Below are 72,089 nucleotides of genomic sequence, written 5' to 3'. Positions count from 1 at the left end.
CATTGATGACTCATATTGTCAGCTTTCTCCATCTCTGAAGATCATAAAACCTGAGGGAAATGAACCATATCAGAGAAACACAAAGCCTCCAGTCCTATTATTCCTTCAAGTTTTTAATTAAAGCTGGCTGGAGGGGAAGATGCTCCATGGGCACTAGGGATACACTCGCTAGACAGCACTGTGCTTTACTTATCCTTGTTTAAAGCATAGATGAAAGAACTTGGAGCAGGAGCTTGGGGAGCCCAAATGGCAGGGAGGAGCTGAGGGTACAGACTACCACCTCTTCTGGAAAACCAAGGCAGAGATTTATATATATCAGGGCCCACTTCTGATGAGCTGAACATCTCAGAGTTTGCCCTCCAGTGCTGAAGGTTTATCCCATGTCCTGCTGGCAGTGAAAGAAACATGCAAGCATGGATTCCGAGGCCTATGCAGTTTTTTCAGTAGGTAGACGAAGAATCTTTTAAGAAGTGACAAAGGAATGAGTGTATGTGTGTGTCTGTCTGGTTCCTCATTGTACATCGAAGTAAAGAATAAATCAAACCAAACTAACAAAACCTACAGCAACAAAATAGATCTTGATCCCTTTTGTCTTAGAAAATGAGGTCTGAAAAAAATCCCTAGAAATAAACTTAAAAATTTATATAATGAACAAAATAAGAGGTTAATTCAACAGATGTTTTAAGTAAAGAAAATACCAGGGACAGTAAACATGCATTTTTGTTTTCTATTGCTTTGAAAATAATGTCAGAGTTTTCTTTGTAATATTCTATCATGCTGCACATCATTGATAAAGATTCTGGCACTGTTCAGTGACCCCTGAATTTGCTATTATACAATGAGAGTGTCTGAGAGAATGACTTTGATACCAAGTGAAAGAGAGTGAATTGCATAATAATTTGGCTCTGTGCTTTTTATACATGTGCCCAAAGGATTCGAGGGCCTAAAATAAATCAGTAATGCCATCATTAATCTAGTTTCCATCTCTACTATGATTTCCCATAATAATAGCACTAGGATCTACTGTAAGTACTATAGTTCATGAATTAAAAATTAATGTTCTGGAGAAAAAAAATCCATCTAGAAACACAGTACTCTAGTAAATAATTACACTTCCAAAATAATAATTAAAGAAACAACCATTTAACCGTTACTATTGTCAAAGTTTTGCTCCAACTCACTGAATATTTTCTGAATGACAGGAGTGAGACTATCAAGTGGAGGCTCTATGGTTAAGAAGACAGAAATAGGCTTTGATCTGAGCGGATGATCTAGTTCCATAAAAACATTGTCCTAATGACCATCTTTCTTAAGGGGAATCTAGCGACTTCTTGCTGCCTGGCGGATGGCATGGGTCATTTATTCACAGGCAGCTAGCCTGCCTAAGTTGAAGAATCCTTTGAAGATAGAAATAGAGAGACAAGGCTCAGCAACAGAGAATGAAGGAAGTGTTATTGTGCCAGTGGCAGTGGAAGCTGTGAGTCCGGTTCCCCTTCAGGAAAAGTACCTTAAAGTTAAGCCACTCCAGAAGACTCAAAGACAGAACTTTTTATTTCTTTTTATTTTCTATTTTAATACTTGGAGTTCTAATCAGTTCTATGAATTTTATCTTCTTTCAGCATTCAGAAAATATTAATTTTTAAGTGCACAATGACACCTATGATTACAGATGCTTCTTACATTGAGAATTTAATGAATGAGTAAGTCATAAGCAATATACCTTGAAAATCATTCCTGATACTCTCACAACACTTTTGTACACTTGTTCATTTTGAATTAGTGAGGATTAATTGTGTCATTAAAGGTTCTTTGGAGCTTTTTGAAAGATCTATAAAAGTATAGATAAAATAAAACTATTACTTATAATTTTACTGGCAATAGGTAATATGTGTTTACATATTTGTATATTTTCTTCTAACCTATTTTTATGTACACTTGGCATTTAATTAAGCAATGCAAACTCAGTTCAGTATGAATGTGAAGTATTTTTCCCTTTCTTCTGTTATTTCTCATGTAGTATATTATGTTTCTGACTCCCTTAATAGAAAGCTGCATAGATTCCACAATTTTATGTTCAATTTCAATTATTAAAGCAAATAAGCAAGAAGCAAAGGCAAAAATTAAAGTAGACAGCTGCCCTCTGAGGTAGAGAACTCAAAATTTTCATGCTACTTAAAATCCATTTTCACTCATTAATTAGACAAATGGCATGAAGACAGAGTGAGTGTCAATATTTTTTCTTAACCACACTGGGGTAGAGGTTTGTGGTCTAATCAAATATTCTTTTATTTTAAAAATTCATACACCTTAGTGTGTGTATATATATACACTATATATATACTATATATATATACACTATATATATATATATACTATATATATATATATACACTAAGCATTAAAAAGATTATTCTGAATTCATTGTATGGAGAGACAACCTAGAAAGATGCAGGTAACAGAGAGCCTGTGAGAAAATGACAACAGAGCAGGACCATTAAGAGAAAATGTGCTTCATCAGGGTCCCTAGGTTTTGATGTGGAGACTGTAAGAAAAGCAGAAGTGGAAACAGCATGAAGATCCCCAGCTCCTTACTCTAAATTTTGACCTAGAGCATCAGAGGAGTTTTAGATGATAGAAATCCTGACAATTTTTATCTCAATACATGTTGAAGAAGATTGTCTCAAATGATAACTCTAGCAACAGCCCAGAGCATGAAAACACCAAAATTAATCCAGCTGGGCAATATAGTAAGACAGAGGAAAGAGCAGGCTTAATCTTTCTGAGGAGTTCACAGCTTGATAAGGCAGGGTTAAAATCTATGTTCTATATTCCCTAACAATAACTGAAAACAGTTGTGGTGAGAAATAATGTGAGTCTATGAACCCTTCTATTAGTTGGAATAAATTCTATGAGCTGTATCACAGAGCAAGAAGAAAATTCAGAGTGTAGGTTAGTTTGAAGCCCAGAGTATTGATGTAAGATCAGCATCACTCTCGATCCAGATAAGACATAAAACAAGTGAGTTTTATTAGCTGAACTGCTTGGAAGACCACACTAGGAAGTACTGATATCTAAAGTCAACACACATATTGCAAACTTCCCATTTCCATTCTCTTTGCTTTAAGGAATACAGTTACTGCCACAGACACTAGCTAGCACTGTGATCAAGAAAACATAGATGAAAGGCGACTGAAAAGACCAGGCATGTAGCTAAAGGATTCCACAACAGAGGTGGATTCCACAGTTTTCAACATCTGAGAGTATCATGAGTGTTTAGGGCCACTGAATTGTATTTTTCAACACTTATGACATTTATTATTAAAATGTATAGAAGGAACATCAATTTTAGTGCTACATTTTATGATAAACAATATGTTTATATACAGATAGGAACTCTATGAATAAAATGAATTTGTAGATATAATTTCTTGTCAAAGACTTATGCATTCACAGTTTAAATAAGATTTTCAAATATCCATAAAGACTCCTGGTTTCACTTCATACTCTACCCGATAAGGATTATATTTTTCACAATTCAGTCTTTTGGCCAATATCTAAGTGAAAATACTCAGAACTCACACTTAAGTTATTCAGTCTCTAACTTTGAGAATCCACATTCCCTAAGGTTACTTGGAGACATGATTAGACATAATTGCAGTAGTTTTAAAAATGTGAAATATTTTTAGTTTGAAAAACTGGACATCAACCAAATGTTCATAAATAGCGCTATGTAAATAATGGTTCATTAAAACAATGGAAAGATGTATAAAGGTGTGAATGACTAGACATATATTTGAAAGGGGCATAAGAATACAAAGGAACATTGTAGAAAGTTATGTCTTATAGACTTTAGGTATTTATACTATTGAATGTTCTAAAACATTAGTGATGTATTCATTGTATCTTTGTTATCTTAGCAGAGACGTTGCCTTGATGTTGAGAAGGAAAGAACCAAAGAGCCATACAAATAAGAATTTTGCTATCTCTACTATGATATTATAATCATTACTATTATTTAACAAAATTGCACTAGTATTCCTCATTTCTATATAAAATGCATATATTGGTTTATTGTATAATTTTTTTCTAATTGAATTTTCTTTCAAAGAAGTAATCTTCTTGGTTATTAGACTTCTTACTAAACTTCACTTGTGTTCACTTTATTAATGTTACACTTTCTGCAGTGGATCATGTAGATATCTGAAGAGTAATGTCAATAGACTATTTTTTCCAGATAGTTCTGTGTTATTTTTACAGGTGATATTTGAAAAAAATTTTTGAGAATGTAGTCTCTCTGTCTCTCTCTGTCTCTCTCTGTCTCTCTCTCTCTGTCTGTCTCTCTCTGTCTGTCTGTCTGTCTCTCTCTCTCTCTCTCTCTCTCTCTCTCTCTCTCTCTCTCTCTCTCTCTCTCCACAAACACACATACACACACACACACACACACACATTTTAAATATTTTTGCTTCAGTAAAAATAAAAAGATTCAAACTGTCATGAATTGGTTAATAGTTTGAAGAAGTTCTGAAAAGGTAAAATATTTACAAACCTTTTAAAAAATATAAACAAAGCATAAAGGAATCTTGTGAAATGGTGTGGACTCCAATGTGTGCAGTGCTTTGTGAAGTTTGAGTTGCAAATTACCACAAACTGCCAAATGTTTTTTATTTGTATTGCGTTTGAAAAAAATCACTTTGTTTTTGTAAACGTTAGTCAAATTAGGGAATGAAAAATTAGAACCCAACTACGTGAGACAATGCTAAGGAGTAAGCCTGTGGACCAATGTGACAACTTAGCCAGTGTTCTGGTATGGGCTATTCATAACACCTGAAATATTTATTGAAAATCTTTGTGATAATGTGTATTATTTGATAAGACTGGAAAGATGCATGGAAATGTTTTACGTTTTCAGAAGATCCCCTGTAAGTATTCCCTCCCACAGATCCTGTACCTACCTCATTTGTATTATAGTGATATCCCAAATGGAAGTCCCATTTGACATTTCATCTACAGAGTATTTGAGTCTTTTTAGCTAAACAGCTCCTTTAATTATCATTTAGTACAGACTGACATCTTGGATTTTACAATGAGTTCTTGTTATTATATTTGAATTACGTAATTGGCAATAAGATATAGTACATATTTTTAAATATTTGTTTTCATTCATTTAAAAGACATGGAGACACGTGTGTCTATGCATAGAAATGCAGAGTTATCAGAGTCTAGAATAGGACGTAGAATATCCATTGTCTATCTATACATCATCTATCTATTAATCTATCTATCTATCTATCTATCTATCTATCTATCATCTATCACCATCATCATCATTACCATCATCATCATCTATCTATCTATAGATAGATCACAAGTACCTGTGGCTTTTCTCAGTTCTTCTCACACCACCCCCTTCCTTAAATTTCTCCACCTCATGGACTCTTCTCCCCCAGATTCTTCTTCTCTGTCTCCTCTCACAGTTCAGTCCATTCTGCTGATTATGTTTATTCTATTTCTTTGTCTTCATGTTCTGGATTCCTTCAGGTGGTTCTGGTTATACTTTATCATATCTACAATAAAAACCTTCCTTTCACTCATACCTTGGAGGAGTCATGTCCTAATTTTATAACTTTGAATTTGTATTTCTAAACTATTTCTATAAATATGTCATATTTTACTTTCTATGTCATATTTACATGTATTGGTTACATAAAAATCAGGATTTATGTATTTTGTGTATGGTTTATTCTCTAAGTATTTAAGCTTGTCATCAGTAATTTTTTGTAGTTATCTAGATGTGAACCTAATTTTAGAGAAAAGTCTCCTACCTTTTACCTTTGTGTGCCACCGTTTTTGAAATAATTTCTGTCTCAGTTTGCTTTTTCTGCTATGATAGAGCATTCTTACTCAAAGCAACTTGTGGAGTAAATAGCTTATTTCCAGGTTACAGTTCATTACTAAAGGAAGTCTGTAGAGGAATTTTAATCCAGCAACATGGCTACTTTGGGAAAGGTCACATCCAAAGACCTTCTAGGTCTATGTGATCTGGCTGGAATGCAAACTTGATCTGGATTAAAGAATGATCTATCTGGAATAAAGACACATTCTTATTACAGACCTTTAATGCCAAGCAATGAAGATAAGGTTAATTTATAAAAGGAAGCAGCCACGTTTGGAAGTGACATTTAATTGAGGGGCAGACAAAGTCTGAAAGAGATTTGACAAAATGAGCCAGAAGACACACTCAACTCTAATGAGAACAGGACAGGAAACAGTGGCTACTTAAGAGCAGCACAGGAAGAGTGAGGGGGAGAAGTTTTTATGGACAGTTTCTTACTGGGACAGTTTACAGAAACAGGTTGTAGAGAAAACAAGGTGAAGCCAGAATGAGCCAGAGAATGAGAAGGAGACAGAAGATTAAGATATATTGTCAGAATTTTTCTGAGGCCAGAGAGAACAATTCAGTCAGAAATGAGGAGAATCCAGTTTCAGTCAGTCATCTTGGAGAGGAGTTTAGGCCAGCATAGCTAAATTGAACCAGCCAGTTAGAGTTCAGAAAGAGCTAGAAAAGCTTGGGAATGGCTCTCCCTTAATCTTCTCATCTGAGGGAATAAAAATAACATTTACAAAAGTCAGGACAGGAGCTCAAGTTAGGTTCCTGGAGGTAGAGATAATGGAAGAATGCTGACTCTGAGTTTCTTCTAACATTATTTTACAACCCAGGAACATCCGCCTAGGGGCAGTATATCTCACAGTGAGCTGAACCTTCCCACATCAATCAATAATCAGAACAATTTCTCACAGGCATAACCACAGGCAATTCTGATTGAATCAATTCTTCAACTGAAGTTTCCCCTTATAGGTGGCTTTAGGTGTTTTGAGAAGGCAGTAAAAACCATTAGACACTTATATTAACTTCCTGCCTTAAAAACATTTTTAATTTGATCAATTTTACATCTTGATTGTTACCCTCTCACTCATTGCCTCCTGGTCCCACCCTCCCTCCCTTTCACCCTCTCCTTCTCTCTCCTAGTCCTCAGAAAGGGGAACCCTCCTCCTCTAACATCTGACTCAGGATATCAAGTCTCATCTGGACTGCCTGTATCCTCTTCCTATGAGGCCTGGCAAGGCTGGCCCACCAGGAGGAGGTGATCAAGGTGTGGGAGCCAGAGTTCATGTCAGAAGTAGTCCCTACTTCCCATATAGGGGACCCACATGGAGACTTGCTGCCTACCTACTACATCTGAGCAGAGGGTCTAGGTCCTCACCATGCATGGTCCTGGGTTGGTACATCAGTCTCTGCAACAATCCCTTCTCTGGCCAGATTTGTTGCCTCCATTGGTTTCCTTGTGATCTCCTGACCCCTCCAGGTCACTCTCTTCCACAACTCTTCCATAAGAGTCTCTCTGCTCCACACCAGAGTTTGGCTGTGTGCCTCAGCATCTGGTTGGATCTCTTGCTGCATGGAGTTTTTAAGAGGGCCTCTAGGGAAGCTCCATTCATGCTCCTTTTCAACTGCTTCTGGGGTCTTTTCTATTTGCCCTTCTGAATAAGAATTAAGCATTCTCCCTAGGGTCCTCCTTTTTTATTTAGTTGTTTTGTTTTGTTTTGGGGTTTGTTTTGTCTGTTTTTTAGATCTGAGTATTGTAGTGCAGTTATCTTGTATTATTTGGCTAATATTCACTTATAAGTAAGTATATACCATACATGTCTTCCTGGGTCTGGGTTACCACCCTGGAGATGATCTTTTCTAGTTCCATCTCTTTGCCTGCAAATTTCAAGATTCCCTTGTTATTAATAGATGAGTGGTATTTCATTGTGTAAATGTATCACAGTTTCTTTACCCATTCTTTGGTTGAAGGACAACCAGGTTGTTTCCAGCTTCTGACTATTACAAGTAAAGCTACCATGAATATAGTTGAGCAAGTATCCTTGTTGCATGGTGAAGTATCTTTTGAGTATATGCCCAGGAGTGGTATAGCTAGGTCTTGAGGTAGAAGTATTGCCAGTTTTCTGAGAAAGTGCCAGATTGATTTGCAAAGTGGTTGTACATGTTTGTATTCACATCAGCATTTGAGGAGTGTTCCCCTTTCCCCACAATCTTGTCAGCATGTACTATCTCTTGAATTTTTGATCTTAGCCCTTCTGGTAGGCATAACATAGAATCTCATGTTATATGGGAAATACATGATTTGTATTTCCCACATGACTAGGGGCACTATTCAAGTGTTTCTAGGCTATTTGATATTTCTCTGTGGAGAATTCTATATTCAGATATAAGTGAGTATATACCATTTGACTCTTTATGCTTCTGGCTTAACTCACTCAATATAATAATTTCTAGTTCAATCCATTTGTCCACAAATTTTGGGAACTCCTTGTTTTTAATAGCTGAGTAGTATTCCATAGTGTAAATGTTCCACAGTCTTTATCCATTCATCTACTGGGGGACACTTAGGTTGTTTCCATGTTCTGGCTATTATGAATAAGATTGCTATGAGCTGGTACAGCAATAGGCTGGTTGATCAATGCAATCCCTATCGAAATACCTACACAATTTTTTAAAGGTATTGAAAGTTCAATTCTGAACTTCATATGGAAAAACAAAAAACCCAAAATAGCGAAAACAACCTTGTACAATAAAAGGTGCTCCAGAGGAATCTCCATACCTGGTCCCAAACTGTACTATAAAGCAATGGTAATTAAAACAGCATGGTACTGGCACAGCAACAGGTTGGTTGATCAGTGGAATCGAATTGAAGACCCAGATATGAATCCACACACATATGGTCACTTTTTTTGTCATTTTTGACAAAGAAGCCAAATCCATTCAATGGAAAAAGGATAGCATCTTCAACAAATGGTGCTGGTCTAACTGGATGTCTATGTGTAAAAAAAGGCAATTGGACCCATATTTGTCACCAGGCAAAAAACTCATGTCCCAGTGGATCAAAGACCTCAACATAAAATCATAGACACTAAATCAGTTAGAAGAAAAAGTGAGGAAGATCCTGGAACACATTGGCACAGGAGACAACTTCCTGAACAGAACACCAACAGCCCAGGCCTTAAGGTCAACAATTAACAAATGGGACCTCATGAGGCTGAGAAGCTTCTGTAAGGCAGGAAACACTGTCAACAGAACAAAGCGACAGCCTACAAATTGGGAAAAAATCTTCACCAACCCTACATCAGACAAAAGTCTAATACCCAAAACACATAAGGAGCCTAAGAAATTAAACACCACCAAACCCAATAACCCAATTGAGAAATGGGGCTCAGAACTAAACAAAGAATTCTCAACAGAGGAATATCAAATGGCTGAGAAACACTTAAAGAAATGTTCAACCTCCTTAGTCATCAGGGAAATGCAAATCAAAGCAACTCTGAGATTCCATCTTACATCCATCAGAATGGCTAAGATAAAAAATTCAAGCGATACCACATGCTGGCAAGGATGTGGAGAGAGAGGAACACTCCTTTATTGCTGGTGGGAATGCAAACTAGTACAGCCACTTTGGAAATCTCTCTGGCACTATCTCAGAAAACTGGGAATAAGGTTTCCTCAAGACCCAGCTATTCCACTCCTTGGAACATACCTAGAAGATGCTCCAGCACACAAGAAGAACATTTTCTATGTTTTGTTCTTTACTCCAATTTTAACTGGATTATTTTGTTTGGTGGTATTTTATTTTTTGAGTTCTTTATATATTTTGGATATTAGCCCTCAGTCAGATATAGGGTTGGTAAAGATCTTTTTCAATCTATAGGCTGTCATTTTGTTCTTTTGAAACTGTCCTTTGCTTTACAAAATATTTTCAACTTCATGAGGTCCATTTAATAATTGTTGATTTTAGAGCCTGAGCTATTGGAGTTCTGTTCAGGAAGTTGTCTCCTGTACCAATTAGCTCAAGCTCTTTCATACATTTTCTTCTAATAGCTTTGGTGTATCTGGTTTTATGTTGAGATCTTTAATCCACTGGGACTTTCATTTTCTGCAGGGTGATAAATAAAAATGCATTTTCATTTTTCTACAAGTAGATACCAAGATTTGTTGAAGATGTTATTTTTTTTCTATTGTATGGTTTTGGCTTCTTTGTCAAAAATCAAGTGTCCATAGGTGTGTGAGTTTATTTCTGGAATTTTGATTCAATTCTCTTGATTCACCTGTCTGTTTCTATGCTAACACCATGCTGGTTGTTTTTTATTACTGGTGCTCTAGTACAGTTTGATATCAGATATGGAGATACCTCCAGAAGATCTTTTATTGTATAGGATTGTCTTAGCTATTAGGGGTTTTTGTTTTTCCAAATGAAGCTGAGAATTATTCTTTCAAGTTCTTTACAGAATTGTGTTGGCATTTTGATCGGAATTGCATTGAATCAGTAAATTGCTTGTGGTAAGATGCCCATTTTTCCTATGTTAATCCTATCGATTCATGAGCATGGGAGATCTTTTCATCTTCTGATATCTTCTTCAATTTCTTTATTCAGAGACTTGAAGTTTTATTTTTTTCATAGATGTCTTTCACTTGCTTGGTTAGAGTTACAGCAAGACACTTTGTTTTTAGTGGCTATTGTGAAGGGTGTTTTTTCCCTAATTTCTTTCTCAGTCTGTTTGTGATTTTCATAAAGGAGAGTTATTGGCTTCTTTGATTCATTGAATTGTTCTCTTTGTTTCTGATTTATTGATTTGAGCCCTGAGTTTGATGATTTCCAGCTGTCTACTCTTCTTTCAGGTGTGTATTAGTTGCTAATATGGGATCTCTCCAAATTTTTTGTTTTACTTCACATTTGTTTTTTTTTCTTTTTTTATTAAATACTTTTTTATATATACATTTATATTATTACACATATATACAATAAACTACTTACAGGAAGAAGAACCATGACAAAATCAGGAATTATATAAAAGTTACAGTCTTAGTGTTTTGGCTATTTGTATTTGGCAGCCTTGAAGAAAACATCTTTCTATCTTGGTGCATCTACAATTCTTAATGTAAATCAATATTTATCATATATAGTCATTATCAACTTAAAAAATCTATCTAGACCTAAAACATCTTAAACCCTAAACAACTAAGCTTCATTGTAAAACTAAACTACTAGAGACTTTAGAAGGAATACAACTGATTACCTGAGTGTACTGGGAGTGCAGGTTAGTAGTTTTCCAAATGAGGAGATGACAGAGACAGTTTTCTACCTGAATAGTCACCCAAAATTCTCTATAACATTGGAGCATCATCTTCAGCCTACTGGCCCATTGTACACATATAACTCAATTATAATATAAGGTTTACTTCCAATACTTTGAAAGTTCTATTGCAGGCTGTTTAGGAGAAATAAATTATGCAAGCTAATTGTTAGTTCATCAAATCATGGTCATATCAATTACTAGTCTATTTATACCACAAGAATATACATCTTAGGTGCAACAGATAGATATGTATTCTATAGAAAGGTAAGATAAAATATATAAAGTCTTCAATAACCTCAGAGACATACAGAATATGGCATCTGAAAATATTTTTATTATTTTAAAGATTCACTGACAATGAGACAGGTTAACTCCTGTCAACACCCAGCCTATCTCACAGAGGATGATGAACATCAAAGAAATGGAGATGGCTTCAAATGTGACAAACAAGCCACTGGGCAAAATGCTCTTATTTCTACCACAGACAGAATTCTGCCTAAAAAAAGGACAAGCTTGGATGCAGGCAGAGTCTATGGCCAAACTCTGCCAAGACAGGATAAGCAAGTCCTCAATAGTTCCTGCCTCACAAATATGTCTTTGCGATTTTTTTTCATGAAGACATTTAGTGCTATGAACTTTCCTATTGGCACTTCTTTCATTGTACCCCATAAGTTTTGGTAATTTGTGCCTTAATTTTCATTGAATTCTATTAAGTATTTAATATATTTTTTATTTCATCCCTGACCCAGTGGTCATTGAGTAGGAAGTTGTTTAGTTTCTCTGAGTTTTGTTGGCTTTCTGTTGTTTCTGTTGTTGAGTTCCAGTGTTAGTCCATGGTGGTCTGATAAGATTTAAGGGGTTATTTTTATCTTCTTGTATCTGTTGAGGTTTGCTTTGTGACTAGGTATATGGTGAACTTTGAAGAAGGTTCCCTATGGTGCTGAAAAGAATATATATTCTTTTGTGTTCTGGTGAAATGTTCTGTAGATATCTATTAGGTCCATTTGATTTATGACATCTATTAGTTTCATTATTTATCCACTTAATTTCTGTCCCCATGATCTATCCATTGGTGAGAGTGGGGTAATTGATGTCTCCTACTGTTAATATGTTTGGCTCAATATGTGCTGTAAGCTTTAGTAATGCTTCTTTGATGAATGTTCATGCTCCTGCATTTGGGGCATAGATGTTCAGGATTGAGAAGTCCTCTGGGTGTATCTTTCTGTTCACTTTTGATTAGTTTTAGTTGAAAGTCTATTTTACTAAATACTAGAATGGCTACTCCAGCTTTCTTCGTGGGTCTGTTTGTTTGGAATACTTTTTAAAGCCTTTTACTCTGAGGTAATGTCTATCTTTATTGCTATTTGTATGCAGCAGAATTATGTCCTGTTTTCCCACCCATTCTGTTATCCTGTGTACTTTTATTGGGGAGTTGAGGCCATTGATGTAAAGAGTTATTAATGACCAGTGGTTGTTAGTTCATGCCTTTTTGATGTTGGTGTTGGTGGAGTGTGTATATGACTGGGTGGGCATCTGTGGGCTCTTCGTGTCTGAATGACATCCATTCAGGCCCTTCTGGCTTTCATAGTCTCTGTTGAGAACTCCAGTTAATTCTGAGAGGTTTTCTTTTATATGTGACTTGGCCTTTTTCTTTTGCAGCTTCAAATATTCTTTCTTTGTTCTGCACATTTAATGTTTTGATTATAACGTTGTAGGAGGATTTTCTTCTCTAATTCCTTCTATAGGTCTTGAATAATTTTATTCATTTCTTTCTCATGTTTGGTTGAACTTTTCTGAAACTCTTTATAGGATTTATTCAATCCCTTCACATGTTTGAATGTATTTTTTTCTGTATTTATTTGAGTGATTTATTTTCCTCCTTCAAGGCTTCTGTTATTTTCATCACCTCAGATATAAAATCTTCTTCTTGCACTTTGTGAGTGTTCATATCTTCAGAGCTTGCTTTGGTAGGATCACTGGTTTTCCGTGGTGCCATATGGCTGTGAGTTTTGTTGCTTGTCTTCTTATGCTGGCCTCTAGCCATCTGTTTGCCTCTGGTGCTAGCAGGCCATGAGGAGTCGCTTTCTCTGTGTGTCCCATGTGGGCCCAGCAAGTTGGGACCCAGCAGAGAGGGCTCTAAGCTGAAGGGTATTTTCTAGAGCTCTCCAGAGGCCTTCTCAGGATGAAGGACAGTTGTTGTTGGAGGCTGCAAACAGCTCAGTGCTACTCGGTTCCTTTCTTGTCTGTGTTCCAGTTGGGTCAGGCAGGAAAGGTTCAGGATGAGATAGCTTTAAGCTGAAAGCTGCTTGGGTACCCCTCAGGCCTTCTTGCAATGGTTAATAATGTATGTTGTGTCTAAAGCCTGACTCACCTCTGTTGGTTCACTTTCTGTGACCCACATGAGCTAGGCCTGTAAGCAGTGGGTGGGTAGAGAGAAGTCCAAGCCCAAAGCTGTTCAAGTGACCCACAGGCCTTCTGGAGTTGTCAGCTAATGTGAGTTGTGGCCTCTGCCGGACTTGCCTTTGCTTGTTAGTTCTCTGTGGCCCAAATTAGCTCTGCCTGCTTGCTCTCTATGGCTAACATGGGCCAGCTAACATGGGTCCTGTAATCAGCAAGTAGGCAGAGAATGATCCAAGCCCAAAATCTTCTCAGATGTCCCACAGGTCTCTTCTGGCTAACATCTAATGTCATTTTTTTTATATCAATAATTTTAGTTTGGCATTCTGATATCTTATAGCTAATTTTTTTCTTTTTCATCTCTGGTCTGCTGTGAATCATGAGCATTTCATGGGTTCTCAGTATCACTAAGAAATTTTCAAGTTTCATTACAAGTTTTCCAGCCTTTTATGATTTTTAGTGGTTTGGGCTCAGCACCCCTTATCTTTCTACATCCATTCGCTATTATGCTGCACAAGTTTCAAGTGAATCATGTATCTAAAGATTCTACTTGGCACTACCCACGTCTGCTACAATTTCCAGCTACTGAATTTCAGCAACTCTTTTGAATTAAATGAAACTTTACTATATTTTATTATATATATATATATATATATATATATATATATATATATATATATATATATTGACACAAACCATCATGTCCTATGCTTAGAGATTCATATTTAACAACTCTAGAATAGGACCTAACAACTTGTATTTCTGCTAAGGCATTCAAAGAGCGGTTCAAACATACGGATTTCACAGGATGAAGATGTATATCAGTGGTAGAGTGCTCACTAACCTACTGTCCATAGGCTCTGCAGTTCAATCCCCAGTACTGATGGCATTTAAAAAGTGTGTATGCCTGTATATTACCTCAGGTCAATGAAATTAATAGTAAATTTCAATAGTGATACTTTGTCTTCATCCTGTATGTGAAGAACAGTGAGCTCTTACTATATAAGGGGACGGGAGGTGAAGTCTTTGAGGCTTTTGGTTAGATAATTTTCTGATTCTAAGTGTCGTTCCAGGTTTGTTTTTATTTAGTTCTCTTCTTTATTGTCACTGCTTCTCAAATTCAAGTTTCAGCAGTTTCTACTGACAACTCCACACTCTGCTTCACCAATCTCCCTCATTCTTTGCAGGCGTTATTCTTTGTATTATTTCAATCTGTGTCCATCTGGTATTTACTGAGAACATTCTCATTCTGTATATTATTTACATTTGGTATTAATAGAAAATTATAGTAAAAGAACAAATAGCCGTAGTTGCTTATGTAAGAACATTTACAGTTGGGTCAGGCAGGAAAGGTTCAGGAAAACAAGTAAAATTTTCAGATGTGACAGATGATGTGGTTGAGTCATAATTATTTTTACATTTTTGAGTCGGGGTTTCTCTGTGTAGCCTTAGCTATCCTGGTCTGATTGGCTTCAAACTCACAGAGATGCTCCTGCCTCTGTCTCCTGAGTGCTGGATTACCAGCATGTGCCATCTCTCCCGGATGAATCCTAATTTTTTACACAGCCATCAGAGTCCCAGATGATATGCTAACTGATTTAGGAAACCTGGTTATAATCACTCTGACAAAATAAAAGAGAAAGTAAAAGCATATAGTTTAGGACCTATTTTTCTTCACAATTCCAGAGGTTTCAGCACATTATCAGTTGGGTCTGATGTCTTGGGATTCATGAGTAATGGGGCAGCACATCAAGGCAGGAAGCATGTAGTGGAGTTAGTCACCTCAGGCAGACAGAAGAGATGGTCAAGGCAGGAAGGTGCAAGGACAACCATGCAATTCAAGACATCCCCACAGTGACCCAACATCTCCAAACAGCTGCTGCCTCCTTCAACCCTTCAGGATGAACTCATCAATAGATTAATGAATGTGTGAGAGTATTAGTTACTTTTCCCATTGCTTTTGAACAAATCCTGACAAAAGTGACTTAAGAGCAAAGAAGTTATTTTGGCTCCTCATGGCGGTAAAGGCATGATGGCGGGTGCTGTCATGAAAGCAGGAGTGTGGCAGTGGCACTGATTTGCTCACATCTCTGTGGGTCAGGAATAAGAAGAAGGAATGCTGGCGTTCATCTAGCTTTTTTCTTTCTTTTTTCTTTTTTTCTTTTTTCTTTTCTTTTTATTTTTTCTTTTTAGTCATTTGAAAAAGCCAGGGGCCAGTGCATAGAGTCTGCCACACAAGTTTAGGGCAGGCATTTCCTACAGTAAATTCTGTCTGGAAGTGCTGTTACAAACACCAAGTTGGCAACCATAATTAACCATTATACTGAGGTTATTGGCCTAATAATATAATGAAGACTCAATAGCACGAAGCCCCAGGAGCAAACCTCTAACATCAGCACTTTGAGATACTTTATGACCCTCAAACCTGATTTATTGAGAAGCAGTGATCAGAATGTGTCCTATTCTCCTGTGAATTCTGCAGTGGTAAGAAAACAAACAGGCAAGGTAAAACAAAAGCAATAACAGGAAACAGAATAAAACAACCACAGGAAAACCTCCAACAGCCCTTTGCTTCTTTCAGAGAAAAGTCTGACTGGTGCGATGCATGGGGCAGCAGAGATAAGAATACTTGCCATGAAACATGGATTCCTAAGACAGAGAAATTCACTTGTTGTCCTGTAAAGGCCTTGGTGTTTCTATTATGCCTTTAGAGTTATCACATAATTGCAAAACAAGACATACATTTTGACTCCTTTGGTCAAAATCCTTTGGTAGAGTCCTTTGGTAGAGGACTAAGTAAAACTGGCTCTGAGATCAGCAACCTGATAGAAAGGAGGTTCTCATTTCTAGATTCAGTTCTATTATAAATACCTCTTGACATAAATAACTTTATCTTTGTAGGCCTGTTGTTTTTTCTTCAGAAAAACTAGTAACTATAAATTAGATAATTTTGAAAGTTATTTCCAGTTCTAATATTACAAAATAAAGTCATTACTTAGCTTCAAGCCTGACAAATAAAATCTTGAAGCAAATGTTTTTGCCAAATAACAATTTTTCAGACAGGTAAAAATCTATGTTTACTTAACGTTCGTAAAAACATTAGGAAGAACAGAAACTATTTTGAAACCAAAATGAAATAGAGACTGAGAGAAAGGAAAGTTGCAAGGGAAGAGAATATTTGATCTTTGGTTTTTAGCTAATCAAATGAGAAAATAGATGTTTCAAACTCATTATATCTATAATATATTGAAATTTACCAATGCATATTAAAACATTTGTGGAATAATGTTAAAATATCTCCATCAGTGTCATATTATCATAATTACTGCCAGAATTAGAATATATCGTAATATTATGTTATATTATTATAAATTTCTGTTTCTAGGGAGTGAACTGACCATCACATACAGATATCTTCAATAGCAGTCACTGTTTCTTTGTGGTTAAAATACTTAATAAAATAACTTCCACTCAAGAGAACACTTGTACGACTATTCATCTATGAAAAAATATACCATACAGATATGAACTTATACCTCTCTATCTGCCAGTGTGACCCTGGTAATGCTCATTTAATTAATGGTTAAATAGCTGAGTAACTTAGAAAACAATTTCAAATAAAATTGTCTTGAATTTCTTCCAAGACTGATGAATGCTTAGGTAATTATGGAATATACTCATGACTTCCAAGGACTGTTACATTTTTTATTCTGTGTGTGTGTTGATGGTGATATGGAAAATAGGAAATACATTTTATACAATGGCAAAGCATTTTATCTTGAAGATTAGTAAGCCAATTAAAAAGCCCCCTCCTTAAGATAAACAGTGATTAGATAGGAATTCAAAGTTAAAATATAAGTAGTTAGCATTCATCTCCTTTAGTGAATATGCCTTGTTATTATTTTTAGGTAGCCAATTATTTTGGTCTGTGTTTGCTGTTTCATTACCATTTGTATTAGGTAATGGTTATATAAAGAAGCCATAATGTCTTAGGGATCGCTGGAAAAGGCTGAGGTGGAGGTTTATGTGCAGAAGGTTTATTAGTGAATGCTCTTGGAAACAGTACTATGAAGGAGAGATGAAGGATGGGTAGAGGGAAAGGCTTGGTTCAGGTACACCTCCTACAGAAGCCATGACCAGGTCCACAGGCAGGTCTGGAGCTCACTCTTGCAGTCCTGTGCAGATCTGAATCAAGGAAAAGGATGTGTCTTTGTACCTTTCCTTAACCAGTCACTGGACATCAGTTACCTAGAATGCCATCCAGTAAAGAATTTAGTGTGAAGCAGTTTCTTCTGGAAAGGTAATTTCTCAACAAAGCACTGGGAATTTTATGTTTTGCAGATGATTCTAGCTTGTGTCAAGTTGACATAAAACAAACTAGAAAATTCCTACAGCTTAAGATTTTACAAATGTAACTAAATTTAAGCATAACTCTGAAATAAAACCCTGATACCTGAAAACAGATGTGTCACACAGGACTAGACATATGGAGATTTTCCCACAAATTATGGTAGAGGGATACCTTTGAGACTATATTAGGTGCTGAGTTTCCACTTAATGATTATCTAATGTATAAAAATGCATTCTAAAATTATGTATATACAATATGTGTTTTCTAAGGCATACAAAGTCTAAGTCATCAATTTTGTTTGATTCAAGATCATTTTCTTTCCATGTCATTTATACTCTCTACTCTGGGAATGCAAATGAGGGTGGGTAACTTATGTGTATTTACATGAATCTTTTTCCTACATATGTTTGCATAATTTATCACGTATTCTGCATCTCTATGAGTATCTAACAAGACTTTCTAATGGCTACTAGATGACATGGTACTAATTTAGACTATAACAGTATACATGTGTGGATCCATACTGAACCCTCTCTCACAAGTGTATGCTTTCAACGCTCTGGTACAAAACCCATAATCATTTTACTGAATTACTGTTCTAAGCTCTTTCCTATTACCTGTTCTCAGCCAACATGAAGTCGGTCTTCAGACCACTTCAGACCATAAAAATATGTCATGACAACCCTTTCCCAAAACACTTCTCCTTTTCTCATTTTGCTCGGCACAGCCGAAGTTCTTATGATGGTTTCTCTCTCCTTATTTGCCCTCCTTTGTTCAGTTCTGGGCATATGCTGTTAGCGTGTTTTACCGTCCAACAAAGACTTTGAAATTGATGTTTTTCTTTAACTAAAATGCCATCTTCAGACAAATTACTTGCTTGTTTTGCCCTTTCCTGTAGTAGTTTATTATTTTTTCTCAATGGTTTGTTTTAAATATCTGATCTAAAATTTAAACACTCCTTTTTATGTCAATGTGTGTGGGACACTTTTTATTTATCCCTATTTATAATAGGGAATAGTTTGCTTATTATTCTTACTTATTATCAATGTGACTTTATATAATCAAAATTATGTGAGGGTTAGGATCTTTGTCTATTTCATTTCATATTTTAGATGACAGTACTAGAAAAAAAAATAGCACAGACTAGGAATTCAAGAAATCTTGGTGAATGGGAGCAGACTTATATGACAAATGGCTACATATAGTTAATACTTTCACAAGGTGAGTCTCCCGGCCATGTTGCTTCAAGATGCAGTCACCGTCACAAGGAAGAAGACAAGAATTATTGTGGGACCAGGTTTCTTTGATTTCTCTAAAGATTAAGAATTCTCATCCAGGGCTGTTGGCACACACCTTTAATTCCAGCACTTGTGGAGGCAGATGCAGGCAGACCAATGTGATCCTCTAAACTAACCATTAGCTGAGTCCTTTTTATGAATTTCAGAGATTAAATTTAGATCAAACTCAAAGTCTTCCTCCAATGAACTCTTATTTGAGTTCAATGTGTGATATGTGTTTCAATGTCATTTGCAGCATGAATTCCACAGTCATTTGCAGCATGAATTCCACAGTCATTCTATTTATTATTGTTATTATTATTATTATTATATTTAAAATAGATTTTTCTTTCATACAATACATCATAGTCTGGTTTAAATATAATGAGTCCCAGAAGCTCATGTATTTGAATACTAGGCCCATACAAAGTGGGACTATTAAGATCTATGGCCTTGTTGGAGAAGAGGTGGCTTTGCTGGAGGAAGCACGTCACTGTGTGTCAGGCTTTGAGGTCTCAGATATTCAAGCTAATTCTAGTGACTCAGTTCACTTCTTCTGGCTGTGAGTTAAGATGCAGAGGCCAGGTGTGTGGCAGGGGTTGCCTTCCTGTAGGCTCTGAGAGGCCATTGTGTCAAGTTGTGAAGGTAAAGTCTGGATTGCCTTGCAGACCCAAGATATTGGAGATGCCAGAGCCATGGGATACCTAGCAAAGAGAACTGCTACCAGCCTCAGAGTGAGAAGTGCGTTGCAGTCAACATAGCGGAAAGGAGTTGGAGATCTGAAGTGCTTTGACCTCAGACACGGAAGCTGCAGAGTTTAGAGTTTTCCCAGCTGTTTTTCAGTCTTGCTTTGCTGCAGGGGATTACAGTTAAGGTATTGCTTGATTCTCAGAAAAGACTTTGAACTTGTAGATATTCCTGATTCTGCGATAGACTATGGAGACTTTTGAAGTTGGAATGAATGCATTTTGCATTGTGATAATGGCTACAAGCCTATGGGGGCTAAGGAGTAGAATGCAGTGGTTTGAACAGATCCATGATGTGGAGTGGCACTGTAATAGGAGGTGTGTCCTTGTTGAAATTGATGTGGCTTTGTTGGAGGAGGGGTGTCACTAGGGGGTGGTCTTCGATGTCTCAGAAGCTCAAAACCAGGTCTAGTGGCTCATGGTTTCTCTTCCTGTTGTCTGGTGAATCCATATGTAGAACTCTCTGCTTCTTCTCTAGCACCATGCCCGCCTGCCTACTGCCATGCTTCCTGCCGTGATGATAATGGACTAAACCTCTGAAATTGTAAATCAGCCCCAATTAAATGTTTTTAATTTAGCTAGATTACTTGACACATGCCTGTAATTCTGGTACGATGGGAGGCAAAGTCACGTGGATCTCTGTAAATTTGAGGCCAGCCTGGTCTACAAAGTAAGCCCAGGACAGCCAGCCTACACAGAGAAACCCTGTCTCGAAAAAAAAATTGTTTTTCTTTATAAGAGTTGCTTTGGTCCTTGTGTTTCTTCATAGCCATAAAACCTTAAATAAGACACATCTCAACCACAGTTTTCCCTCTCTACACTCTTCTTATCTCCTACTGCCCCCAGATCCACTCACTTTATATTTCTTCTTAAAAAAAAGAACAGGTCTCTAAGAGATGACAGCCAAGCAGGACAAAACAAGATATAATAAGACAAGGTAAAAAGCCCTCATATCTAGGCTGGATAAGGCAACTTAATCACAAGAAAAGTGTCTCAAGAGCAGCAAAAGAGTCAGAGATAAACCTGCTTTCATTTTTAGGAGTCTCACAGGAACACTAAGTGAACAGACATACTATGTATGCAAAGGACCTGGTGCAGACCTGTGCAGATTCCCTACTTGTCATTTCGGCCTTTGTGAGCCTATGATACAGGAGTGACCCATGTCCTACGCTGCCTGGATGACTAGGAACTAAAGAGTGGATAGCCTAGAGACCTAGGGTGGGACCAAACATGACTGGGAAAATAATCAACGAAATGCTTCCTAATGATGTTCTGCTATACTCATAGGTCAGCTCCTTGTCCAGTCATCATCAGGAGGCTTCCTCTGGAAGCAGGTGGGAGTGGGTATAGAGACCACAGCCAGACATGAGAGAGACAGAGTCAGGCTAATCTGGAGGTCTCTATCAGTTCCTCCCCTTAAAGATTTAGGAACCCCACAGAAGAGGAAAAGGGAAGACTGTAAGCATCAGAGCAGATGGAGATTACCAAGAGAGCATAGTCCAGTCATTCTTATGAGAATTATGAGAGATGTTTTATAATGTCAACTGGATTACTGAAAGGATGTTAACGTTTGAGTTGCAATTTGATTTAAATGTGTCTTTTTTATAACACTATTCAGTATCTAACAAAAAGCAGTTTTTGTAATGAAGTCTGTTTATTTTCTGAATCCCACATGTTCTATTGCCTTGTAAAAAAATCAAAACAAAGCATGGGAAAATCCATACTTAACTATTGGTGGACCATCTTGAGGGACAGTGGAAAACTGAGAATGAAAATGAGCTATTGAGTATACAAAGCATGCATGTTCCTGACTTCCTCCCTGTGTTGTTCACAACAGCCACAGCTGTAATCACATTAGGATTCCTGACTATGAAGCTCTCTGAGAGAGACGTATGTCAAGAGCACCCCAGGCATTTACCTGTCCGTGCCTTGTTACTTTATGATCGCTTTGGGTGTATTCTAAAGTTATCCAATACTTTCAAGTCCCTACTCAAATGTGTTTTGGCAGCGAGGCACGTGAGAAGGCCTAGAAAACAGTGTTTTTTAGTCCTGAATACTAAAGATAGAGCATGCTGCTTTTTCACTTTGCTTTTATCAAAGCCTCAGAGAAACCAGAATAGCTTATGGCCTGTTATGATGCAGGTGGCAGAAGATGCTAAGCGCTTCATCACTGTGGTGAAGAAGCCAGGAGCAACATCATGATTTATCCATTTTCTAGCAGTCTTTGTTTGTGGAGTTTTGAAGTTTGAAGTTCAGCAGAGATTGGATTTTGATAAGCACAGGACCATACGGACTATTCCTGTACTTTCAAGTGTTCACATTGGCAGGCAGCTTTTTGTATTATCGTAAGTAGGTTGTATGAGAGGCTCGGGAAAAAGATATTTTATTTTAAAGAAAAGAAGAGAACTCATCAAAAGTCTCTCTGTGTTTCTTAAGAGTAGGGTTTGTTAAATAAGTATCTCAAGGTCATATGTGTTGCACTATGACAGGCTGGTCCTCTGCCTCTGTGTCATGGTCCAGAGCATATCCTGGTCAGTGATTCTCTCTTCAGCTTACAGATCATTTCTGTTGGCTGAGGACTTCCAGTGTCTGAGAGGGAGAATGGGGCCTTTCATGCCCAGGAGTTATCTTCTTGAGACTTTGTAAGTTGACAGTTCGTCAGGCAGACATATGCCAGTCAGAAATGAAGGAAGATGGTCACTCCCTCTCTCAATCTCCCTTTTCTCTTTTAATCTTTCGTCAGTATATATGTAATGCAAACACACCTCAAAGGAAAGAAAATATTTCAATCTGCCATCACAGGTCTATCGCCAACATAAATAATAAAGCCTACACTTTTAGGTGATATGAATTTTGCTTTTTAACTTTGAATGTTTTGATAACACAGACAAAATCATGATACGCCAAAATATTAAGGATTTGATTATTAAACAAAATAGATAAAATGTCATCTGTAACATTTTAAGCTATTGCTCTCCCTTTTTCATCATAACCCAATGCATGCCCAAACACCACAGTCTATGGCACCCTTTGTTTTCCTTGGCAATACCTCAAGTGTGAGTTGAGCAAGTATTTTGGTGGCATAGATTAGTAAGACATGAGATGTCTGGCAACAAAAAAATCTAACTGTAGGTTCCACACATGCCACGTACTTTAAACCAAAAGTGAACCATAATGTTGACAAGTCAGAAGTTCTACAAAGATTAGAAAGGATTCATGTAAGGCTGGGTTAGAAGGGCTTTCTAGGAAGGCAATTCTCTGGCTGATGTTATAAACCCTGAATATAAAAGTGTGGGTGCTAGTATTTATTCTGAAAACACCAACACAATTTTTCTCATTGTATTTCCTTTTTATAGACTTTAATAAATGGTGGAAGACTCTTCCTGTTATTTTCCATAAAGAAAACACATTTTCTGCACTGAAGAGATTAGGTCAGTGTATTTCAGCTGTACCTTTCTTATCATTAAGCCTGATGCTTGTCACTTATCCCTCTATTGGCTAGGCCCATACATATTCTAACTCTGTTAACAGCATACGTCACTGTAACCTCTGATTATATTCACTGAAAAGGACACACAAAGACGCTTTCATAAAATTTGAAAGAACATTTTCTGCCTACCATAAAGTGGGTAAAACTTAGAGGAAGATTATACTTTGTCTTGTCTTTGGGTTCCTAGCGTATCAATGATCCAGAGTTAAACACTGAATCTATATTGGTGTAAGTTGGGAATGCTCCCTGAATTGAGACATCCCCCTTGACAAAGAGACAGCGTCACACATTAAGAAAGTGTGAGCATCCCTCGGAAGACTGCCAAAGAGAGTACTGGTGCAAGGTACCATGTAGATGAAAGTTAACTCTGTAAAGACTTGAATCATCTGGAGGCAGGGTAAAATTACAGCTCTAAAACTAATTGCGTTTGTTTTGTCCTTTGTTGAGACTCAAATGTTGGAACAGAGCCTCTAATAGAAGAGGACTAGACTGCTCTTGAATATACCAGGGTAGCTTCATTCTCTCACCTCAACATAAGCTGTGATTACTCCCAGCTCCTTGCTTCTATTGTGAATGTTATTCACTTCCTAAAACTATTCTCCTCATCTACCCCCCTTGCAGGAGACATCTGTCCTATATATTATGATCTTGTCATGTTACTAAGTATGCTCTATATACTCCCACTAAATTGTTTTCATATGTTTTATCCACCTTAACCTCAACCTTAGGTCTGTAAGGGTAACATTTCTTCTATTCATAGTTTATAAATAGTAGACTTTGAGTTTGAAATTAACAGCTTGCCCAACAATATTTAGTTAGTGAATAGTGGTAAAATTTGAATTTAGACTGTGAGTAGGCTTGCTCATGCCATTAGGATCTATGCTGAACTAATTCCCAAAGTGCCAAATATCTTCATATATAACATAGAGCTTTCACCATCAACACCTGTCCATAAACACATAAAATTGTACAAAATTCTAACTACACACATTCCTATAGCATTCATTCAAAATCTTGCTTTTATATTATCCTAATAAGCAGTTTAAAAGTAAAAATGAAAACATTTCCCTCATAAGGTTACACAGGGGTGTGGGGTGTGGGTCTTCAGAGAGAGAGAGAGAGAGAGAGAGAGAGAGAGAGAGAGAGAGAGAGAGAGAGAGAGAGAGAGAGAGATTTTCAGTAGTGTGATAGCCCAACAATAAACACTTAATATTACCTATTAATTGAACAAAGTTGGTTAATTAATATAAATACTATAAGATGATAATAGATGAAAGATATATCTAACTTGTTTCTCTGTAACACAATTTTGATAAGTATTATTGAATAGACCTATAGAAACTTCCATTACAATTACATGATTGCCACTTTAAAGCGTCAATCTGATTAGTGCTGTAGATATTAAGCCCTATTGTGCAGGCAGGCCAAGAGAATGTATTTCTGGACAACAATTCAATATGAATAGGTCAGAGGGCCATCAAATAAGACACTAAAGTGATGTGCTGAAAACGAGCCAAAAGCAATGCAAAAATCAATAAAGACATCTGAGAAATAGCTAGGATTGACCAGACCTTCTTGGCAGGCCTGTCAGACAGAGACAATCTAGTTTATCCTCAAACCAACCACTCCTGAATAGACAAAAGAAAAGAACTATCAGTGAGATTAGACTCTCTTTATTGAATCTCTAGGAACATATGACAAGATGAAAACATATCTAATTGATATTTGAGAGAGTGTTAGTCATCAGTGAGCCTGAGAGTTAATTTGGGGTATCCCAGTTTGTATCCTTGGCATAGAGCAATTGAGAGTAAAATTATAGATACCAAGAAGTCTGTATAACACAGTGATTAAGATGAGCTCTGAGATGAAGCATCCTGTCTCACCTTGACTTATAACTAAGAAGACTTGTACAAATCATACAGTATTATATGATTACTTCATATCTGTAAAGGTGTTACCAGCAGTAGAATTGTAAAAATTAATATGTCAAGTCTGGCTGTATTTTGTATCTCACACAAATGAATGCTAGCATTAACCAGATCACTATCATTATGTTTATTACTAGTAAGCTGAAAAGTTCATAAGTCTTCTCAGAGTTTTAATATTTTTAAATACTATTTCCTCAAACCTATTTTAGAAAGAAAACTGAGACATGATGAAATGTGAGACTTGTTTTCAAAATCTCTGACTCTTACAGGGATATGATGAGATTAGAACTCAGAGCACTTACTTTAGTAAGACTACTTTTCCCCACTCACTCCATTTCTACTTCCCATGAAACTATGGAGGACAAAAACACAGAGGCTGTTGCTTGTTTTACCATAAGTATCCTATATTTTCCCACATGTGTAGTGAGAGTCAGCCAGGGCATCATCACTATTTCACATTAGCACCATCTAAAATGATTTTATTCTTATTTTTTTTCTGTTTAGCTTTAGCTTTATTATCTTAAATCAGAAAGAGTTCCCTATTCTGTTTTTTATTCCTATATAACTTAATATTTCTCAAGTAAACTTTTTTTTATTTCAAATACGTTTATTTTATTACACATGTATAAAACAAACGACATACAGCAGGGAGAACCATGTGACAGTCATGAGCATTATGAGTTCTATAAATGTTACATTCATAGAGGTTTGGCTATTTGTATTTGTCCAGCTTGAAGTAAACATTTTTTCTGTCTTGTTGGGTCTAAATTTCTGCATGCAATTCAGTATCTATCCTATCTCTAATAACTTCTTTATCTTTATCTGAAATGATCTTTTCTCCTAACCAATTAAACTTGATTGTAAAACAATACTATCTGGCGGGTTAGCAGCTTTCAAAATGTACAAATTTACACAGACAGTTTACTGCCTGAACAGTGCAGCTATTGACTCTGCCTGCATCTAAGCTGCCCATTTTTAGGCAGATTCAGTTTGTGGCAGGAATGAGGACATTTTGCCCAGTGGCTGATATGCCACATTTGAAGCCATCTCCATTAGTAGGCATTTTGATGCTCATTATCTTCTTTGAGGTTGGCTGGGTGTTGTCAGAAGTTAACTTGTCTTGTTGTCAAAGAAATTTAGGATTATGAAAACAACTTTTAATGCCATATTCTGTGTGTCTATGAGGCTTTTGGAGACTTCATTCAACTATTTTACCTCCTATATCTATAGCGTCATATCTGTCTGTTATACTTAGGATATATACTCTTGTGGTAAAATCTGATAAGTATTTGACATAGTTTCAGTATAATAAATTCTATAGCAATGACTTAGACATAACCTTCATTATGAGTAACAATTAAGGCCTCGAGTTAAGGAGTAGGTTCAATCATCTAGCTTTTGTTCTATTCTCTCTCTATGTTCCTAGATCTCCCTTTCCTTCTTTTCAGCTCCTATCACTTTAGCTACATATGCAAGATAAAGGAAAAGAGAGATGTCTCTGTGTTTCACCTAGTTTTTTGTCTGTATAAGACCAATAATGACTTATGACCACCTCCCAATGAGAATAAGCATTTATAGACCAAGAGCACAAATAGAAACCTATATGCTGCCCCTGCTCCCTTAGAGGGAATGGGGTGTCATTATCTTAAGGTTTCTTCAGGTTGAATTGGGGTGAACAATACCTTGGAATAGGACCAAAAAATTAGAGAAAATGGTTAAGCAAGCTAGGGATTGCAATATGGAACTAAATAACAATGCTTAAGTATCTGTGAAGTATCTGTTGTGTGTCAGTATAATACACTGAGAGATATTATTTATTCATATCAATAGGCTACAAAACAGGCCTAATTTCTTCAACAAGCAGCTAGAAAAATATACATACTCTGATAAGTGCTAGTTAGAGAGCTTTAAAGGAAATCACCATAGTCACTGCTGAAGCTGACATGGAGCTTAAATTCAAACCAGTTATGACAGTGATTTTATGGGATCAGGCATGAGCATAATAAGAGAGGACCTATTTTTCAATTGATGAGGAATAATTTAATCAAGTCAGTCATATCTGTAGTGGGACCTTGTGACCAAAAGAACACAAAAATGACAAGAAGGTTGAATGAAAAGTGAGTAAGGTAGGAATCAAGAAAGTCCTGTGGAAGGATCTACCTTGCTCTGAGCTATCACCTGAAAGAAGCTAAAATGAAGAGTTTAAGAAATCCAGAGAAAGAAGGGCCAAGGGCAGGTTAGGACCCTGAGGGAAGACAGTTGTGTCAGCCCAGGTCTTTGTAAGCAACAGTTGAGGAGAGTGGATGTAGAGTTATTTTATTTCAGAACATGGCTGCTCTGTTAAGAGATCACATATAAAGACCTTCTAGGTCTGTGTGACCTAGCTGGAATAAACACATGCCTTTAATCCAGGAGATAGAGGAAAGAAGATCTGAGTTCAAGGCCAGCCTGATATAGAGCAAGTTTCAAGTAAAGAAAACCTTGGGTACAGGCATGATAGAACACACTTTTAATCCCAAACAATGAAGATACAGTTAGTTTGTTGAAGGAAACACTCATGTTTGAAAGTGATTTATAATTGAGGGGCAGGAAAAGTGATAAATCAGAGAATATTTGACAGAATAGGATATGCCCAACCCTCACAAGAAGAGAGAGGAAAGGGTGGTTATTTAACAGAGCAACACAGAGAATGAGGATAGAAGAGGCAATTTTATCAGGAGAGTTTTACAGAGAGAGAGAGAGAGAGAGAGAGAGAGAGAGAGAGAGAGAGAGAGAGAGAGAGAGAGAGATGAGAGAACAAGCTAAACACAAGTGAAGAAAGAGCAAGCCAGAGAGTGAGAAGAAGCCAAAAGATTAGAGAAGATTGTTGGAGTTAGTTTGAGGCCAAGCAGATCAATCCAGGACCGAGAGAGAAGCCAGATTGAATAAGTCAGCTGGGAGAGGAGTTTGAGCCAGAACAGCTGAGTTGAACCAGCCAGTTCAGTAAGAACAAGAAAAGGTGAGCTGATTAAGCAGTAAGTCTCAGAGGCTGAAAACATTCTAGGCCTAGATTAGACTATACAGAGGCTAGAAGATTCTATGACTAGGCCTAGGTTAGCAGACAGATGCAATAATCAGAGACAAAAATTGAAGAAGTTGAATGTAAGTTCCCTTCATAAGTGGATTTAACTATAAGAATGATTAAAAGCTACTAAAATGATATCTTTCCTGATTTATGATAAATGTATTGCAGAGTCAAGCATAAATACTGAAAATGAGTTGGGAAGCCAATCTTAGCCCAAGCTAAGATCACAATAGATTGTGCTTTGAATGGACATGGAGCAGTGAATAAGAACAGAGGTAGCCAGAGCTGAAGTATACATTAGAGGTAGAATCTCTGGTAGGTATCCTTTAAACCATCAGCAGTTGAGATAAGAACGGATATATGGTAATACCAGAAAATTCACGTTAGTTTTAAACTACACAATAGAAATGCATTTTAACACATTTTTTTAAAAAAAATTCAAGCCTTTGGATTTAAAGATTTGATACATTTTAGGATACTTATGTAAAAATTTAATCACTCTGAAATCAGGATTATTTTTATGATTGAAAACAAATTAAATAAAAATTCATATTTGTCATATTTTAAGTGGTATGATATGCCCACATTCATACACATACATGCCCACATGTTAATACACACACCTACATGCACATACATATACAAATATGTATTTATCCTCATACAAACATGCACACATGTACACTCACCATAAATTCCACACACGTACATGTATATGCACTCACATACAGAGTCATATGCGCACACACACACACACACACACACACACACTCACACATACACAAACACAGAGCATCCTTACTGAGATTTCAAAGAGTTTTGACAAACTGTCTGCCCAAACTTGACTGAAGAAAAAATTTTTTTAATAATTAAATTATGTATTCACTTTACATCATGATTGTATAGCCCCCTTTCTTCCCTGTCCCACCCTCTCTCCCTCTTCTTCCACCCCTTACCTCTATTCCTCAGAAAAGAGAAGCACCGTCCACCTACCCAAGGCTAGAGATTTTTAAAATATTTATTTATTTATTTATATCTTATTAATTTATTCATATTACATTTCAATTGTTATCCCACACCTTGTATCCTTCCATTCCTCCCTCCCTCCCACTTTCCCCCTACTCCCCTCCCCAATGATTGTGACTGAGGGGAACCTCCTCCCCTTGTATATGCTCATAGGGTATCAAGTCTCTTCTTGGTAGCTTGTTATCCTTCCTCTGAGTGCCACCGGGCTTCCCCATCCAGGGGACGTGGTCAAATACGGGGCACCTGAGTTCTTGTGAAAGTCAGTCCCCACTCTCCACTCAACTGTGGAGAATATCCTGTCCATTGGCTAGATCTGAGTAGGGGGTTTGAAGTTTACTGCACGTATTATCCTTGGCTGGTGCCATAGTTTGAGCAGGACCCCGGGCCCAAATCTACCCATCATAATGTTGTCCTTAGTCATCAAAGAAATGTAAATCAAAACAATTCTGAGATTCCATCTTACACTCATCAGAATGGCTAAGATCAAAAATTCAAGCGACACCACATGCTGGCGAGGATGTGGACAAAGAGGAACACTCCTTCATTGCTGGTGGGAATGCAAACTAGTATAGCCACTTTGGAAATCTACCTGGCACTATCTCAGAAAACTGGGAATAAGGCTTTCTCAAGACCCAGCTATTCCACTCCTTGGAATATACCCAGAAGATGCTACAGCACACAACAAGGGCATATGCTATAGCAGCTGTATTCATAATAGCCAGAAGCTGGAAACAGCCTAAGTGTCCCTCAGTAGACGAATGGATAAAGAAACTGTGGTACATTTACACTATGGAATACTACTCAGCTATTAAAAACAAGGAATTTCTGAAACTTTGGACAAATGAATAGAACTAGAAATGATCATAAAGAGTGAGTTAACCCAGAAGCAGAAAGAGTCAAATGGTATATAATCACTTATACCTGGACACTAGCCCAAGGAGCATGTCCCATGAAATTCTTCACTTACCAGGAAAGTGGGACAGAGGGGCAGAGGGGAGGACATCCTATTGGGACTCTAGGTGAGAGAAACACAGGAGAATAGGGAAATAGAAGGATCCAAAGGGTCCTGGAAAACTACAAGGAAATTTGTTTTTTAATACTGATACAGTTGCTCGCCTTCTATCACAAATCCCCTTGTGTTGTTTGAGATCCTTCAAATGTGTCTACTTCCTAGGAAAAGCTGTTTTCGGGTTTCCTTGAACCTCTACACCATATAAACACCCCCTACCAAGTACATTTCAGGCCTCCGTATGTTGCCTGTAGGCTTTGTCTTCAACTCTCAATTACTTTCTGCTTCTGTACATTTCCATGTCTGAGCTCACTTAATTTTTTTTCTTCTAGATCCATGGATTAGATAAGAATAACTTAAACAAGTCTTGAAAACCTAGATATTATGAAGAGTTTGAATTATTAAACAATGAACATTTTAGTCATAGTTAGGCAGAGGATGCAGGCAGTCCAGATGAGACTTGGTAGGCTGAGGTCAGATTATAGGGCAGGAGCGCTCCCCTTTTCTGAGGGCTAGGGGTGTGGTTGGGCATAAGGGCAGGAGGGCGGGACTAGGAGGAGAGAGGGAGGGCTATAATTGGGATGTAAAATTAACAAATTTAAAAAATAAAAAATAAAACAAAATTTTTTAAAAAAGGAAAGACAATATTCAGCAGAAAATTGATGAATCTTTTATAGGCAAGAAAGGTATTAACAGTAAAGTGTGAAAAAACTCATATGTTGAGACTAGGGAAAGTAGTAGAAGACAATGTGGATTAGAATACTTAGATCCTCAAAGATAGACTCATGGTTGTTTGCGGGAAAGGTCGATTGATTCAAGAAGAAGAGGGACAATATAGATTTGCTTTATTTTTTTCATAATTTACCTAAGGAAATATTTATTTAAGTACCATAAGCAGACAAGTAAGAGCAAAGTGTTAGTTTTTTGTTGTTGTTGCTGTTGTTGTTGTTGAAATTGTCTTTTACTGTGTGTCACTATGGACACCCACTTCATCAGCTCCCCCAAGTCTGATCCTTGGAAATTCACCAGGCATATTAGCCTTTTAGAGGCCTTTGATAAGTTTAAGCAAAAGACTAGATAAAAAGCATACTTTACTTATTTGAAATTTCTTCAAATAAATTACTAACTTTTGAGGAACACATTTTAATAAGTTTGATCCTGTAATTTAAGAAGTACAAAGAATAACTTTATAGATCTATATACATGTAACAACACATTAAAGTTTTAGCAAAATATTATCTTCATTATGTTCATATTTAAACTATACATTTAATGTTTTATGCTTTACTTCAGTGTTTCTTGATAACGATATTGTTTTTTACATTACCATCATTTCAATATTCATAAAAGTAGGTATAGAACTGAGTCACCATTTTATAGGTTTAGTTATGTATCTCATTTGATTTTTAGGATGAGAACATCCAGCATTGCCAGTACCATTTGTTGCAGGTTTTGTTCTTTTTTTTTTTAACCAGTATATGTTTTTGTCATCTTTGTTGAATATTAGATGGCTGTAGTTATTTATGCAAAGTCGTGGTTGGGTCTTCATGTCGGTTCTAATGGTCTACATGTTTTGTGTGTGTGTGTGTGTGTGTGTGTGTGTGTGTGTGTGTGCGTGTGTGCATGCATGCACATGTGCACACCTTCCAGCACTATATATTTAAAATCATGATGACCATGTAATTTATATGAGGTCTGGATTGGTAATCTCTCCAGCATTATTATCTTCGATGTTTGACTATCTTTGGTGTCTTGTGGGCCAGCATGAAACAGTGCAGTATTCCTGAGGGTACAGTAGTGGTACATCTATCTTAGCAGTAATCATCAGCTCCCCAGTTGGACTGAAGGACCATTCAACAGTATGAAAATTATGCCTTTTATTGGACACATAGCCAATTAACCAGTGAGAGTAAAGTCATGGATCTTGGAGGAGAATCTAGAATCACTTACTAAACCATCATAATTCCTAACTACATTCTAAATACTTGTCCTTTTCCCCACAGATAAATATAGGTTTCACTCCTCATCAAATATATATCTCCTTCAACAGACAGAGACCATTACAGAAAACTATAACTGATACAATAAAGAGATTAAGCAGCTGTGGGGTGCCAACTCAGAATTGGTACAGGTACAACACAACTCCTATGCCTAAGGCTCAGGGGTCAAAGTGGAAGAGGGAACAGAAAGATTGTAATAGCAAGAGGGAAAAGAAAATTTCTGTGAAATTTAGTCTCATATAAATGTCAGAGTAGCTATACTGACAATGTCTCATCAACATTGTTGTCTAGAAAATACTTAAAAAATACAAGAGCAATGTAAGCGGTAACATGCAAGGGAATGCTTATGGGAACTCAACCCCAAACAAAGAACTCCAGGCAACGAAGGAATTGTGAGAGTGGGAGAAATAGTTCTTATTTGTCCAATGCCAAGTGATTAATCCTGAAAACACACATATAAGCAACATTATACAAACAGGTCAGGCTGTATTTTTGTATTTAGGAATTTGTACACACCTGCACATATGCACAAACACATACACATACCAATCAAGGAAATAGAGATAATGAACTTGAGGAAGGAAGTATCTACAGAAAGGGATGGAGGAAGGAAAAGGAAGGGGAGAAATGATTTAATTATAGTTTAATAATCCCCCAAATTTAAACTGTAAGTAGATGTCAACTGGCAATATTGATTTTAATCTGTACTGACAGATATTACTATGATAGAAAATTAAATATTTTAACTTTTTAAAAGTTCACATTTCCCCCCTTTGCTCAGTTTTAACATCTGTCTATCTATCATCTATGTCTCTATGTCTCTATGTCTCTATGTCTCTATGTCTCTATGTCTCTATGTCTCTATGTCTCTATGTCTCTATGTCTCTATGTCTCTATCTATCTATCTATCTATCTATCTATCTATCATCTATATCTATCTATTGTGTGTGAAAGGGCCAGAGGGAGGCATCTCATTCCACAACTCACAAGCGGATATCAAATGATAACTTATAGGAGTCAGTTTCCTCCGCCTACATGTTGGTTTTAGGGACTGAATTCAAGCTTGGCTATCATCAGGAGTCACAGGGAATATCTTCACCTGCTGAGACACCAAACCTGGGCCAAGCACAGTGTTTTATAAGAAAACTTGTAGAAACAAGTTGAAATATTGCTTACTTTCTTTGACCTTTTGATAAAGTCTTACACTATTTGGGTACCATTTATCTTTCCTCAATGACTTGAAGTGGAGATGCCTTCTCCTTTGCAGAATAACCAAGGCAACAGATAGGCAACTGAGGTGTGGTTTGGGTCTGCCAGTTTTGTAGTTTTAGACAATGTACACTTTCTAAGCTTGGATGATAAAAATGAAGGATAGAAATTTGTAACTTCAAGTGAATTTTTCCTGGTTTGTGTGTTTATCTACCTCCTCTGAAAGAAATATATTTACATTAAGAATCAATAACTTTATGAATCCCTAAGGTCAAGCTTACATTACAAACATCATGGTTAGTACTTATTTTTCAATATGTGACTCTGACAGGGCTCCAGAGACAGTTATAAATGTGGCCCAATTAAAAAAAAATTAAACTTACTTAAATGTAATACTTTCTTGCAATGTTTTGTGTAACTATATGGCAGTTCTTGGCATAAACTTTGAGATAACAATTGCTGTATCTCAATGTCAAAAGGTAGGACACACCTGGAGGGTTTGGTTATAACCAAATGCCTTTTGCTCATAACTATCAATAAATGAACACCAATCAGTGATCCTGTTGGTTTTACTGTAAAGCTCTATCTGTGAATAGGAGCTTCAGCACTTTCTCTGAGGTATTCATAAGATGGCAGTCTCTCTGAACTCAGCTCAAATCTATGGACAATTTTATCAACACAGAACTAGACCTCCAGGTTCCCCTTGTATAAGTTTTTTTTCCTATGCTGTTTGAAGATTATGGCTTTTAATCAACTCAAGAAACTTTATCTATAAACCTTTATAAGCCTGCCTTTTAAACTATTTCAACAACTTTGAGTTTCTTTACCTGCAGGTGTAGACAGTACATGTCCTCTGTAGAGTTGTGTGGGTGGTTAAAGTTTGTATCTAACCTCTACATCTCTCTCTCTCTCTCTCTCTCATATATACATATATAATGTGTGTGTGTGTGTGTGTGTGTGTGTGTGTGTGTGTGTGTGTGTATCCGTTTCCCCTTTCCTTCCCTCTCTCCATCCCTCTCTCCCTCCCTCCCCCTTCTCTCTTTTTCTCACTCCCCTTGTGTATGTGTGTCTGTGTGCTCTTTAGAAACAAAAATATACTATTTTTTCCAAATTGAAACACAGTTACTTAGGGTTGGGATGGTGTTGAAGATAAAATATATATGCTTAATAAATTTGTTGTGGTTTTTAAAGTTCCTATTTTCTAATAGACAGAAACAACTTTTAAGTAATTGTATCATATAACTCTGGATTGTATATGTGCTGTACCATCTGCTGGTTAAACAGCCAAGTGGGTTTCTATGAACTTTATTTATGGTTAATTTGGATAGTCATGATTTTAATAAAACTAAGAAATGTTATTTTCTTCAGTCGCTATGGAAAAGTATTGATCATATCACCCTGATAGGGTAAAAAATTTTAACAATGGAGACAGATCTTCCAATGTGTAAAACAAACTATGTTGAGTGATGAAGAAAAGTCTGAGACTGGAGCGTGGAACTGAATCATATGCTGGAAAAAACAGATGTGGAGGAAATGAGCTGCAAAAGCTTTTTGGAAAGGGAAGAGACATGACTTTGTCTTACTGATGTCATGGCTAATGTCAATTCATATTTTTATGTTTTTTTTGTTTAATTACCCACTCCCTACAAAAATCAAAAATTGGCTCTATCATAAGGTTAGCAAAGAAAAAACTGATTAAAAACCTTAATAAAACCAAGACACAAAAAAATCTCTCAGATAAGTATAATATTTATCTCTGGGGGTTCCTATGAAATTCAGCTGGATATCGTAAGTGTCTATCAGAATTCTTCATACCTGTCCTTTCAGTAGTGGTACTGAGCAGGCCTCCATCACCAGATTGTGTTTCATGAAAATTACAACTCCTGTGCATTGATAATTAAAGTATCCACTTAAACAGACACAAATGCAAAAGTGCTACTGATAAGTAGTTATAATAATTAAGAAGTCGCAGGGAAAAATAATATATTCAGCAACACATACATAAGTGAAAAAATACAGTAGCCCGTTGGGAATGAAATAGAAATTTAAATTTAAGAAAAGCAAGTTCAAACAGTCTCTTGGAAGATGTAGAAATGAGGGTGGGGAGTCTCATGAATGATCAAGTAAAACATTGTGGATTGTCACTGAATAAATTCTTACTAATTTGCATTATAATAAGTAGAGCTGGTTTATTGGTTTTGAACTTTTTTTTCCCTGTAGCTACTGAATGATTCACATTTATCACATCAACATACTTTAAAGCAGTTGGTTCTCAGACTTCCTAATACTGCGACCCTTTCATACAGTTCCTTGTGTTGTGATGACCTCCAACTATAAAATATTTTTGTTGCTACTTCATAGCAATAACACAGATACTGTTATGAATCATAATGCAAATATGCGTTTTTCAATTGTTTTTGCTGACCTCTGTGAAAGAGTTGTTTGACCCCAATGAGATCGTGACCCACAGGTTGAGAACTGTGACGTTAAAGGAAATTTCTTACTGATAAAATATTTCACAGCAGGTTAAAAATATCACCACCTGGCATCATAGATGGAGCCCCTTTTAGTGCTAATTTCTAGGTATGATAAATAAAAGTTTGCTGAATTGTATGAAAATGAGAAAGTGGCAGTTGAAAAAGAACGGTGTCTTAGTTAGGATGTTATTAACATGAAGGGACACCATGGCCATTGGAACTCTTATGATGGAAAACATTTCATCATTCATTTTCATGTGGAAGGAAGCCCAGTGGCATGCAGGCAGACAGGGTGCTGGACAGAGTTCATGCAAGGAGGAGGAAGAGAAAGAACCACTGGGCCTTCCTTGAGTTTCTGAAACGTCAAAGCCCACCCTAGTAACACACTTCCTCCAATAAGGCCACACATCCAAATAGTGCCATTCCCTACAGGCCTGTGGGGCCATTTTCATTCAAACCATTGCAAAGGGAAAGCGAAAACCTAAAACCCCTACCCGGTGCTGGTGTTGACTAAACATGTGCTCTAAGGCATTTTCTAGAAACCCTCTGGAAAGGCTATCTATCTGTCTATAGTCAGTACAGAGCAAGTCTGGCTAACTCACCTCTCCCTTGTTTTGTTTTGTTTGCTTGTTTTGTTTGTTTGTTTGTCTGTTTGCATGTACCTCTTAGCAAATACTTGGAGCGCCTCATCTTTTGATGACGAGGAGTTACCTGGAATAGCTTGGGTTCACTCTCATCCCTTCCAGAAAGAATGCCCTTCAGTTCCTCTGAGATAGCCATATGGCACCAGGTCATAAACCTCCAGGTAAAGCTATGCTGCAATGGAAAGAGCCTGTGCTGATTAAGATTCCATTGACACAGTAAGATTTCCTGGGCTTTGAGAGATGATCTTGCCATGCATCCTAGGCATCTCTCATCCCTCGATGGCTATCTGAGTGATAAAGTGGCTTCCCGGAACATTTTGTGTGAGAGGTCAACCTCACCTGACTTGTTTGAGTTGTAGAAGTTACAAATTGGCAAATGGTACACAGTGAACATGCTTCACAGTCAGCAACTCCACTCAGGTTCATGCCCTACAGTACCACTGTCATCTATAAGACAAAGAACTATGCCCCAGAAGAGCCCAAAGCTAATGACACCTTGATCTTCAGCTGGTACTCTCCAAAAATGTGATAAAATAAATTTATGTTGTCTAAGCCACTGCCTCTATGTTTTGAGACAAGGCTGATTAATACAAACACTAAAATGCATGGTCCAGAAAAATGGCCCTCCTTTCCTCTGCCTCAAAAGTGAGTTCTTCCTAAGGATACACTGTAATTTAGAACTATCCTGAGGATGGGTGTTTAATGTCAGGGAATCACAAGACAGGTGACAGTCGCACTGATTTGATAACAGAAAGCATCATAGAACTGATTTAAAACTTTAAAAATTCTAGAATGCATCAATATTGAAAGCCTACAAATCTAAAAACACAAACCTATAAGAAAAATCCAAGTATCTGTACTATTTTTATGCAATGTGGATCCTACTCGTGGCATTTATAAAGGTAGAAGATAAGTAGCTAGACAGGAACAGATTGTAGAAGCGGCTCTAAAATATGCTACTGCAGAAAGAAGCAGTGTATTGAGAGCATTCCTTGTAGGCTTACAAGGTACCCATAAGAAGCCTCCAGTGGTTGCATTTGGTGAAAGGTCCATGTGGCTATTGATGATCAACAATGTGGAACATGCAGTTGTTACAACAGAAAAGGATGTTTAGCATGAGTACATGCACACATTATGTGCATTTTTTAAATTAAACTTCATAATGCATGTGTGTGGTATATGTACATATATACATGATTTATTAGAGTTGTCAGCTGTTTATATACAAATAAAAATAGATTGGAAAGACCAAGGTTTATCATGGTGAGTGAGAAGGCTATAGACCCTGTTGGGACAATGCTTAGATGAAAGTTCATGGAAGACACTCTCTTGCTGAGGGAGGCTGGTCTTTCTGTTATGTTCAAATGTTTGGTTAATAAGTGTAGTCCACCCACATTATGCAGGAAAATATGCTTTATTCCAGGTCTACTTATTTAAATACTAACATCATCCCTAAACCATCATAAAATTAGCCACCAAAATTCTCTATATAGACAGTAGTTTAACTGATATTTATGTTATATTTATAAAAGTGCTATATTATCCTTGGATAAATAGACACCATGGTGTGTCCCCCCCATTTAAATGACCTTTTTATCTCAATTTTGCTTCCTCTTTTCATTTTTTGGAAATATTGACAGCTCACTCCCCTGCATACTACTAAAGTATATCACAGTATGTTTCAGTCTTGCATTTTATAGATCATAACTTTCATCAACTATTTAAACTTGCTGGGTATTCTCTTCTAAGAACAGCCAAGCCCTGTAGCATGCTGGAGAACACTGTACGGATGCCTGCTGCTGTCTCTTGCCACTGGAGTATGCCTTTGTTTTTGCCCGTGTGCTGTGATTGAGAGAGGCATTAGCCATTAGTTGATCTTGCAACTAATGGAAAGAAAACTAGTCCTCTAATGGGCTCAGGCATGACATAGTTCTCTTCCTCTTTGTGCTTGTTTCTGTGCTAAGGGACCAGGAATTCTGCTCTGCTATAGACAACATACTTTTGGTTCCCTTAGGAACCAATTCTGGGTACTCAGCCCAGCTTTGGAAGAAAGCTAATCAGGAGGTATCATGCAGCTCAGATGGCGAGGTTTAGTAAAGGGTGAGACCAGATTTGGAGGGGTGCTCTGAGAATGGCGTCTGCTTATGCTCTTACCATAGAACAATAGAGGATATAGGCTTATGTGCGGTTAAAATCATGACCTGCCAATGTGGGCCACCATGTACAGAGAGTAAAACTTATTGAGCTTATTGAGCAGAGACAATTTGGGAAATGGGAGAATCTTGTGCTGATTTTACAGTTAAGGCACTAGCTATATCTTTTATTGTATGCATTTTCAGCTAAGTGACCCTTTTAATTGATTTCAGAAAAGAATAGCTATGTAAATAATAAACAACTGTATTGTCCTCCAAAAGAAATAAGTCACGTTAACATTGGGATGACAAAGATGATAACTGCTTGTGACAATGCTGGCAGATGAGACTGAGAGTGGACTACAAGGTTTGAATGTCGGTGTAATTAGCACCAGTTTCTTCTAGCAAGTTCATACCATTTCTGCAAATTCAGAAAAATGTTTTTTCAACTTTAAAGAGAGATACTCTATAACCCCGTGTTGAAAATAATACTTATTATTTTTCTAAAGACACTGGAATCTGCCTGATGTCTACTTTGCTCATGTTTGCACATCTTTAAGACAGTAAGATTTTTACGAGCATATATGGTTTATCAATTTGTCCTCAGGTGATTGGTATAGTTATTTTTATTAACTTCAGAAAATAGTAAAATGTGTGGCCTTTTAAAATAATGGCAATAACTGAAACTATTAATAATATTTTGAAGCCGATGTTATTATTTTTAATTGATCAAATGCAAATTCCTCTCTTTTGAACTGGAAAATCAAACTGTTATTATTTAACTTCAAGGCACACTTGCTCAGCATTATAATGTTTTGGGCACAGAATGCTAACAATGTTGGCTTTTCTGAAAACCATTTTAAAGCAGAATGAGTTGATGCAGAGAAATGTGTCACTTTATACAGTGTTATAGGATTTCTTAATTGCAGTTATCCTCTTCAATAATACTGACTTTTTTTTTTTGCTTGGTTTCACAACACAATTGAATTTTACTCTCTTTAGACATGGGAATAAAAAATATGAATAGGCATTATTGATCTCTATGGTGGTCAGCTTCCTTGCTTGACGTGAATGGTTTGCAGCACTAGGCCCTGTTCCCCTCACTTCGTGCCCATACATCTAGGATCTGGTTTCATACATTTGTAGGGTAAAATTCTTTGTGAAGAAGAAAATTAAGCAAACTTTTGTCATTAACAGTAGCTTTCTGAGTGTCCCGGTTAGTATTTTATATCCCCAAATTTCCAGAACAGGAGCATCTACATTTAAATGCTTATATTAATGCATTAAGCTGATGGGACATTGTTGTTTGATCAAATTGGGAACCCCAAGATTATGTTGTTTACTGGAAAAACAACTTGCTTCTAGTTGTGGTGTGGGTCATCCCTAGCACACAACTTTAATCCAGGAGTTTTTGTCTTGAGTATTGTAAACAGGATTAAATAAAGTATATCCTAGGTCAAGAGGTGGAACAATCAATATAGGAAAAAAAAACCATAGAGAGTAAGGACATATAGAGAGATGCACAGGAAGTAGAAGGAAGGGATATTGAGTTAGAAGATGTTGTTTTGTTTTGGTTTTGAGAAGGTGTGGGGAAAGAGCTTTTCCTTTTCCTTCAGGGATGTTTTCTGGGGAAGAAGGTCATTTGGGTGCTTGCTATGCCTCTCTGAGCTAGCAGGCTTTCACCCCAGTATCTGGCACCCCAGTCTTTATTGGTAAAATTAAACTATTGAGATTTTAGTAAAAACAACAGCCAATGGTTATTACAAGTTTCTTGTAATAAACCAGAAAGTCCGCTGTATAATAAGAGTAAAATCCCCATTTTCCATCTATGATGGACTTGAGAGTGCTTTCTAAAGGATAAGTCATACTCTTAACCACTAACATGAAAAAGTGTTTAGAAAAGAGTATTTTCACAGATATGAATAAGGATTATGAAATTTGGAATTTAAACTGGCCCTTTAATCTGACTGGTACCCTAGTAGGAAGAGGAACATAGATGTTCTGATAAGAAATCTCTTTAATCCCAGCACTCGGGCGGCAGAGGCAGGTGGATCTCTGTAAATTCGAGGCCAGCCTGGTCTACAAAGTGAGTCCAGGACAACCAAGGCTACACAGAGAAACCCTGTCTCAAAACCCACGCCCCTCACACACAAAAGAAGTTTCAGGAGACTGAATTTGTAAGAGTTCTCCTTGTTGCTTATAGCAAATTTTGAGAGATTATAATTAAAGAAGAATAAATGTTCATCTACTAATTTGATTTGTTCTCAGCATAAGCAGTTTGCAAATGATGCTGAAGTTAGGAAATTTTTTGTTGGGAATATGGGCTATAGACAAAGCCTAGCAGGTGGTAGAAAACAATCTTGCAGAATGAGTTAGGTGAATGATATCAACAGATTTCGAGGGTGGAGATGGGTTATCTAACAAAACTGTGGGAGAACCCTTTTCTATTGGGTGTACATCCTTTGCCAATCACATAGCAGCAGATAAGGTTTTTGAGACTGTTGAATAAAGGAAGCACGGCCAGTTTGCATTAAAAGACAAAGAGAGGTACAAGGGAGGTTATATGAAAATGAAGACAGAGATAAATGTTAGGCAAGGGGTGATTCTCCTTTAGCCCTCAGAAGGACCAGGCCCCTGCTAACATTTTTGTTTCATACACCTGCCAAGCTGAACAGCGAAAGAATGTATATCTGATATTCATCTAACTGAATTTGCGGTATTTTGTTGATGTTCTGGGCAACAAACCATTTGATACTTATTTCTTGATTTGGCTTTGACAATACCAGTGTATGCTCTGTTTTTGCAGCTCCGGTATAATGCTGATTGTTCCCCTACTGTCTATAATCTGTTTCTGTGAACAGCTTGTAAACAGCATTACAACTTCAACACAGTCTTAATGTACTTAAATCCTTTTGTCCTAGCAACAGTTAATTATTTAAGTGTATCAAAAAAGAAAAAAGAAAAAATATACTCTAAAATTTACAAAGCCCTATGCTCAGGAATAGATGATCAATATAAAACAAACTCAATGGTGTTTTTAGAAGTTTTATTTTTCTTTTTAACTACATAGATCTTTTCTTATATATAATGGCTTCCAATTTCATCATGGGATTCTTGTGTATGTGAATGTATGTATCTTAGTGTCTTTTTGTATTTCTTTGGCTCCTTTTTTTTCTATTTGTTTATTTTTTCCCTTCTGGTTTATTTGTTTTGTTTTTACTGGCTTGTTTATTTATTTTATTTATTTTGTATTCTAAAGAAAGAGAGAAAGAAATAATGTGGATTGGGATACAGAGATGGCTCAGTGGTTAAGATCACTGTACGCTCTTTCAGAGGTCCTGAGTTCAATTCCCAGCAACCACATGGTGGTCACAACCATATTTAATATGATCTGATGCCCTCTTCTGACATGCATGTTTACATGTAGATAAAGTACTCATATACATAAAAATGAAGAAGTAAATCTTAAAAAAAAACCAATGTGGATTCAGGTGGGTAAGAATGTTTGGGGGGATCAGAAGGACCTGGGGTAAGGGAAACCATAATCAGAATATATTGTATGAAAATAATCTATTTTCAGTAACAAGGAAATAAAAAACCCAAATTTAAAAAGTTATGATATTAAATAAAATGGTATAATATGCATTAGTTTAAACTTTGTTCTGTGCAAATGATATAAACATAATAAACTCTACACTAATTTGCAAATTTTTCAATCTGTACATTGATCACTTTTTTTCCAGTTTTAAAAACCTGTCAACCATGATTTTGGTTGACGGACTAGAGAAGGGGAAAGAGCTAAGCAAATGAAAGCAGAGCAGTGAAGTTTTTGCTGTACTGATTGGAGGGACACACAGTCATTTTTCTTTCTCTTTAATAACAATATGGTAAATTCCCCACTTTTTTCTCTAACCAATTTAATGTCTCTGGTTTTATGTTGAGGTCTTTAATCCACTTGGACTTGAGTTTTGTGCATGGTGACAAATAGGGGTCGAATTGCATTTTTCTACATGTAGACATCCAGTTAGACCAGCACCATTTGTTGAACATGCTATCGTTTCTCCATTGAATAGATTTGACTTCTTTGTCAAAAATCAAATGACCAAATGTGTGTGTGGATTCATCTCTAGGTCTTCAATTCAATTCCATTGATCAACCAGCCTATTGCTGTGCCAGTACCATGTTGTTTTAATTACTGTTGCTCTATAGTACAGCTTGATATCAGGTATGGAGATTCCTCCAGAGGATCTTTTATTGTATAGGATATTTTTTTGCTATTCTGGGCTTTTTGTTTCTCCATATGAAGTTGAGAATTGATCTTTCACTATCTTCAAAATATTTTGTAGATATTTTGATAAGGATTGCATTGAATCTGTCAATTGCTTTTGGTAAGATGGCCATTTTTACTATGTTAATTCTCCCGATCCACGAACAAGGCAGATCCCTCCATCTTCTGATGTCATATTCAATCTCTTTCTGCAGAGATTTAAAGTTTTTTTCAAATAAGTCCTTCACTTGCTTGGTTAGAGTTACTCTTAGATATTTTATATTGCTTGTGGCTATCATGAAGGGTGTAGTTTTCCTAATTTCTTCCTCTGTCTGTTTGTCATATGTATATAGGAAAGCTACTGACTTTTTTTGAGTTAATTTTATATCCAGCCAATTTGCTGAAGGTGTTTATCAGCTGTAGGAGTTATCTGGTTGAATTTTGGGGGTCACTTAAAGTGGGGAAGAGCCTGGAACACATTGGCATAGGAGACAACTTCCTGAACAGAACACTAACAGCCCAGGCCTTAAGGTCAACAACTAATAAATGGGACCTCATGAGGCTGAGAAGCTTCGGTAAGGCATGAGACACTGTCAACAGAACAAAGTGACAGCCTAAGGACTGGGAAAAGATCTTCACCAACCCTTCATCTGACAAAGGTCTAATATCCAAAATATATAAAGAACTCAAGAAATTAAACACCACCAAACCAAATAACCCAATTGAGAAATGGGGCTCAGAACTAAACAGAATTCTCAACAGATGAATATCAAATGGTTGAGAAACACTTAAAGAAATGCTCGTCTTCATTATCAAAGAAATGCAAATCAAAATGACACTGAGGTTCCATCTTACACCCATCAGAATGGCTAAGATCAAAAACTCAAGTGACACCACATGTTGGCCAGGATGTGGAGAGAGAGGAACACTCTTTCATTGCTGGTGGGAATGCAAGCTAGTACAACCACTTTGGAAATCTATCTGGTGCTTTCTCAGAAAACTGGGAATAGGGCTTCCTCAAGACCCAGCTATTCCACTCCTTGGAATATACCCAGAAAATGCTCTACCACACAACAAGGACAAATGTTCAACCATGTTCATAGCTGCCTTATTCATAATAGCCAGAACATGGAAACAGCCTAAGTGTCCCTCAGTAGAAGAATGGATAAAGAAACTGTTGTACATTTATACTATGGAATAATATTCAGCTATAAAAACAAGGAATTCCCGAAATTTGTGGACAAACGGATTGAACTAGAAATTATCATAATGAGTGAGTTCACCCAGAAGCAAAAAGAGACAAATGGTATATACTCACTCAAGACAGTAGTCCAAGGGTTATGTCCCATGAAAGACTTTACTTACCGGTAAAATGGGTCAGAGGGGAGGATATCCTATTGGGACTTTAGGTGAGAGAAGCATGGGAGAATGGGGGAATAGAAGGATCCAGAAGGTCCTGGAAACCTACAAGAAGAACATTATGATGCACAGATCTGGGTCCTGGGGTCCTTCCTCCTCAAACTATGGCACCAGACAAGGAAAATATAGACCGTAAACTTCGAACCCCTACCCAGACCTAGCCGATGGACAGGACAATCTCCACTGTTGAGTGGAGAGTGTGGTCTGACTTTCATACAAACTCTGGGGCCCCATTTAGGACCATGTCCCCTTGATGGGGAGGCCTGGTGCCACTCAGAGGAAGGATAACAAGTCACCAAGAAGAGACTTGATACCCTATGAGCATATACAGGGGGAGGATGTCCTCCTCAGTCACAGACATAGGGGAGGGGAATAAGGAGGCAGCGGGAGGGAGGGAGAAATGGGAGGATACAAGGGATGGGATAACAATTGAGATATAATATGAATAAATTAATAAAAAATATGGTAAATTCAGCCACGAGAAAATGATCATTTCTAAGAGTAAATGTTATGGAAATTAAAAATGTAATAACTGCTAACTTTCTGGAGTCTATCAGGTCTTATAATAATTATAGTGATCATTATTTCTAACCATGTTTATCTTTAAAATTTACAAAATATTTATTAATAGTTTCTTTGAGTAGCTATATAAAACCAATTCTTCCAGTAATTATACATGTTAGAATTGAGCTAATTAAGATTCACATAACAAAAATGCTTTTCAATTCTTAGAGAAAGTGAATATCAGCACATTGACTAGAGCCTGGATAGCTTTTATTGTGCCCCATGGTTCTTCTTGGTTCTCTTTATTGATTAAAGATATTAATAGATTTAAGTGTTTTTGTCTATTTTAATCTTATGATGTGGGATTTTATACATAAAATAGTATTATTAGCAAGAAGAAACTTAATACCCTATGAGCATATACAGGGGGAGGTAATCCCCCTCAGGAACAGTCATAGAGGAGGGGAATAAGGGGAAAATGGGAGGAAGGGAAGAATGGGAGGATACAAGGGATGGGATAACCATTGAGATGTAACAAGAATAAATTAATAAAAAAAAACCTTTGGTTTACTGAGTACTCTGATTATATGGCTTGATATTTTTGTTTTAATCATTAGATCAGGTAAATGGAGGGGGTAAAAAACTCAAATTCATTTGTTTTATTAGCAAAATATCATGCTATTATTCTTGTGATATAAAGTAAAATGCTTACATTGTAGTTGCATACAAAACTATATTTTACAAGCGAGTTAGAAACATTAGTATTTATTGTTTTATGCTGTAGCTTATTTTATGTGTTATATGTACATTTATATTCTTGCTATATAGGATAATGTTGAATAAAAATATAAATTCATTATTGTTTGGAGGCCAAGGAAATTTCTAGGAACTACTTTTAAAAAATATTTATGTATAGAACTCCCAAAATCCTTTTAAAAGGAAAATAGTTCATGACCCAAAATAATGATGGCACAATATGTTTCATACTAGTAATTTGGTAGCACACAATGTAAACTTTAGAGATTTTTATTTTGGAAAGAATACATGTAGACACATTTTGAGGGAAATTTTAAAAAATATTAGTTAAAATTATTTAATTTTTGAAGAAGCAACCTTAAGAAATCAATTGTTTAGCTACTTTGATACCTGAGATACTAATCTTCAGCTTATAAATATTTTCTCCAAATACAAAATGTTTATCATAAAGTTAATAAAAATACAGTTCATCAATCAGATTAGTCATTCTGTTTTCCTTGTTGGCTATTGTTTATACTTCTAGAATAACAGCTATTAGGAATATTTGCAAAGTGGGCTGAATTGACTTCAAGGAATACCTGTCCCTGAAGGAAGTGATTGGCAGTGCAATTTGATATATTTTCCATACACACATGAAAAAAATGAAACAGCAATAAAATTTCTATAGTTTTGAGATGATGAGGATAAACTAGGGAGTAGAGAAATAGAAATGCTAATAGCACTGACAATGATACAGGGTATTGTAAAGGGAGCTTTTCAGTGGTGACCATAACTAAACAAACATCTCTAGAGGAAATAGCATTTGGGCACAGATAAGTGCTTGGCCTAGTAAACTGCAGCAGGGATTCCAGGAAGAGCTGGAAAAGTCAAAGGCATGGAAGAATCTCTACCTTTCCATGAGTTATATTTAGAGCTTTCTGTGCCTCTGTGTCAAGAGCACTTGACACTTTCTGGTTGGATTAATCTATAGCACAAAGTAAATCAAGTAAAGCTAGTTACCCAATTAAGGTCTTCATAGAAGGGACAATGAGAACATTTTCCTTCATGCTCTCAGTTGGTGTTAAAGACTTCATTTGGTCATTCAACCTTTAGTTTGGAGTTCAATGTATAATTGATGAAATTAACACCTCCTGGAGACCTACTTTATGACAACCTGCATCTTCTGCCTTCATGATAAAACTGGAGTTTTGTACACCCTTGACTGTAAGAACTGATAAGGGAGAAGAATGGGTTAGTATGTGTGCGCTGAGGTTATATTAGTGTCAAAGTGGTTGAGCTGCTCAGTGGTTTATGTGGGTTCTGGTCATGGATAAGAAAGGGGAAAATCTGAGTCAGCTCAGGCTAAGCACAGGCACACATGCCTGGCTTTTAGGGCCACATGTGCTCAGTATTAGGGACAAACACACACACACACACACACACACACACACACACACACACACACACACACATATTGAGTGTCAGTCATCAAGCAGCATTCCCGAGGCTTCTGCTGGTTGCAGTTTTCTAGCTTTGTCACTGGACAAACCCACCTGCGATCCTTGCTTGCTGTAGCTTTTTCAGCATTCCAGTACAATGCAGGAAGAACTATTTAAAGTATCTAACTCAGGGGTTCCAAAATGCTTAGAAATGCCTATTTTTAACTTTTCTGCTTGTTTTCCAATAGAACCTAGGACACCAGTCTTAGATGTTGCTGACTTAACATTCTTTATTTTTCTCATTTCTCATTTCTATTAGCTCCTGGTTCATTTATTTTACTCTGGTCCCAACATATTGCTTAAGGTCTTTCTCTTCATCCTTATATTGATTCTAAAACTTGTTTCCCAAGTCTAAGGTTCCAATTTCCCTTATTTCTACCCCAATGAGTTCATACTGTACATTAAGGACAAGTAATAGAAGGAAAGAGGTTGGTGGAAAAGGTTTTCTTTATTGTTTATCTTTTGTATGTATGTGTGATTTATGCGTGTGTACACACACACACACACACACACACACACACACACACACACACACACAGTGAACCCATTGAAGTTCATTGATTTAGCTTCTCTGGATAACCCAGGGAACTGGAAGAATCCACCTGTCTCTGCTTAACCCCTACCACTATTGCTTATATTATACATAAGAACTGCCATGCCCAACATTTTCATGGATGTTGGGGGTCCAGATTCACCTACTAAGCCCTCTCCCAGCCTACTGGAAAAGAATTTGATATAAAAGTAACTAGTTATGAGATGAATGCTCTATAGAGTCACATTGGCTACACTCCAATTCTTACATTTTCAAAGGTGAACTGCCTCCATAAAGTTCTAATGGAGGCACAAGAGCTCCTAGAAGTAATGTTCATCTTCTCACTATCACAATGAAGAGACTTATGGGGGGGCATTTAAAAGATCTCATATTTTTGGATGCTTTTTACAGACCTCAATCTGTTATTGATGCAACACTCAGAGGTGATATAATGACCTACTGTACTATGTCGAACAATTTTTACGTCACACAACACTACAGACACTCTTATCACCATAGACATGGTCAGTAATAACCAACTATGCATGGCCGTCAGTCATAGTAGATATTGAATGTGATCTTACATACAACTTCCAAAAAGTCCTCTCCAAGAATAATGGTATTTATTTTTTATATTACTCACACATCTGTACTTATGGCAGCTGTTTATCCTAATAATTCACACCTCTTTAAGACATTACTCCCTACTATTATGATATTAATTTTTTCTGAAGTTTATTGACCAGTTATGCTGTACCGCAGCTTATTGTAATCATCCAATCAACTTCCAGTAAAGACTCATTTATTGAAGTGATGACTAGTTTCCCCACAGCTATTGATTTCAATGTTCACATTTCCTATTCTTATTTTTGTCGTGAGCCTGACATTTACTTTGTTTTTATTGAGTAACTGTACTCAATCCTTGTTGATCATAGCTCTTTCTCCACAATGCACACTTAGAATACGCATCTCCTCAGTTCACCTTTTTTTTTAAATCTAATACCCGTCCTTTTGTTCTTTTTCTCTAGTAGATAATAAAGCCCTCTGAAATAGTAAATAAACTGAAGATAGCATCATTTCACCCAGTTTGAAATGTTTGTGTGTCTATTGGTTGTGAATTAAGGAGCACGTGGAGCGACTTTGGGAAGTTGATTTTCTCATTACATCATGAGTTTCCTGGATTAAACTACTTATCAGTTTTGCATGATAAATGCTTTTACCTTTGGGGCTATCTCAGCAGCTCTCATAATTTTTCATCACCCTCCTTTGCTCACCTTGATTCTTGTTACAAGTTTAGTTTGAGAATTTCAGACGTGCACATGATGCGTTTTGATCAAATCCACCTCCATTTCTCTCCTCTAATTTCTCCCATAACTTCCCTGCCACTTTTCCTTCCTAACTTTTTATACTCATTTTTTAAATTTACTGATACTATTTACTGCTGCTTTAATATGCATGGATATTGGGTCATCCACTAAATCACAGGCAACTTATCAGGGGCCTTTTAAGAAGAAAATAGATTCACCCTTCCTCAGCAGCCACTGATTTTCAATAGCTCCTCAGCCGTGGGTAGGACTTTGTAAGCTCTTCTCCCATGCATGCTGGAACCTAGGTTGCCTTGACATTATACAAGTCTTGTGCATGCAGCCGCAACTCCTCTATGATCTTGTAATGCCTGAAAAAAAAAACAAAAACAAAAACACTTTTGTATAGCACCCTTTCAACTTACATTCTGAAGCTCACCTAGCTTATACTTTCTTTGGCTTTTGTCACTGAATCTTCTATGGAAGACAACCTCCAATTCTGATCTTTTTTTTTCTTAATCTTTAATTTTAATTTTATTAATTTATTCAGATTACATCTCAATTGTTATCCCATCACTTGTATTCTCCCATTCCTCCCTCCCTCCCGCTTTCACCCTATTCCCCTACCCTAGGTCTATGACCAAGGGAGACCTCCTCCCCCACTATACGGTCATAGGCTATCAAGTCTCATCCAATTCTGATCTTACCCTACCATCAGCTCGCTTTGCACATACACGTACCTGGTGAAAACTGTACACGATATTTCATTTGTTTCTGAGTAAGTAAGTATAGGCCAAGTTGCAACTTGGTTCTCTTAACCTTGTTCTAGTTCCTTCAGAGGTGTTCTCTCTTTCTCCTATATAAATTGTCTCATTTGTCAAACATTTATCTGTGTATTTTCTCTGTGTGCTAAGGAAATTATTTCTACTTCACTGAAAACGGAGAATCCACAGGAAGAAAATGATTTTCAGTATCAAACCAAAACTACCTTCATGTATCTAGTGACAATGAAGTTCTCACAGCAGCTCTGAATTTAGCACCTGGATGAAACTTATGGCTCATTTCCCTTTACCTAACATGAGGTAGTGCTCATAATGGGCCTTTCATTTGGCAGACACATACATCTGAAGGTTCTGCTTTGTTTTCCTTTAAACATAGTAGGTCTCTTATTACGTTCAAACTGAAAATGTCGAACTTACTCTTACTACCTTTTCCATCCTTGCTTCTCTAGCTAAGAGTAGAGTATTATAATAAATTCACCCAAAATAAATGTATCCAGATTTGAAGGAGTCCTTCCTGCTGTTAATCAGACTTAGTGTTCTAAAGAAAAATTCCTATCATAAGTCAGTTTTCTGCTTGTTGAAATCAATTGATGTGATTTTTCTTACACTGGCAATGAAAATCTACCATGTCACGTTTAAAAATATATATATATCATGATGGCCTGGTAGAACTGTGGGCCATTTTTAATATGTCCCATTGGTTTTCCTCATTTTTGAAATTTATTTAACTATGGAAAAACTACTTCTGTGGTTGACTAAAAGCATTCATTTTATTAACTCCCAGAAAACATAACAATCAATAATGTATCATGATATTGGAGACTCTGTTATTGTGGAGGAAAAAAACATTCCTTAGCTACTATCTGCAGTTGTATTCTTCCATTTAATCTTCACACATATTATATTTTGCCTATATTTGTGTGTTTATATGCATGAATATTCATAGACAGTTCAGATAATAATTTAATAATGCATTTACGTATAGTATGGATGAACTGAAAATATATATAGCACTTTAATTTTAAACATTTCCCGAAGGGTGGCACTATCTTTTGTCATCTTTAGAATAATTTTTAGGAATCTGTATTTACCATTTACATAGCCAAGTACACATTCAGCACAGCATTGCCTCCTATCTTCACACTTTTAAAATCTCTTTGTTCTTCAAATATATGTGAATAAAGGAGTGAACAGTGGAATGGTTGTCTAAAAACACACAATGTTTCAAGTTCAGTAGGTGGTTCATTATCTAAGTGATAGGCGATGCTGTTCATTCTTCATTCCTTTATTACACATGGCACTAGTAGAATGTAATAAAGGGCTTTTAGCTCCTTGAAGTGCTCCCATAACCTACAGGAGTATCATTTGTCTTGGTGGCAGTTAGCAAAGGAGCAACGAACAATTTGTCCTTTTTTTTGCCTCATATTTCCACTTAAATGTGGAGAGATAAAAAGCAAAAGACAGCTTGTACTAATTAGGAGGAGAAAATTTAAGAGAATATTGCTCTTGGCAGTGTTCAAAATACCAAGGTCAAACATGTAACTTCTGTAATTCTGAGCTTCTTTATAAAAGAGTATAATGGGTAAGAAAATTTCATGGAGTCACTTTAAAAATTTTTTCATAACAAGGGCTTCCTAGCAGAGTCAAAGGGTTGCATATCCATATTCTAAATGGTCATTTGGAAACCATAAGATCCTATTTACTCATTAAACTTAGGTCTTAAGCATTAAGCCTGAAAGATTAATACATCTGGATATACTGCTTTCTTAGGTGCAGTTCAGTTGCTGCTCTGTAGAAGTGCCATGGATAGTCATTTCTTAGGACATTCAAGGACTACCTGTCCTTCCTCACTCACCTTTTGGATGTCATATACTTTATCAATGTCAGGGATTTTGGGTTGACTTTTGAATCAATGATATGGATGAACTAATTCACAGTTATCTAGTTCTCCTCTTTCACAGAATTAATTTGTCCTTTCTTTTGATTATTTACTGACAGATTAAGAAAGAAAATATGTTTAGTTAGTAAGAATTCAGTGTTTCTTATTATGTTAATCTTAAAGGCTAGTTATATGCATGCAATTGTTCACCAATGCTAGTCCATTCTTTGGAATGAATTCACTAATATCTTGAAAGATACTGTAAGATTAGTAACATAAAACTACAAAAATAACTTTAGTTAATTGAAGCTGATTTCCTCTGTCACAATACAAGATTCAAATACATTTGAAATATAGTTTTCAGTATTCCTACTGTACATATCCATTGAACATCTAATTTATACATTTTTATAGCCCACGATGCATCTCTTTGGATCTCACTTTATATTGTCAAAGTTCCTGTGGAGATCATTAAGTCTTTAGTAGAATTAAACATAAGTATGCATTTAGATCTAAAGCATTAATGAAACATTTTAGTCCTCTTTGTTCAAAGAAAGGTCTTAGTCGATTTTGCTACTCTTTAATTTTTCTATTTGACATTGAAACACAATTGGAATATGTTCTAGTATGCTCATCACTCAGCAGAGCACATTCTTTATCACGAGTATAGTTTAGTATGCATCTGAACAAAATAGAGCTAGTATGTAATAACACTGAAAAAAAGAAAACACCAATTCCCAGAAAGATATTTGTTCTTCACTCATTGGTTTTATTGCTTTACAAGTGTTTAAGAGGCATGAGGAGAGAGACCATCTCCAGGTTGGTCATTGCAATGCACTGTTTCCTTGTACTGCTTCTGAGTTCCGGGAGTGCATGTTCACTTAACATTTGAACATAAGATGGTATTTCCATGCATGTTTTATTCTGACTGAATTAAAAATATATAAGTAAAATATAAGTCATAAATTTGGTAAATCCCAATTGAGAGGGAGAAAATTTTGTTTTAACTCAGGAATAAAATGACTCCTTCAGATACATGCCATTCTTTTCTCTTTCTTGATTGGAAAGCTCAGGTAAAGACTTTTGAGTAGCTCAACAGTCCAAAGTATCATTACAAATGAGAGCTATTTTGCTTCTTCACATGTACCCTGTGCTTAGTTTCTTCATACATTGGTTTTTGCCTGTCCATTTCTTCCTGGGCTTTAGGTCCCCAAATCTTTGTGTCTGGTATGTTGTCTAACAGACATGTCATTTGGTGTTTCTTTAGGACAAGTACTTCTGAGAATGCCACAGAATCTAGCTTTACATGCTATATTTAGAAGATAATTTTCTGCACCTTCATGGATCAATTTTGCCATCTACTTTACTTTGTGAAAGATAATTGGCATTCTTTGTGCTATGACAACTGTATGTGATGGATTAGTTCAAGTGGTTGACACTGCTTAGCTTCCTATCAGTCATAGTATTTCACAAGCAGCCAGATTCAAATCCTATGCAAGATACATGACATTTTCAGGAAAGCAGCCAGAATGAACTTCAGAAAAAGAGCAAACATTCTCTCTGCAGAAATCTTCAATTTTCCAAAGTCATGAGAAAGGTGAAAACTCAGTAAACTATTAATAGAACAGTTTCTAAGAGTCAGCATAGGTTGTAATAGAAAAATTTCAGGGTGTGACTCTAGGTAGGTTCTATGACACTATATATCAAAGTATTAAAGGTTTAAAATAATATAATTTGAAAGAAAATTATTGAATGACAAAGAATATAAATTTTCCTGTAAGAAATCAGAAATTATATTAGAAGTTAGCAATAAATAACATAATATAGTTTTTATTTAAAGTAATGAATGAGGGCAATCTATCTGACAGTTTAATAATGTATTCCTTGCAGATTATAGGAATATTGAAAGAAGTAATCTCAGAACATTGAATGACAGAAGACAGACCAGCCATAAGGATTAAACATTTTTCCTTGTGGCCTGCAGTCCTTTGTTTGTGAGCTGTATTTCCTTGGCCAGATTTCTCTTCATTTTCCTTCCCCTAACATGTCACCATCTTCAAGCCCAAAGGGCTAGCTCTAAATCTATAGTTTTAGGACCCACTAGTGCCATAATAATTAGATCATTTACCAGTTTTACTTGCGCTAGCACAAGTAATGCATTACCCTATCGGTCCATTATCATAGCAGACACGTAACCAAAGAAACAAGTCCACATGGCCAGGTAAGATTGAAAATAAAGCAATAATTGCTAAGATGACATATTTTTCAGCAAACCACTGTCCTATATAAGTGTTCTCTAATGAGAACTAGAGAGATGAAGCCCAGACATAGAATTTAAAAGAACAATTCTAAACTTTATTAAATAACTCAAGAATTAAGGAAGACATAGCAGAAAAAACACTTCATTGGATTCCAAAAGGAAACATGCTTGAGTGTTGTTCAAGAAATACAAATACATGCTGAAAACAATAAGGAGAATAACTCAGAAATGGAAAATTGAATTAAGAAAGAGACATTGAATGGAACACAATCTGAAATGTAGATGGAATTGAAAGCATCACCATTCTAATTAGAAAATGCAGGAAGAAGTCTTCCAAGTGCAATGAACCAAGTATCAGGACTCAAAGATAGAAGATCTAGCCAAAATAAGCCAAGAAAAAAATATATCTTCAAAAAAAAATCACAGGAAATGAACATACAGGAAATATGGGACACCATCAAAAGACCAAATCTTCAAATGGTAGGCATAGATGATGGAGAAAATTTGTATGCCAGTGGCATTGACTAGATCTTTAACAAGGTAAGAGAATACACCTGTCGCAAAGCAAGAAAAGGCATGACCCCACAGATATAAGAAGTAACCCAACTAGACAAAGAAACACTCCAGAACACATAAAAGCCAGAATATGCAGAACAACAAAAAATACTGAAAGCTTCAGAAGAACAAAAAATACAGGTTACACATAAAGAGAAACTCATCAAAACAACTCCAGATTTCCCAACAGAAAGTCAACTTCAGAAAAGCCGGGAGCAATACATTTCAAGTTCTCAAAGACCTCAACTACTAACTTACACTACACTACACAACAAAACGGTCTACCATAATTAAAGAAGGAAGAAACACTTTCTAGGACACAAACAGCCTTAAAAATTATATTCAGCAAAAATGATCTTAATCAGAATAGAGAGATAAGCACAACCAAGAGATTCTAGAATGAAAGTAAACAAAGCTATAATTTAATGAAATGCAAAGGGCAACTATGAACAAAAACAAGCAAAACAATTATAGAAGTAATGTGGTATCTACATATCCTACAATAATAACTCCAAAAATAAATTAATGAATTTAATTCTCCAATACACAGAGTAGATGAGTAGATTAAGAAACAAAATCCAACTTTTTGTCATCTACAAGAAACTCATCTTAGCTTAAAGGTAGGTACTTCAATTTAAATGAAAGGATGAAAAAAGATTCCAGCAAAGGGTTCAGGAAACAAACAAGCATTGGAATCTTAATATCTGACCAAATAGATCTCAAGCTAAAATAAATTAGAAGAGACAAAAACAATACCTTATACTAAACAAGAGATTAATGAAGAAGATATTACAACCATAAGCATTTACTCACCAATCTCTGATGCACCAATTTTAACTAATGGAGTTAAAGGCAGATTAACACAAATGCAATGATAGTAAGAATCTCAACAACACAATTTCTCAAATAGATAGGTCATCTTAGCCAAAAGAAATAGAGAAACCTCAGAAGTAAATGGACCTAAAAGATATAAACAGAATATTTCACACAAATTCCAAAATATACATATTCTACTCAGCAGGACATGGAAGCATCTTTAAAATACACAACAACAACAACAACAACAACAAACTTAACAAAACGAATGACACAATCTATGTATTGATCGTTATGCAATAAGACACAAAAACAACAGCAAACACTAGTAAGACAATAACTTCAAGGAGTAAACAACCCACTACTGAATAATGAACATATCAAAGAAATAATCAAGCATTAAGTAAAAGTATTCTGAAACTAAATGAAAATTAAAGAATAACAAAACCTTTGAAACATACTAGAAACAATCCTAAGCACACATATCAAAAATAAGAAAAGCAGAAATAAATTACTTAATGATGAAAGTCAACAATTTTGGAAAATGAGAATAAACCAAACCAAATTCTGTATACAGAAAGATATAATAGATATCAAAGCAAAGATTAATGAAATAGAAACAGAAAATACTACATGGAATTCATGAATCCAAGATCTGATTCTTTTAGAAGATAAATAAGATTGGCAGATCCTTGATCCAATGAACTTAAGAAGAAGAAGAAGAAGAAGAAGAAGAAGAAGAAGAAGAAGAAGAAGAAGAACAAGAAGAAGAACAAGAAGAAGAACAAGAAGAAGAACAAGAAGAAGAAGAAGAAGAAAGAGAAAGAGAGAGAGAGAGAGAGAGAGAGAGAGAGAGAGAGAGAGAGAGAGAGAGAGAGAGAGAGATGGGTGATCCAAAGTAATAGGATCTGAAATGACCATGGAAACATTACACCTGACAGCAAAGCAATGCCGAATAGTATAAGGCGATGGTGTAAAACTTGTACTCTGTCAAGCTAGACAATCTTTTTAAAATGGATGAATTTCTTGATACATCAAACTACCAAAGTTAAATCAAAATGAGACCAGGAACCCTTAACAAAGGAGAAAATTGAAACACTAGTAAAAGCTGTCTGAATAAAAGAGTTCAAGCCTAAATGGATTCACACCAAAATTCTATGAGCTTTTCGAATGCCTAAGTACAATCAATATTTCTTAAACTAGTTTTAAAAAGAGACAAAACAACCAACCCAGACACATTCTATGAAGATCATACTGTTTGAATATCCAAACCATGTAAAGATAACACACTGACAACAAAACTACAAACCAATATTTCTTATGAACATAGATGCAAGTGTTCATTATAAAACACTGGCTAACCAAATATAGGCATGTATCAAGAAGATCATTCACCATGATCAAGTTGGCTTTATCCCAGAGATTCAGGATTGTTTCAACAGATCATTAGTTAATAAATATTGTAAACCATAGAAATGAACTTAAAGACGAAAAAATCACATGATCATCTCAATAGATAAAGAAAAAGCCTCTGAGAAAATCTAACATGTTTTCATTAATAATTCCTAGAGAGAGTAGGACTAGAAGAAACTCACTTTAATATGATAAACATCTATATTTCATAAATTAACAGCTATCATTATCTTTATGGTGAAAAACTGGAAGCAATTCCATTAAAACCAGGAATGAGATAGGGCTACCCATTATCCCTACTCCTTTTCAAAATAGTGCTTCCTGGAAGCACAAGCTGGAATAATATACTAAGGGAAGTAAACTAAAGAATGCAAAGAGGAAAAGAAGAATTCAAATTATCCCTATTTCCAAATGATGTGATATTAAATGCAAGAGAGATCCTAAAACGTCCAGCTCAAAACTTCTAGACACAATCAACAATTTTAGCAAAATGGCAGAGTACAAAATCAACTTTCATACACCACCAACAAACATACTTTATGTATTTGTATTTATAATAGTACCAAAGCTGAAAAGATTATCTTAGAATAAATTTAAGCTGCATAAAAATGTAAAATACCTCTACAGTGAGGATTTCAAATCTTGGAAGAAAGATATCAAGAAAGAAATTAGGGAATTGAAAGATAGCCTGTGTTCATTAACAGGTAGAATTTATATTCCAAAAATTACCATTCTACACAAGACAATTTACAGATTCCATGCAATACCAATCAAAATAGGAAAATAGAAAACAATCCTAATTTTCTCATGAAACTATAAAGAATCTTAGACAGCCAAAACAATCCTGAAAAACCTCAGACATATTGTTTTTCCAGACTTCAAGATATATTATAGATCCATAGTTATAAAAACAATGTTGTATTGGCACAGAAACTGGTGTGTAGACCAGTGGAATAGAGTAGGAGATCCAAACAAGAGTACTGATGTCAATAACTGTCTATTATATAACTAAGAACCAAAAAGAAAAAAACTGCACTGAAGAAAAAAAAGTATCTTTCGCAAATAGTGCTGGGAAAACTGATGTCCACATGTAAAACTATGAAATAAGACTCTTCTCTGTCACATTCCACAGAAATTAGATGCAAATGTACAAATGGTTACAATTTAAAACCTGAAACACTAAAACCACTAGAAGAAAACATAGGCAGTACCCTACAGAAAGGAGTCAATTTGCCAAGAAATTAAGAGCAACAATTAACAAGTGGACCATTGTAAAACTAACAAAATTCTGTACAGCAAAGAAAACAATCAATTGAGTGAAGGGGAAAAATAAAACCATAGGGAGAGAATCCTTGCCAACTATCTTGGTTTCTATTAGTGCCCATGAAGCACCTTGATCAAAAAGTAAGTTGGAAAGAAAGGACTTATCCAGCCTATAATTCTGTTTTGCTGTTCATCATCAAAGGAAGTCAGGACAGGAACTCAAACAGGGCAGGAACCTAGAGGCAATGGTATGTGTGGAGGGGGGTCGGTTAACTGGCTTGCTCATCATGGCTTGGTGAGCTGATTTTTGTCAAATCCAGAATTATCAACCAAGAGATGGTATCACTACAATGGTATGGGGTCTCTCCAGTCACTAATTAAGAAAATACCTCACAGCTGGATCTTATGGCAGGTCTATCTCAATTTAGGTTTTATCATTTTCGATAATTCTGGTTTAGATGTCAAGTTGACATAAGACTATTCAGCACATCAGCCAAACCTCTGCTGGAGTACTAATTTCAAGATTATACAAAGAACTAAAACAAGAAAAGGGAAATTATGTAATTAAGAAACAACCAGGAGCAGGAGAGCCAGTGCTGCCATAATAAAAGCTGACCTTGCCACAATGACACTGGAGCAGGAGAGCTGGTCCTGTCCTGAGGACACAGGAGTGAGAGAGCAGGCCCTGTGCTGAGGACAAGAGAGCAAATGAGCTGGCCCTGCCATGGTGACATGGGAGGAGGAGAGTGGGCCCTGCCCTGAGGACACAGGAATGGGTGAGCTGGCCCTGCCATGGTGACATGGGAGTGGGAGAGTGGGCCCTGCCCTGGGACAAGGAAGCAGGAGAGTGGGCCTTGCCTTGAGGACATGGGAGTGGGAGAGCAGGCCCTGCCCTGAGGACACTGGATCTGGTGAACCAGCCCTGCCCTGATGACAAGGGAGCAGGAGAGTAGACCCTGCCCTGAGGACATGGGAGCTGAGGAGCAGGCCCTGCAATGATGACAGGGAGGGCAGACCCTGGCATGAGGACAAGAAAGTGGGCCCTGATCCAGGGCTCTGAGCAAACCTCACGCCAGTATCTACCCTATATATGACCTGCTGGAACACATGAAGGGGCCAGACCTGCAGATTCAAAAATTAAGAATCTCCTTGACACACAGCAACAATGGGCTATCTGATGGCAATTCCAGTGAGGATCTGGAAATGATAGTGTAGGCCTCCAACCAGACCCATGACTCGTAGCAATGAACGTTTGAAAGTAAACATGTGTGTGGACAAAAGACTATATAATGCGTGATACACTACAGCTTCTGTGACAAGATTTTTTTGTTTGTCTGTTTGTTTTATTTTACTGGGAGGAGGAGAGGGATTTTGATGCATGCTATGTAAATCATAGACATCCAATAAATTTTTTTAAAAAAGAAACAACAACAACAAAAATCAGGCTAGGGGTCTGAACAGATAATTTTCAATAGAAGAAATGAAAATGACTAAGATGCACTTAAAAATTGTTCATCATCTTTAGAATTAGGGAAATTCAAATTCAAACAAATTTGAGATTTTATCTCAATCCAGGCAAAGTTGCAAAAGTAAAAAGAAAAAAAAAGTAAGATGGCAAAGATCAACAGAATAACTGACCACAAATGCTGATAAGGTTGTAGTAAAAGCAGAGCTCTCACTCACTGTTGATGTGAATGCAAATTGGTGCAGTTATTATGGAAGTAAATTATCCATTGTGTACATGTATACAATTAAATACAATTAAGTTGTAGAGTAAAATCAAGTCAAAAATTTGCAGGCAAATTGATGTACTTAAATTGGGATAGATGTGAAGACATCCTACTGAGACTCTAGGTAAGAGAAATATAGGAGATGGGGAAATTGAAGGACCCAGAGGGTCCTAGAAACCTACAAGAAGAACATCTTGACAGGTAGATCAGGGCCCAGAGGGGTCTGCTTAAAGTATTGCACTAACCAAGGACAATACAAGTAGTAAACATTGAACCCCTACTCTGATCTACATTCTCCACAGGACATTCTCCAATGTTATGTGGAGAGCGGGGACTGACTTTGACATGAACTCTGGTGCCTCATATTTGACCACCTCCTCTTGGTGGGGGGGCCTGATGGCACTCACAGAAAGAATAAGCAGGCTACGAAGGTAAGAATTGATAGCCTATGACCATGTAGTCAGGGAGGAGGTCCCCCTTGGTTATAGACCTAGGGGAGGGGAATAGGGTGAAAGCAGGAGAGAGGAACTAATGGGAGGATACAGGTGATGGGATAACAATTGAGTTGTAATCTGAATAAATTAATAAAATTAAAATTAAAAAGAATAATTTGAGAGAGGTAACCCAGACACAAAAATTCAAACCTTACATGTTCTTTCTTATTTACAGTTTGCTCCAAATATTCAGATGTGAGTTTAAAACATAGAGTTTCACAGAAATAAGAAAATTATACAGTGACCTTTGCAGAAGGATGGGAGGAGACTTGATTGGGAAATTGCAAGAGTTAGTTGATAAGGAGTAGAAAATAGCAAATAGGAGGGGCTCCAACTGTGTAGAGAGGAAAGTGATTACTGGATAAAGTCTCAAGGAATTTTATTATTTTACATATACCTAAATTATATACAATATTTATAAGTCTTCACACACACACACACACACACACACACACACACACACACACACACACACACACACATACATACAGAGAGAAAAGTTTGTTACTTGGTCTGATAATTGCCCCTGTCCTGGTACACATATACCTAGAATCACAGACTAAGAAAACACTCAGTCTCAAATACTAGAAATCTCCTTTCAAATGGTCGGTCAGAGTTGTTCAAGTGAATCAGCAAACAATGTAGTCTTTTGCTGTCACTTTTGATTTCCTAAAAGAATAGGGTAAACCTCTATCACTAAAGACATTACTTATATAGGACACAGGACTTTAGACTTTTCTAGCTAGAACTAACCTGAAACCTTTCTTCCTGTGATATATCTAGTTTCCACTGTAGCAGAAAATGTTATGCAAGCTGGCAAGTCAGGCAAACAATTATTAGTTCTTCTAGAGGAAACATCTATGAACCACAACTATGATGAGCATGACAAGACATCTGTAAATATGGAATAAGTGGCATTCACATGTTGGTAGTAACCAACTGCTGTCTACTTGGACTTAAGGCTCACTTAGAACAGAAGACTGTGACAGCATGCACAGGACTAGCACAAACCAGATGGGGGCCCAGAACTGAAAGGGAATTGGACACGAACTTCAACCATTAAACATGAAGCTATCTCCTATTGACATATCCTTGCAAGGAAATAGGTTTTCCAGTGGGGCTTAACGAGGATATATTGAGCATACCTTTTGTCCATGTTCCTCTGGGCAGGGTTTTTTTTGTTTCTTTGTTTTGGTTTAGTTTTTATTTTTATTTTTCTTACTGCCTCTCTGCTTTCATACTATAGTTTCTTATTTTGTGTTCTTATTCTTTTTTCAGTTTTTAAATTCAATAGTAAGATTTTGAATACTTTAAATTCAAAAGTAAGACAGGAAGACCTGTGGGAACTAGTTCTAAGAATATAGAGAAATAATAGTGTAAAATAGATTGTTACATAGCTGCAATCCTAATAAACATATGTGTACATACAGGAAATCATAGAAGATGAGTTTTCAGTTGAGACACAGCGTACCTGCTTCAGGTGAGCCACCAACATAAAAGAGTAGTCAAATTTTTAAGATTCAGTTTCACACAGTCTTAGGTGACCCAGGAGTAGGAGCTAGAGTGAAAATTCAGACTTCTCTTTCTATACCTACTGTAAGGTTTCTCAGCTAGAAAATTAGACAGACTCTCAATGTAAGGTAAAGTCTCCAGCTTATACCTAGTGTGAGAGAATTAATCTTTAGATTATTTCAAATATCTTTTGTATGTGCTTTGATTATTTCATATATGTAAATAATATATCTCAATCATATGTTGCCTCAGCTTCCCCTTCACTGCCTCCATGATTCTTCAACATGGCTCTCTCTGTCCTTCATGGTGACTGATTTTTTTTTGGCTTAACCCTGTGTAGGCAATTCTATCTGCAATGAGTTCATGAATACAATGCCCATGGTGTGTCCAGAAGATTATTTATTTGAATTTTTGAGATAGCGTCTCACTATGTGGTCCAGGTTGGTCTGCATCTGAAAGAATTCTTCCTCACCAAGCCTTCTGAGTTCTGGGATGGCTCTTACTCTTAGGTTTCTGGCATCTAAAGTTATGTGTCTTATGAGTTTGTTGCCTCTCTAACCTTTAGAAGATCATTATTGAAGTATTTAATATTTATAGCCATTGATGTAAACCAATCTAATAAATGTGTTTTATAGATATTTATATACATAATTATAACAATATGCATTTATTTTTCCATTAATTCTGCTCCTATACATAGTACTGATTAACATGTTTCTTTAATCTTGATTGATAACAGTGGAAATCACCAATTGTTACCATGAGTCAGACTGGACATGATTGTGAGGCTCATATGAGAACTAGAGAGTCAATACTGAATAGTACACAGAGTTTTCAGGGTTTTTGAAATGAGCAATTTCAAGTTAGACTGCTTTCCATTATTTTTTGATGTTATTGTAGGCCATTTTACAAATTAAGATTAAAAATGTACATTATTTTACCTAATTTATGATCTAATGTTTTTTATTTACTAGCATATTTTTTGCTTGAACTCAATCAGTAAAAGAAACCATTGTAAACTAAAATGGAATGAGTAAAATTGATGCTATTAGGATACTTATTCTTTTTTATTTATTATTTCCTTGTATATTTGGTATGGTGGTGATGGTGGTGGTGGTAGTGTGGTGGTGGTGTGTGTGTGTCTGTTTGTGCATGTAAACACAGTGCACATATGGAAGTTGGAGGACAGCTTATAGGAATCAGCTTGCTGCCAGGGAACTTTACCTACTGACCATCCTGCTGGTTCAGGACTTTTAATCTGTTATACGACTGTAATTAACATGCTTTTTACTTTCTTTAGACTTCCAGTACATTCATTCAACAGGAACAAGGCAAGATATATTTCTACTACTGTAATTTAAAGAGATCAGAAATATGTATTCAGTTTTAAAAATATTACTTATTTTATTTCTATATTCTATACAACTTTCTAATGAACTTCCAAAATTTAATTTATCCCTGTGTATATGTGTGTGTGTGTGTGTGTGCGTGCGTGTGTGTTGTATGTGTGTCTGTGTTTCTGAATGTCCCAAGAATTTTCATTGTTGAATCTTCTCATTTGAATTTTTCAGTCCAGAGATTCTAAATTCCACAATTATGTGGTTTTGTTTCCTCTTTCCATTCTTGTTTCATGCAGATAAATATATGCATTTTTTGTCTAGAAATTAATCGTCACTACAGTGTAAATGAGCCTCATCTGAGAGCTAAGTTATGATAGATGGATAGTTGAGTTTGGTCAGATGTCCCTGAGTAGTGGACTCAGCATGACAGCCCCTCTATCTTTAGCCTCTCTGACCTTCCTGTGCTCCAAATGGAGCATTCAGCTACTAATACTCTTCCTCTTTTCTAACCTTTGCCTATTGTGAGTCCTTCAAAATGAGTAAAATGCCCAGTGTTCCAAAGAGGAAATAATGAGTCCAAAATGTATCCATCAAATATAATGTAGTTGCCTGGCAAGCTACAGGATATAGAAAAAGAATAATTCCCTGCTGTGCTCTCTTGTTTGAGGGAAGAGAGCTGACACCTTTTAGTCTTTTCTCCATGGGAGCCTATTTCCTTTTTCTCCATCCACAGTGTTCTTAAGATCCATATCATCAGAGAAAGCATAGGAGAAGGAAAAAAAAATCAAGTGTGAAATGCAATCATGAGCTGCGGCTTCAAATCTATACTACTGAGAGGCTGACAAGGCAGCGGGTCTGTGTCCTCGCATCCAGGTTCAATTTCAAAGGGAGGCTGTATGTGCCTGAGAGGTTTGTTACAAAGAAAAGGATCTTGCCCACCGTTTTCAGCATCAAAACTGCAGATCTTTCTGTAATATCAATAATAGATGAGTGAGAAGCAGTTTATAAAAAGTAATTGGCAGGTTGTGCTGAGCCTCAATCGAGTAGCTTGTAAGCTTGTGTAGCCTTGAAATTTAAGTCTTTACCTGTTGTGGTGGGACAGAAAAGCATGGGTTGTGATTAAATATCATGAACTGAATAGGTGAATTATATATTTTAAAAAGCATTTTTTTTTTGGCCAGGATTATTCTTCTGAGTGAACTGAGACTAATCTAAACCTGGAAACTAACTGTGACTCCTCCCTGCCCTGTGTTCTCTTACCCCAAATCTCCAGATTCTATAGTGAATAACTAATTAATTGTAGGTTATGAAATAGGTGTACACAAATGCTATTAATTCATAAAAATTTACTTTAAAACAGTTCTTCTGTATAGTTGTTTTACTGTTTATTAAAGACAAAGCAAATTCACATACTAGTATGGTCCACGTCCTTATTTTTCAATGAAGAACCAAGTCTTAGTTGAAGATTTGATAAGGCAAGATGTATAACATTTTTAGTATGTTCTTAGAGTTGTTCAGTGATTTTATTTTATAATCACCACTGATGAGAATGTTTCTTTATGTAAGTGTGTAGTAAAAATGGCACATACATGCTTATATATAGTTCAGAAATTGTTGGAAATTCTGCCCTACTCTCAAACAAAATATTTTATTAAAATAAAAATTCAATAATTTAAACAGAAGTTCTTAAAATAAACTTTTCTAGCACAATAGTATCCAAATGCACACTACATGGATTATTACACCCTGAAGTATATGCTGCACCTGTGTAGAGATGCCTAGAGCTGACTGTGATTGAAAAAATAATGCAAGAGCTTCTCCATGGAAGAAATTGATTCTCCTCTTTTCTTCAGCCATTTTCCATCTTTGGCCCTTCATTTAGAGGCAAGAACTTGTGGAACAAGTTCTACATCAGCATGTCTACTAGTGTTGCCACTGTGCACAGCTATAAATTCTATGAACCACAGCAAAGACTTTAGGCTGCCAAGATATTCCCAATGGTATGATAGTAGCACTTTTATATTGGAAATAAATGACAGCTGTCTAACTAGACTTAAGGCCACTCAATATGAAGGTCTCATGCCTGGTACTGTACATCTAACTAATTGCTAGTAGGGAAATTTAGACCCTAGAGGATAACTTGCTACTGCCATTTCCCTAAAATTATATACTTTTTAGCTGTACTCTGAATAATTATTATTCTTTTTTATATTGTTCTAATATACACATGGAAGTGTGACTCTCACCTTTCATCAAAGAAGCTTCTTTCTGCAACAGATGGAGACTATTACAAAGATCTACAATGGGTCACAATGCAGGGAATAAGTGATCATGAAATGCCCAGCACCAGTTGATACATCTACAAAGTGCAACTTCTATAACCAAGGCTCAGAGATAATTGCAGAAGAAGAGGTAAAAATATCATAAAGGTTAAATGACCATGACACCTGCTGCCAGGCACTGCCTACTAAACATGACAGGGAAAATGCACACAAGAAACAATATGGCTGCATGAACAAGATCAGACTAAAGATAATGCTAATTGACCCAGCAATATGATTTTCAATGATTATTTGTTGTGTACACAGACATCATTCTTTGTCTAGTATTTTCCAACACACACAATCAGGTGCTCACATATGGGATCATGACCCACATGTTTAGATGGGTTGTCACTTATTCCATTAGCACAGCTCACGTGAATTATACAAACAAAACAGCCCTCAAAATGATCTTTCTCTAATCCCAGTTGCTTGAAAAGTTAAAGCAGCAGAATCTTAGACTTAAGGTCAGCCTGAGAAACTTGGTGAGACCTTGTCTAAAATAATAAAAACAAACAAAAATGTTTCTAGCACAAGTTTTGATCTCTTCTAACATGCTGTTTACACCGCAGCCTGAATACCCTTCTCAACGGTAGAATTATTTATAATGCTCAGTGCTATTTCTGTCTTCAAAGGCAAGAGCTTCTTTCCATCTGTTTACAATGCATCTTGTTCATGTATTCTAGTCATCTCTCTACTCACATCTTTCACCAATGCCTTCCCATCTCTTTCCAGATGTAAATTTTCTCAGATATCCCTACCTCTTTCCCCACTTACTGATCGATGCTCTCCTCTTTCTGTGCTATGCTCTTGCCTCCTGACTTCTACTGTTTTTTCCAGGTATCAGTTTTATGCCATACTTGAACACGACTGGGCTTTGATTCCTGTCTTAAGCTTCATATGTAGGGTTGCTTCACTGTTCGTATGTCTTCAGTGTGAAAACAGAAGTCGCAAAATAACTTTGTTAGGGCAGGAAGGAAGGTGCTTTGGCTTTTGCTCAGTTATGTTCATATCACTGCAGTGTGATACTTGTTGAATAACTGGATGGATTTCCTTTCCTGCAGCCTCTGAGATTCAGGTCATGAGTGGTTGCATGAGAAATGGATTCACCTCTGCTATTCTATCTGGAAATTGAGAGAGTTATTGAGTGAACATCTCTATGTACCCTATGGTAGAGAAGTATTGAAGGAATTAACTATATGTCCATAGAAAGTACTGAGCCTGTTGATTTGGGGGGACATCTCTCCCTGGCTTTTCTCTCAATACTTTAAATAAAGTACCTTATGTTGAGTGGAAATTTAATTGCAACTTGCTGAAAGCAAAAGAACTTTGTAGAATCATGATACAGGAGCAATTCAAAATATCGAAAAGGGTATTGCATTTTAAGGAACACCATAAAGATTTATAATAAGCATAATTAAATATATGGAGTTTTTGAAATATTTTCTCTCATACATGAATTTGATTTTTAATCCAGTCCAAACTCTCCCTCCATACCAGGAACACACAATCATTGTGGGCTTACCATACACAGAGTGAACCTCTCTATCATGAGGGCACAACTGTGATGAAGTACAGACACATGATCACTGGACACATGGAGCTCATGGCTTTGTTTTTGTTTTTGTTTTACTGACAGAAGAATGGGTGGCATGTTAGGTAGTAACCAGTTCTACAAATATCAATGAATTAGGGAAAGGAAAGAGAATGATTAGAGGGGATGATACCAAACTTAAATTTCCTGAAACAAATGCTTGAAAATATTAAGTACTATCTATGGAGAGCCATGGAACTGTCTGGGTAGCTGGAGGGTAAAGAGGGACAAGTGATCAGGTCATTTATGCTTATTAATTACTTCTTATCAATGTCAGGCTCTTCTCTTTCCATAGAGACAACAACACCTTTCAGACCCTTGAGAAACACATTCTTTGATCTTTAAACTTAAAAGAGACTGTCATATTTGTTTGAAATTGGGTGGAGAAAAGAATACACAGTATCAATTTTTTGAAGTAAATTCTGTAAGCAAAAAAAGGTCAAGAACCTATAACAAGGAAGAAACTCTTCTGAAGTTGGCTGAAAATGGTATGATGGGGTGTCAAGACCATCTTTATCAAGGACGATGGGAAATTGAAGTGAGCCTTGTGAACGAAACAGAAACACTGTAAGGACACTTCAGAGCAATGGGCTTACATCTAGAGCTGCAGGTGGACAAACCAATAGGGCTCCAGGAAAGTGGTCAAAGAAGACCTGAGTTAGAGATGAGGCCACGGAGTTTGGAAAAGATCAGGATAGGGGGTAGCCCTAAGGAATGAGTGTATTTTACTCTGTGTCTTGGGTTTAATCATCAGATTTCCAAACAATGTACATGAAAAGAAATTTGGGGAATATTGTATTGAGAAATTATTATTTTTTGTAATAGATTTACTTCAAAAGGGTAAAACACTCAGACAATTTAAATAAAAGTTCAAAAGAACCACGGTTGTTCAGCCACCATTGGTGTGTCCTCGGAGTCCTCTCAGTAAGGAAGGTGGCTCTCATACTTTATTCATACACATCCTTTTTATCTGCAATGTAATCTATAATTTCTTGTGGACACGTTAACTTCTCTGCATCTATATCAGGAATTTCAAACCCAAATTCGTCTTCCATGGCCATAATAATCTCCACTTGGTCCAAACTGTCTACGCCCAGGTCCTTCATAAAATGAGAATTTACTGAGAGCTTTTCCGGGTCAATCTTATTGTAGAGTTTCAAGACATACAGAACTCTATCTTTGATCCCCTTGAAATTAGTTCATGTTTTGGAGAGTCACAGCAGAGGTAATATTATGTAAGCTGTTGGGATAATTTTGTTATATTTTATGTACAAGAAGTCATGTATACATTATTGAAGAATGAATATGTAATAACAATAAGAGTGAAAAGAAGGCAAAAGTTTATCATTTGAGTAACTAGGTAAATATTGGTAGCACCAATAATTATACAAGCCTAGAGAGAGGACTTGAAAGTTTGAGAGTGTCATAAAGATAAGCCTGGGTCAAGTGTCTAGACAAGTACATATACAGTACCAAGTTACTTAGCAATGGGACTATGGCTTGAAGAATGTGTGGCTGAATATTTACACAAACATATATAGTACAGGTTAATCATACCATAATATTTCAGTAAAGTTTTTATAAATAGCAGAAGTGTACTCTAGAATATATATAGTGTAGGTATTCATAGTTATGTGTATATAGTAAGTATATACACAAAGTATGTATAATATATATTATATATTGTATATATTTGTTTGTATATATATATGTATATAGTAAATGGATAAACAAAATATATGTAATATGTATATTAGTGTCATATATGCATGTGAGTATACATACGTATGTATGTATATTAAATGAATGTATAATCTTAATATATTTACCAAAAATATAAACAATGTAACCTTGTCATTGTTATCAGTATGGTTAAATGCTATGCTGTATAAAATTGTGTTATGTTATAAGCTAAAGCTTATTCATATCAGCTTCACCACAAACATAGGAATAAGGCATTGCTAAACAGCTAACACATCATTAGTTGGCAGGAGTCTTTCATCTGTTACTAATCTTATGGGATCATCATCATGAATGCAATGCATTGTTTACTTAGATGTAGAATGATGCATAAAAATATTGCCCCAGAGCTCAGGGAAGATGCAAAAGAGGGACTTGGGAGCCACTGGAGCAAGGCTAGCACTTATAGCCTGGTTGCATGTTGTTTAGGGCATGAAGAAGAGAGGAGGCAAAACTTGCTTTTCATACTTCTGATTAAAAAGTCTCTATTTACTAAATTAACCCAATGCTCTTAAATTTTTCTTCATTTATTAAGTATTCATGTTCATTTAGTAGGACCTTGCTTATGGTTGAATGGGGCTGAATAAAAAAATAAGTGTAGGAAGCCTGGGTGTTGGCTTTGTTTAAAATAATATATTTGAGATTTGATAAACAAATATGAGATACTAGTAACTGGGAAACACAAAATTTTGTTTGTCTATTTTAATGTGTTGATATATAAAACTTTAAAAATATTCATAAACCAAGAGTAGAAGACACATTTTTTTCCTTTTACATTTATTGCCTTTACTGGCCTTTGACCTAGATACTGGCCATGATGAGAAGCAAATGGCAGCTCCTCCTGATCATTTACTTAATGTGCTTTCAATCTCTTTTAGCATTAAATAAAGCAAAAGAGACTATACATAAATGAATGACATTACTACATTAACTGGTAGCATTTTTTAAGTTCTTTATTAACTTTAATCAGTGGTGGGTGAAACTCAAGAGATTTTAAAATAAAATAAGCTCAGATGAGCTTCAGAACAGAACGTCTCCAGCTGTCATTCTGGTACTTGGTCTTCAGAAACAAGTTTTATTTTTATACATTTTTAAATCAGGAGAAGGTATCAAATATCAAGTCAGATAGGGATAATGGGTGCTCTCTATGCTTGGCCTGGTTCTAAGTACTAGGGATATAGCTGCTTACAAAAAAAGATGAAAACCACTTGTGTTTATTTACTTATTTACCCATCCTTTCATCCATTTATTTATTTATCTATTTATTTATGTGAGTTTTTGAGACAAGTTTCTCTGTTATATCCCTGTCTATCTTGAAAGAGGCTCTGAAGACCAGGCCAGCCTCAAATTTACAGAGCTCCACCTGCCTCTGATTTTGAAGTGCTGGGATTAAAGGCATATGCCACCAGCACCTGGCTGCATTTGCTTTTATTGATGCATATAGACAATTCATAAAATAAATAACCATAATTTATTCTAATTGATAACAAGTCCTATGCTTAAAGATAAAGCAACTCTGTGGGAACAAATGGTTTTGGGTTGAGCATTCATCGGAAAACAAATGGAAACAAGATCATTATGGAAGTGTAACTGAAGTGACTTCTGAACAAAGATATGCAGGAAGTAAGAGAATTAGTGATCTGCTAATAAGAGTATTGTATAGGGGAGAAGCAGAAGAGCTTAAAAATGTAGGTTAAAGCATGGTTAATGTGTTTGAGAAGCAACTTGGATATCATTGTTTCTAGAGATAGATAGATAGGAGAGAGAGAGAGAGAGAGAGAGAGAGAGAGAGAGAGAGAGAGAGAGAGAGAGAGAGAGAGAGAGAGAGAGAGAGAGAGCACGCTGAATAAAAATTAGAACTGGAGGAGATGATGTCAATATAGCAGAGAACAAAATTTTAGAACTGTTAAGCCATTGTGGAGTTTGACATTGTATTTAGTGGGGGAGCTTCTGGGATTAGAGATAGGAGCAGAGACACATTTCAAAAGAAATATTCATGAGACTGAAGACATGGCCATTCATAATGCCCTGTAACTTTAGTTCCAGGGTATCTATTACTTTCTTCTGACTTCCGAGAACACTTGATGCACATAGCACCCATGAGTCCATAAAGACAAAACCCTCATCACGTGTAAAATACAAATAAAGCTCATATACTTTAAAGCAACATTATATGGGAGAGGGGGAGTATTTGAGTTTAGAAGGCAGAAAGGGAATGGAGAAGTGAGGTAATTACTTTATAATTTCAAAAACTAAAAATGATAAAGTATTTTAAAGAAATACTCCTATTGCTATGCCTAAAATAAAAAATGGGGCAGGAGGAAGGTAAGAACAGAGGCAGGGATTATTGTAATAGCCACTGCAATCAGAAAGGTATAGTGATAATGGAGATGAGAATGGATCTGAAGGTTAGTTGTGGAACAACTAAAGTTAAGCCAGAAGGATTTTGAAAGCATATGAGGTGGTACTGGCTAAAAGCATTGTAAATGGAATTTTAGATAAGAGAATCATGGATGACTTCAAGTTTTCTGTCCCGTAGAGCAGGAAGAACAGAGTTGTTGTCTATGGGGAGAGGGTAAAACATGAGTGTATAATGGGTGTCAAACTGGAGGTTGGAAATTTGTTTTAGGATTTTTAAAATTTGATATAACTACTAAGTGTGCAGGTGTAGTTAGATTCATGAAGTTGATCTCAAGGATATGGTCAGAGATGTTAGTGTAGGGTTAATTGGCGTACCTGGTATTTATTTATACAAATGGGTTACCCCAGGATGTAACCAAGGCTACTATATTAATTTTTTAATAGTTAGAAAGGTAAGAAATTTCTAGAGAAGACACTGAATGTAGAAGCATATAGGAAACGCAGTAAGTCTAACTATGCTATAATATTTGTGAAGAAATCCCATGAAGCAAATCCATCCGCTTCTGAAAGAGCCTCACACAAGTCTAGCTTGTAAAATAATCAAATTAAAACATTATTCCTCTTGTTCAGAACATGAGTGTTTCTTATTTATTTATTTATTTATTTATTTATTTATTGTATTTTGAGACAGGGTTTCTCTGTATAGCCTTGGCTGTCATGGACTTACTTCTATAGACCAGATTGTTCTCAAACTCACAGTGATCTGCCTGGCTCTGCCTCCCAAGTGCTGGGATTAATGGCGTGTGCCACCACACATGGCCTCAAAACA

The sequence above is a fragment of the Acomys minous genome (genome assembly GCF_964271855.1).
Source record: "Acomys minous genome assembly, chromosome: 8".
Lineage (NCBI taxonomy): Eukaryota > Metazoa > Chordata > Mammalia > Rodentia > Muridae > Acomys > Acomys minous.
Note: the sequence above shows the minus strand (reverse complement) of the source record.